The sequence below is a fragment of the Anopheles coustani genome, chromosome 3, assembly GCF_943734705.1.
Source record: "Anopheles coustani chromosome 3, idAnoCousDA_361_x.2, whole genome shotgun sequence".
NCBI classification, from domain to species: Eukaryota; Metazoa; Arthropoda; class Insecta; order Diptera; family Culicidae; genus Anopheles; species Anopheles coustani.
The window spans coordinates 62344434-62416522 of NC_071288.1; the positions used below are offsets into that span (position 1 = coordinate 62344434).

General features: G+C 39.6%; 1 protein-coding gene across 1 annotated transcript; it reads right to left on the reverse strand.

The window, feature by feature from the left end:
- Positions 1–11226: 11226 nt before the first annotated feature.
- Positions 11227–32212, reverse strand: LOC131264736 (protein sax-3-like). Its single transcript, XM_058267009.1, has 14 exons — positions 32194–32212; positions 29564–29857; positions 26486–26791; positions 22562–22831; positions 20970–21247; positions 20627–20840; positions 16711–16793; positions 16276–16518; positions 15959–16129; positions 14096–15118; positions 13837–14020; positions 13514–13715; positions 12850–13326; positions 11227–12233 (listed from the first exon to the last, which is right to left on the reverse strand). The coding sequence occupies exons 1-14, from the start codon at positions 32210–32212 to the stop codon at positions 11588–11590; spliced, it is 4410 nt and encodes a 1469-aa protein (XP_058122992.1). The 3' UTR covers positions 11227–11587.
- Between the last annotated feature and the right edge of the window lie 39877 nt (positions 32213–72089).

Consider the following 72089-nt stretch of genomic DNA (forward strand, 5'->3'; position numbering starts at 1 on the left):
GCGCCTTTTTCTTCGCTGCGTTCCGGATCCGGACACGTCCGCCGGGAAATGATTGTCGACGAACATGAAGCTAATCCCCGCCGGCAAAGGACGTAAGAAAATAGTCACGAAACAGCCAAACCTCCGCCTTTAGTAATACTTTACTCCCGCCACGCGCCTCTAGCTTGGGAAACTCTAGCCAAAGAAAAACCGTAATTGAAATACAGAGAACAAAATACCCGCCAGACGATACCGGGCGGTTTTGAACAGTGAATAAGGTTGTGCTTTTTGATTAGCCGTTTGCATGACGATTTATTACGCAGTTCGGTTCGCAAAGGATCTATTACCTTTTTGTGCTAATGTTTACATTGGACGACGAGACTAAGCACATGCTACGGGTAGCGCCATTTTGACGAACAAAGCCATTTCCCCGGTTTGGATTGGACTTTTCATCGTTGTTTACAATGCTAAATACGACGTTAAAACGATTTCCGATGTGCGTGCCGAAGGACAGGTTTATAGTGGCGTGTGGTAGGCAGTGAATGGCTCAACATTACCATCTGCTTCAAAACATTATATCGTTAAAAATCATTGGAATATGAACCGAAAGTTACACATTCGTAGGTGAACTCACTAGTGCTTGTTTTTATGATTCTGGACAGGCAGTTAAAATTTACCTTGTTATACATTTTTTATAGGTAAAATAATCAACAGCAATGTATTCACCAATTCATAAGAAAAATAATACAAAACAATAATTAAAAGTTATAAAACGATCAAATAATCGTCTCCTATAATTTCAGAAACTGCAAATTATAAATAGTCCTCCCAATAATAATAATAATAATAAACTCTCAATCCTGTTATGAAATTTGCAACATACCAGATTAAATGTGCTTAATGTGGAAATGACCGTTATGTGTTAGGATAGAGGAGGTTACAATAAGCTAGAGTAGTGGGCTTGGGATCCTCGATAGCCGAACGATGCAACGACAGCGTGGGCTCGAATCCTCAACCGAAACCGGACCCTCCCCTATGCTGAAGATGGTCGTTACGCCAAGAAGAAGATGTTTTATTTTATGTGGTACTTCAAGGAAAATATTAATTATTTGTATTATATTTCGTTCCATCGTGTTATCGCTCCTTCCCTTCAATATTGAGCTCCCCATAAACTGTATTCCAATTTTTAACTTCTGTTCATATATCAACGCGTGAAAAAAAATACATACTTGAAAATTTATTGGGAAATAAAGGGTGTCCCAGAAAGTATAAGCACGATTTTAAAATTAGGTAAAAAATAAAACCTGTTCCAGAAACTGAATTTTTGTTTCATAAACAGTGTTTGGGTTCTGTTCTGGACTATTTGCGAAAGATAAAATTTTTAAAAATTTATCCGTATTCTAATGACCGCACTTTTGATCTGTCGCCTCCGATATGGCTCAGCACATACTTGTCGTGAACGGTTTTCGACACTTTTGAACGGTTTTACACTTTTTTTGAAAACTGTTGATGTTTTCCGTAGCTTTAACATGTTTTCTCAAGTGTGCCTTCGTTAGCGCCCAAAATATCTCATTTGGTCTGGTCTTGGTCGACTCATCGTCGAGCTGATGAATGAGGATTTGCCGCACAGCAGCTTGTCGTACAGCTTCCGGGCCCGATTTTTAACGCATGCGGCCTGATTTGCCCTCCCTCTCGATTTCTTTTGGTTTTTGTATGATTTTAAATTCAATCTTGCCTTGTCTCATTGGACGTTACTTTTTAACGTACCCATTTGTTGAGCCACATCGCGAATGGAACTTTCCTATTTTTGCTTGATTGCTTTTGCTCTTTCCCGGTTCAACTATTGGTCGAAAGGACCAGGTTTTTGACCACTTTTAAGCGTATCCTCGAAGCTGGACTCCTCCCGAAACTTTTGGATGGCGGTTCGTACGGCTCCGATACTCACATCTATCGATTTCGCCAATTTCCTTAGCGAAATGTTAGGAGTCGAACACCATTTGTGCAGAACGCTTTTTCGCTTTTTGATGGAAATGCCTCGCATTTTAACAGAAACGGTGGAAAAAAATAGTTTCGATGCACTATCTAGTAGGTTTGAATGTAAACAATCAAACACCCGAAGAATCAACTGTTTGGCGTCATCCGTTTTCCAGAAACGTAATTTAGAAATCGTGCTTATACTTTCTGGGACACCCTTTATATAGTTTTCTGCAATAAAATCTTCCCACTTAAAGGGTAGAGGCTTTGTTATTCTGAGTTGAAGTGAAAACTATAAAAACAAATAATAAATTTTTCTACGATTCAAATACTGTCCAATATTTATATTCGTCCGTCAACCAATGAAATCGTTTTCTATAGATCACAAAGAGATTAAAAAAATGGCGATCGAATAACTCGACAACACTAGTAGCAAGAAGATGAGTTTCACATTAAAGTTCCTCCGGAAACATAATGTGAATGTTAATCGGCATGACTGGTGATGAATTTCCTTCCCAGGGCGCGTAAATGTTATGCGTGTCGTTGTGACACTTTTCCGAGCTTTTATTTATCGAACCAAATTTATTCATTGTGTTGAGCAGCAGAACAAATGGAACGTAGACCTGTGCGCTGCACAGCACCTCACCTGACCGGTGTGACATTTTTCGGCCTAGCATACTTCCGGATTGGGTGAAATAAAACCGACTGACATGAATTATGCAGCGTATACGAAATTAACGCAGATAAACGCGGCAGGAATATAAGCAGGAAAATTGGGTGCACGTAATTAAAAATACACTCCATGGTGCGCACACAAACTGCACGGGGCGGGCTTGTTTTGCAAATCGGTTCTGCCACTCGCTCTCAACATTTCCATTGCCATTTCCCGTACGGTGCACGTTCCGTCATTCGTATCGCTTTGACCCGAGACCGGATGAAAGTGTCAGGATTCAACGTCAGCATTTCCGCCTGGAAAACGCCTCACAGTTTTCGCAAAAATTATGCATCCCTACATGGTTCGGCCTCTGTAGCGCTCGCTCTTTCTCCCACATCAATGCAGTAGCACGTAATCATTTGCAATTCTGATAATTTTCATAATTGAATCGAGTACGAAAACTCATTTTTTTATTGTTATTTATTATTTCCGGTATTTCGGCCAGACTGGAAAATTATATTGGGCGAAAAATTATAGTCCAGTAACTAATTGTTTGAAAAATGGCATTCCGAATCAAGCGGACGAAAACCGAATTAAACGTGGTAATTTAATCAACAAGAGTTGTAACTGTTCAACTGAACACAATAAACGTTCTGGAAAGCAGTTAACACGATGGCAGCCAAACGTTTTTAGTAAAATACTTTTTGATTCAGTTTATTTATAAACCAAATACTTAAACTTGTTTTGAAATCAATAATACACAGACTAAGCGTTCCTAAGGATTTTTTTACCACTTATACTTTTTAACAGCTTATATATGCAGTACTCTATGAGTTTCTTGGCAAGTTCCGAATTACCTCTCACCCACTATGTACGTCATTACCAGTCAACGTGTTAAAACATTCTTTATGTGTGATTATTTTGCCACCTCTACTATATGTTGGTAAATTGATTTATTTTAGCATTAACACGTAGACTGCCATGGCATTCATTTTTGATAGCCAGCTGTCATCAGTTCTAAAATGGTTTCGTCCCATAAATAAATTAACATGCAACATAAAAGTTATTATCTTATTAAATATCAATTCTTTGGGAAGCTAAGTCTTTGATTAGCATGCGAAACCCATCAGTTTAATAAATGTTATAAACAAATTTTATTAAACTTGATTGTACTAAAAAAGTGTGCTAAAAACGCTTGGCAGTCAACGTACAGTGGCAGTGTTAATGTGTATGCCGATTTAAAAAAGAAGTGTACTAAATACAAACGATTTAGAAGAATTCAAAGAACACTTTCTGATAATGAACAACGATAATTTCAACTAAAAATTAAACGGAAAAATAGGATGTAAGATTTTTTAAACTTCTAACCAATTGCACGCCTATTCTATGAAACGGACCAAAATGGTTCCCCACAGGTGCGAAAAAGGAATCCCGATGGATGGCTGGCTAGTCGTGCGTATCCCAAAATTCAACAAAAATAACTTTTCTTTTCCACCGAGCAGACAAAATTTTCCTTCTCCGCGAAGGAAGTTGACCACTTTTCCATTCGTTTGATTTTTTTCTTTTTCCTGGGCGTCGTCTATTTCAAAAAGGTCGTGTTTGGAAACTTTAAATCTTGCATATTTATGAACAAACTTCTGTGGGTGAAATATTCATAAAACAAATGGTGTTACTTTCTACTGTGTGAGAGTGGATAAACTCAGGCCGGGATCCTTTCGATGAACCCCGCACTAGGGTGGACATACTCACACACACACATACTAGTGGCTAGGAAAACTTCACTACCATCAGCACGTAACGTCACCGGCGAAATGGTTGTAAGGAAAGCTAAAAAGTTTCGCTTCTTCACATTTTCCTGCTCCAGAAGAAACAGCAAAAGAAAACACAAACGGAAAAGTCAGTCGACTAAAAGAATTTGCATTACATGAAGTGTAACATCTTGAACCGAAGAACCGGGCTCAGAAGGAAGAAAATAGCGAACCGACACCCTCTCGCGGCGCAATCGTGCGCAACCGATCGAATTTAAACTTTCCGCTTCTCTTCCCTTTTGCTTTGGGAAAAACCTTCTGACTTTTGATTTTCCTTTTTAAAAGTCCTGCTCCTGGCGCTCCCGGTTCGACGATGGTAGGAAGTTTTGCTTTCCGGTGAAACAATTGAGATTCAGCGTAACATTTGCCCCGACATGGGCCAATCGGAAGAAAAGTTTTCGAAAAAACTTACACGTCCTGCTCGTTGCGCTTACTGGCAAAAAGGTGGGAAATATACGTTCAATATTCTGTTTGAAAGGTTTATATGTTTGCATTGATACCCTAGGAAGTATTTTAAAATGTCTCAGATTATTGCACCTGCGAAGTAAAATATATAATGCCCAAGAAAAAACTTGATCGTAACATTCCCCATCAGAATTTTAATTACATCTTAGTAATATTGAACGAAATATAATTATTAATTTAAATTCACTGAGGTGTTACAAAGCTTAACATTCTTCTCAACTTTGTAATGGCCTTTCTGACTAGATCCCTTTGTGTGACGGAGGCACGCCGGTGTGTTTTAAATTTAAATCAAATTAATAATATTCAAGCATGATTGAAAAAGGTTTCCTGTTTCCCAAGCGGCGTGAACAAAAGGCGAAAGCAGTTTTACTTATAAACATTCCTTGTGACTTACTATTTTTGAGCATTTTTTTCTCAACTGGTGAAACGTTTTCCTTATTGCTTCGCCTTTTGCCATATTTTCCAGAAGGTGAAGTAGGTTAAAACTGTAAATTATGGAGAAATTTTCATACCTTCAAATCAAATAGACGCGCACAGGACGGTAAGCAGAAATAACGAGCCTAGGCCGGCACGCTTGGAGAAGTGGACCCATCCAGCCCGGGTGGACGATTCCCCCTCCGAACGCCGAAGATCTCAAAGACATATTCACACACATGAGGGCCTGCTGGGGTCGGAGATTCCTAGTCACAAAGGTTGAATGGAATCCTGATACCGATCTAGCAGAAAGCACATTCAGCATAAAGGGCAAATGGCGAAATACCTCCGGTTCGTGGGTTTTCAATTTCAGATTCGAGATAGCGTTGCATCTGCGACTCAAACCCCGCTGCTGCAGTGCCAACGCCGTTGAATAAATGATGGATGGCGATGCGGAGCAATGAGGCACGGAAGAAACTGTCAGTATATAGCTGACACTCGAAGCTGGAGGCTTTCACAAAAAGAAGGCTCCTATGACCAAATTTCTATCGATACGATCTCAAACTGAGCATGGGTTAGTCGGTATGTGTGTGTTTTTTCTGTGTGTTCTATTATTTGCCGCTTTTTTCATTTGTATTCACTTATTTCGATCTTATCGGTTCGGTGAGAAATGCCTCCGGTACTTCGGTGGTTGGATGAACCCTCCTTGCTTTGAAAATGGTATTTATGGAAAGAAAAATGTATGGTTGTCAACAGTTCTCAACGGAGAGTTTATCCTATTATAATGGAGTATTAAACATTATTTAAACAAATTATTCATTTGGGCATTGAAAAAACGTGGATTCTCAATTGGCGCATAATAAAATAATAAAAAGAAAGATTAGTTACGTTACAGTATAGCATAGTTTAGAGGAAACACAGTAACACAATTGTAGAAGTTAACATTTTATGATTAAAAATTTACAACTTCATAGTCCTACCGAGTTGATAAAATGGCTCAAAAAATTGTCACACTGTTTTTTTCATTTTTGTATAGTTTTTTATCTAGAACCGAAGAAACCATTTTATTTTCTTAAAAATTTTGGGATTTTTTTTTTAAATGATGATTGGTTGAAATGAGTTTACTTGTGTATTATTTGTGATTGTGATGAGCAAAGGCAAAGTAGTACACATTCCGACCGCTTGCCCGAATCAGACTCGGAAAAACTGTAAAGTGGTTAAATAGTAAAGGTACAAAAATTTCAACAACATTAGGAAAACGACCATTTACAATACGGCACGTACCGTAAAACTAGAAAAAAAAACAAAATTAGCGAAACGACGCAAATCATGATGAGAATGATAATTATTGATAATTATTGAAGTTGATAATTATTGCTGAAAACTGCTTAAAAGCGTTGCTAGTAAAAAAAGTTTTCATGATGAATGTGGATGTTTATACAATCCACATTAAAAATTAATATTTGTGAAGAGCTTTTATTCTTTAATTATAGCATACAGTACCATGTATTATAATGGTTATAACATATAAACTAATTCAATAAATGTTTATGGTATGTTTTAAACGAACCTTTGAGTAACCTGGTGAGGCATTGAACGATTTAATTAATAATTTGCCTTTAATCGTGAATAAAAATAAGTTCAGCCATTATTCAGTCAGTCAAATGTACTACATTTTAATACGAAGAAAATATAATGGAGTTGCCTGGTGGCTCACACGATGGACTCGATTTTTACTCAAAGCTTCGTAGGGATGAACCTTGGTGTTGCAGTAAAGTAGCGTAGCACGTCAAATATATCGGACCATATCGGAGCAAATCCCCTGAAATGGGATGCAATTTCTAACTTTTACGAAAAACTTTGCTCCACGTAGTTTGCGAACTAATTTAGCATTCAAAGCGACAATCAAGCAAACTTCTTAGCTCGGTTCACAAAGTGGTGCCTTTCAGTCTTTTTACGTCTTGAGTATCTTCACCTTTGTGTAGTTTTTGGATTTATCTTTATAATAAAATAAAGAGTGGCATTCTCTACGATAGTCCAGCTTATGCGAATGTTGTTCTTTTTCGTTGAGGTCACATATTCCAAAACAAGTTATGGCAAACTCAGCTAGAACTGCAATCAAAAGAACCGTTGCACCCGTGTTAAACTTGACTGGATTATACTGGACGAACAGCGAATAAATGTAATAAGCGGGATTAAAACGTGTATTTAGTATTCAAATATAAAGCATACTCACGTCTTCTATATGAATTAAGAAAAATTTATTTTCAACCTCCAAGATTATTCGTTTCGCAAGCCACAACATGTCTACCCCAAAAGATTGTGTTCTCAATGTTTCAACCGCAAAGCGAAAATTCACAAAATCAAATTTCATTTCATCATTTATTTACATTTCCTTTTCTACATCCCCTCAATTATTCCTCTCACACTATTTAGGCAGTCAATCGCAAAATCGACCGTTTGTGTTTCGTTCGCCCATTCAATATTTTCACTTTTCATTTTGCAACATCCGATTAATTTCGAAAACTCGAAAAAAATGTCTAAAAGTCAAAACACTTCATTGGTTAACGCCTACCTACCCTGTGTCGTCTTCGTTCATCCTTCCCAAAAGGTTCACCTGTTTTGTATTACTTTTGTTACTGTTTGCTTTTTTTTCTGTCGCATTGTTGTGCGCACCCAGAGGTCTGAAAATCAGTAGAAAAAATTCTAAGCAAATACATCCTGCCGGTTATTTTCCTGTGTCTGTGTTTTTCTTTACTTAAGATCTATGAATGCGGATTTCGATTCACAATACAGATTGCTGGACAGTAGGATATATTGTAGTAAATTTTTATTTCAGTTTCATTAAATCTTTATAAGTAAGCGCAACATCTACTTTGCAAGGTTTAAGGATTTTTAGTTGGGAAGGATTTTTTAAGGGACGCTCATCGATGCTCATTTGTCTTGCGTGACAATTTAGTTTCACCAGCTAAGCTTTATTGATGTCGTTACTTATATGCTACAAGATTGCTGTTTAGAGTTCATTTCTGTTGTTTTAATGAATTTTCATTTGCTTTACTTACGGATTTTACGTAGGGTACACTTTTGGTTCAGACAACAGCACCAAAAATCAACGCCATATTTGAGAATTACCATAGTTTTGTTTGAGTATTATGCTAAGTGATTTCAGTCTGCGCCGTACACTACAAAATGTTATTTGTTTTTTTTATTATTTTTTTTATATAATAGACTAAAACCGTTAGTCCGTTTTCATTATTGATCAGCTATTGCTTTTCTATTAAACAACTGATTGTTAAGATGCTTAATGTAAGGACTTTTCCAGAGCTTTGCAGCAGTCAACAGTAATTGTCTTGATGCGTTTGATTGTTGATCCATCATAGCCATATGATGCAAGTACCCAGAACATAAAATTACACGAGTGTTTTTTTTACTATTAAGTGTATGGCGCTTTGCTTACTTAACGAACCAGAACCAAGTGAAATATTTATTCTCATTTCATCGAGAATTTGCATATCAATACCGACATTTTTTGAAGCAAATGGAACCGTGGGTAATTTTTTGTCCATGTAAGCAATGCAAATTACGGTTTTGACTATGCAAAACTGTTTTCTTCCTAGGATCTTACAGGCTAATTTAACGCTATGATAACTGTACATGTTATGACTTCGCACAATCATCGTGATGCAGAATAAAAGAGAGAAGATTATAGTGATTGCAGAAACTATAGTGATTTTATGCAAATAACAATGCGAATCATATGAATTGCTTGGGATGAGGAGAAAAAAAGTTAAAGAGTGCTTTACAACACGAACATACGGAGCTATGAACACATGAAAAATAAATGAACCGCTAACCACAAACAAATGACCACGTAGACAACATAAAAGATATGTTAATTGATCGTAAATTATTGATAAAAAGTAATCACTTATCACATTAAACAATATCACAGGTAATACAACATACATTATGATCTTGTTTTTTTTCCTTATGCCGTTTGATATACTTGAACCTTACTCAAAGACACTCCACGAAATTTTAGTTTAGTTGATTGAGTGAGCGGCTGTTTATCTGCTTCTATGCTATGGATCTTTGAGGTTTTCTTCGGCAGCTTCATCGATTTGTTAATAATTTTGCATGAATAGTTACATTAGCATTTCGTTGCTAGTTCTCGTTTTTGATTATCAAAATTTCTTTACTGCCAAGTCCGTCTAGGATGTACGCACCATTCAATAAGGTGTAGGTTGTCGAAGTTGTTATTAATAACAACTGTGACAAATGCCAATTACAATTGGATTAATTTCTTGAATATGTAGTAATGGAACAAACATCTTTGCTCCTCTTATGGTTCGTCTACATATGAGAGTTTTCCACTGATGTATGAAAGAAATTTACTCTCTTACTTGTCAAAGCAATCAACTACAGTGCAAACCATATTTCCAGGATTACAATTGGCAAGCAATGGTTATACGATGTATAATTTTTCGTTCATTTGATTTCGATGGTTCCATTACAAAGAAGATCTGAAAATACGAAACAATTGTAATCGTAAAAGTAATAAAAAAGGAAAAGGAAGAAAACTAAATGACTTTTGTGCAGCGTTTTCCGATAAAAAGCAACAATTTTCAAATTTACCAACAAATCTCAACCGATATGTACAGGCATAATTTGCCGCTCTAATGCAAACTTGAGCATTGTATCTAACAATTGATAGATTTACAAAGCATATGCCACATATATAAAAAGTACATTTTTCTCTGAAAAGTCAACTGAAAATGATGACTAAATTTTATTAATTTTTAGGCTTCTTAGCCTATGTCCTTTAAAATGAATCGATACGTAACTTGCAGTTATCATTTCAAGATGAAAATATGAAGGCGAGATAATTCAACCAGAACAATTGCAAACAATTGTTTTTTTCCCTCCATAACCCAACCTAAATTGATTCTAATAATTTATTCAAGGTAGCATAAATTCGAATAAAATTGTTTGTTTTAAAGAATTTTTTAACAGAAAACATCAGCACGATTGATTGCTGATTGGACAATGGCATAAAAAAGTTATGAAGTGTTCCGTACAACTTTGTTTCCCGAAAATAAAACCTCGATGCACTTATCAATTGCTTGAACCGACATTTCGAACTGTGATCAACCTTTCACCGTATTAGAAATGCTAGCACGTGACCTGTTTGCAACACAGCGCGCCGTACATGTTCGTCACGTTGCCCAATGGGAACGATATTTCGCTCAACACATGGTACGGTTTTTGTTTGAGCGCAACAGAGTCGCTCCATTCTTACCCTAGTCTACCTAGTCCCTCGGAAAGTCGCTGTTGTGCAATGCGTCGCAAATTTACAACGCGCCAGACAAATTGGCGAATCATGTTCACTGGTGCTGCAACACATTCCATAACCCAGGAGACCATTATAGTTTTCGACGTCGGTGGGTTAGCTGCAGTGACGATTTATACCCAGAGTGGCATCGTTCCAGCATGTGAAAGAAGGGTTCGTCTTTATTATTGAACAATATTTCATACACTTAGCACGAACCCTTCCATACGAGCGCGAATCCTCTTTTGGACTGGATGTTATTATAGAAACTCATCCTTCGTTTTTAGATAAACGAGTGAACGAGCTGCCAAACCAAATATTTGTGATAAGGATAGAGTGAACAGTAAAGAAGTAAAGTCCTGTCATGCAGGTCCTCCGTTTTAATAAAGGGCGCTTTGCTGTTGAACTGACTTAACTGACTGACTGAAAATATTACTGTAAGTCAACAGAATTATTTCGAAAGAGGGGCAAAGAAATACAAAGAAATTACTAAAAACTTGCGATCCACTGCTTGCTCCACATTTCCAATAGGTTAAACATATATACCATTCGTAACACTTGCCTCACGTACGCTCTATTCCAAACACACACGCTCACGGTGGATCTCTTTATTCATATGTGAATGTTTACAACCTGCATCACCAAACGATTCTTAAATAAATTATTATTTTCCTAGAGACTGCTGTGTATGTTTTGGTATGATGTGGCGCAACCGTGCATCCTATGGGTGTCCGTTTGACTTACTACCAATAAAGAAATTCCTATTCATCTTTCCTAGACCGTTCACTTGAATTGAACAGTATCTTTTCCATGGCCATAATTTTCCATCTTCAGTTCTTTGCGAAGAAGACATTGCCAAGTGACCGATGGCGCAATGTGTCGTAGATAAACAAATTACAATAAATCGCGAGTACTTACGAGCTGACCTTTGCGGTCTGCGGCAGCGGATGCGCTTTTCTTGGCCTACGAAGCCGGAAGCACCGGTTCCCCGTACACCGGACAGATTGACGAATCGTCCTCAAGCTGCCGCCGCTTGCCACTATCGTTATGGCAGCCATTGTTGAGTTTTTTCGTCGCCTCTTCATGGCCGTCGGAGTCGGGACCGGAGCAGCCGTTGCTAAACGTGTGCTCCTCGTTTTCACTGTAGCTGCTTCCACCGGTCAGCATTTTGTCGGTCTCAGTCTCTTCGTGCTCACTGATTGCTTCCTGTTGCTGCTGTTGTTGCAGTTGCTGTTGCTGATTGTACACGTACGGATGATGAAGGTTGTGATTGTGATGATGGCCATTGCCGATGATGGGATGATGAGGAGCGTCCGAACCCGCAGTATCTCGATGGAGCTGCTGCTGCTGCTGATGGTGATAGTTACCGTTGATGGCATTTTCAATATTTACATGAACTGTCTTTACGAACTGCGGGTGCCGGCGGAAACCACCGCTACCGCTACTGCTGCTTGCCCCGGACGCGTCGGAAAAGTTCGTAAAGTATGTGCAATTTTCGTGTTCTACCGTCCTACCACCGTTAATGCCATTCTCATCCATCATGTGGTACTGCTCGTTGAAGGATACCGCTTTCGAAGGAGTTAGGCCATCGCAGCTTCCTCCACATTGCCTGGTTGGGAAAATGAATGAATGTGGTACGCGGAACACAAATAGAGTATGAAGAATTTATCCAGCACATTCGTTTTGCTTCTTCTGCGAAATTTCTTGGACCAATATTCCATCAAACAATATCTCAAGGCGAGACGGTAATATAGGATTCATTACTTTAAAAACTCATAAAAAAAAATAAATTCCTAGTAAAATTCAGTTATTATATGAAAACCATTTTGTTTAATCTGACTTGGCATTTACAATTGTGTTTAAACCCTTTTGAATTGCTTGCAAACCTTTTGTGCTGCGTTTGCATTAATACAAAATTTTAAATATTTGAATTCTCAAAAAAAGAAAACTTTGATACTTTTAAGAAAAGTAAAATTGTAACTCGTTAGAAACAACAAGTTTATTCTAATATGAAATAGTAGCTAGAGAAAGATAACAACAAAAAACTTTGTATTATTAATTCTCGTTTACAACCCGTTTTAAATCGATCGAAATCGTCTATGAAAAGATGCAGATAAAAAAAATGGGATTCAAATACTTGGAATAACACTAAATGCAATAAAAGCCGTAAATTGCACGGTTTTTCTTAAAGCGTACACAGGCCAAAAATATATACTCATGCTTACCTGTTCTGTTGTGCATGGGCTGGGTGGAACATCATTTTGTTTTGCAACTGATGCTGATGCTGCTGATGCTGTTGCTGCTGCTGATGCTGCTGCTGCTGCTGATGTTGCTGATGCTGCTGTTGTTGTTGATGGTAGTCATGGGTTTTAGAGCTCGCTGAGTGGCTGCTCCGGGAGTGGTTCGACTGGCAGCACGATATGGAAGATGCCGACGAGGAGTTTGGCATCCGATACGGATGATAATTAATGTCACCACTTTTGATAGGACTATTGTACACATCATCGTTGAAATAGGGCGGTTCCCCCGGGCCGACCACCGTCGTACCGTTAAGATGCCCGGGGAAGTGTCCCGGCTGCGGTGGTAGTGGCAGCGGAGGTACGTTTCGCATCGTACACTCGTTGGAGCTGCTCCTAGATGATGATCCTCGTCCTAGGATGGAAGGATCTACATATTGATATGAGTTTTGCACACTGCCTCCACTGTTGTTCGATTCATATGCGATGTTAGCGATTTCGGGAGAGTTAGTTTGGAAAGAGGACGTAGCGAGAAGCATGAGAAAAATGGAGATAAATGTACATTAGTATCAAATGGTGTGGGTAATCAGCCGCTTGTCATTCACTTGAACCACTGAAACCCACCAAACGGGGAACGCGTGTCACTACTTACTTATAGCTACCGGACTGCGCCGATCCACAACGGGCGGATGATCCCTGAGAACCGATTGCGACTGTGCCAGGAGCGCAGGCACTGCCACCGATTAGTTCCGAGGGATACACATGATTTAAGTGTATGTGATGGTCTAAAGCTTGTGGAATTGGTGGCGGATGTTCCGGTGGGGGAGGAAGAAAATCAATCCAGTTTGCGGGAGCTAACGAGTAGCGCGAATGTTAAATTGTTAGTAGAGGAGGAGCAAACAAAACAATTACTTTTAATCCCGGGAAATGTTAGCTTATAGCACTAAAACAACCAAACATGTTGTTCCTGCTTACCTTGACTATAGGGCACCGGGGTGAACGCTTGTGGATGTCCCGGAAGGTAGGCGGCAGGATCTGAACGGTTGGTGGACGTGCCCGAGATGTAACCATCCAAACCTTGGTAGATAATTTTAGCGTTCTCGTTGGAATTTCCATTGACGAGAACGGTCGTCGCGTATGGCGATGGATTGTCTGGGGACTAATGGATGGATTCGGGAGAGATAAGGTTTGATAGAAGTGTTGAAATACACGGACACCAACCTGCTCAACCTACCTTTCGACTGTTGTAGAACGAAGTTATACTTCTTGGATCAACTTCGGCGTAATCGGTGCTAACGTCGGCGTAGTTTGCCGTATTTTGCGAACTCTCTAGCAACTTCGCCTCACTGACTCCCGAATCTTTATCAGTATCGGTCGATCTCCAGCCACGGTCTATCCAAAGGCAGTCCCTTCGCGAGACCACCACAGGGCGTCGGGTCGGATCGGTGCTAGCGATAACCGGTACCGTGGCGCTCATCATTTCCTTGCTTATTTTGGCGCGATTCCGGAAGAACAGAACCGTCGCCACGCAGGCAATCGTCAGCACGGATAGCAGCAGCAGAATCATGAGCACCATAAACCACGGTTCGTGCAGGACACTATGGCTCCGATAGCCTTCCATATCGCTCAGCGAGTTGTGCGCTCTCGGAGGGGCGATTACATGTGCCGGATCCATTACAAGATACGCCGGCTTCGAGTATGGGCCCGCCCCAACCCGATTGAACGCAACCACCCGCACGGTGTACGTTGTGCCCGTGGTCAGACTGTGGAAGACGATCGATGTGGTGGTAGCGTTCAACGTTATCTGCGCCAATACCTTGGACGAATTGATGGCACGCAGTTGGACCTTGTAACCGAGTAGAACGCCGTTGAGATGGTTTTCGGCCGGCGGAAGCCAGTTAACTAGTCCCGTCGTCAAGTTCACCATCCCCGTTTGCACGTTCAAAGGTGCGCCGGTCGGAAAGTCCTCAAGTGTTTGCACCACCTTGGAGCTGGTTGGTTGCCCTTCGACCGTTTTAAAGTATGGCGTCAGGAAAAACTCGTATCGCGTATATTTTTCCAACCCGGTTATCACGTGCGTTTCGGAAGGATTCATCGGGATGGTAAGCATGCCGTAGCTTTGCGTGTCCGTTGCAGAAAGGTTTCGGAAGCGCACGTACAATCCTTCTACGTACTCTTCGGTGTTGCTAATATGAAGTTGCCACTCAAGTCGCACTGTCGTAGAATTGATAGCAACTGCATCAACCAGTTCTAGTATCTACATCGACCAATAGAATACGCAACATAAAGGGTATTTGTAATTGATGGAACCTCGATGCCCAAGTCGAAATACACGGTGTCCAATATATTTTCTTACAAATTCATTCATCAATTATTTGTTTACACTAATTATGATTTTATGGTCTTTTTTCATAAATAAAAGTTTTATTTTTACAGTACATGTTTTAGAATAATACCACCAAATTTGTGACCAGATTCAAATATTTTTTAAAACCGTTTAAAGCGGCACGCACTTCCTGTTCACTGTTATGCTCTCATGTTAGAAGTATTGCCGTATTGTACAAGACCAAAGTGAGCATGTTTACTTGCTTTTGTTTGATAGCATATATCACCACTTAAAATAATTCATTTGATTGAAATCTGGTGAATCGGGAGGCTAGCCATTCGTGACAAAAAGTCAGTCAAATTTGCCCGTTATCGGTTATGGATTGAGTTAATTTTGTTTGAAGGTGTTTTGTCCAGTTTATACATCCTGTAATTTTCTGATAGGGGACAATTTTCCCTACTACTACAGGACTAATAGATTTCATCGGAGAAGCCAAACGTTTTGCAACCGATTGGTCAAATTAGGAGAATTGCTTTATCAAGCTTTTTTAATGTAAGGAATGATTTTTACTTATTCGTTCCCTGGCGGTTTTAATCACTCGTTGAGAACTAACTGATCAACTTAAGCTAAATTGGTCATCCAAACCAGTAAATCTTACTGTACCTTCTAGAGTTTTGACAGTTTTTTTCATGGAAATATATTGGAAATCGTGTAAATAATATGGAGCGAATATAAGGATAAAAAAGCAGTAAAATGAAAGGATTAACTTGCCTGTCCACTGAGTACCAGCCGAGCGGTTTCTATTTCTTCAGGCATTGTGACTCCATCATTTGCAGACAGTGTACGAATGATGGCAGATGTTGGCGAAGGGGCTGAGTAACCGTAAGAGTTTTCCGCCCGAATAATAAACATATAGGAAGTAGAAGGAGAGAGGTTCGTGATCTGTAAATATAAAATAAGTTTCAGCGTTTAGCGTTAATGAAATGCAAAGAACAAACAAATGCCCAATGACATTGTAATGATGAAAATTCGGATGTCTAATGATGAAATCTAAAATGATCGGAATAAAGAATTTTGCCTCTTCTTACCGTTGCAGTGTAGCCCGGGATGCGACTCATTGCCTTGATCCAACCGGCCTTCTCTTCCGGACTGTAATATTCGATCGTGTAGCCACCAGTCACCGGGTTTATCTGCAGTTCATCCTGCCCGCGAGTCCACGTTAGTGTAATGTTGCTGTTGGTTATATTCACCGCCTTTGGCATTCCCGGTGCCGACGGCAGTAGATCTGCATTGTGGGAACGGTGTTGCATGGAAGAGAGATTGCTTTCGACCTTTTACATCCGAAAACAAACAAGTAGAAGCGAAGAAAGCATTAGAAACCGTAAAGCACGCCCGGCGAAGCGTTTAGTGTTTTTTTTTCACGTTTTGGTTCCCCCGCAGTCAATAGATCTAACATTGCTTTTGGAACCCTTTCTGCATCGCAGAAACAAACAAACATTTGTGCTCACGGCAAAAGAACTTACCAATAAGTATGCACTCCATGTGGTTTCTCCTTTCTCAGAAAATGCCGCACAACGATACCAGCCTGTGTCCTCCTTTCGCAAATCTGAAATGTAAATCAAACGGTGCGGCAAACACGTTAAGGAAGAAAAACAAACGGGCATTCGATGGCGGTCACAAACGTTTCCTGGCCGATATGCGACCTGGCGTCAGTCAGTGAAGTGCGATTGGATCGGTTGAGTAAATGTTGGATATTGGCCCTGATCCATTGGGTGGGTACGCGCATGCGAAACGGGGTGCCTTTATGACATGTGCAGCAACAGCACATGGGGTGACGAAGATGCTGATCTCTCAAAACTCCCGGAACGAATTCCTCATCGTAGCAGATTTATTTGCCGATCCAATAAATACTCTGAGATGCAGAGTCGAGACTAGCAAATGCGATACTCGCTGGGAGGCGATAGTTTAAGCAAACAAAGCTTTATGCAACGTTCGGTTCACGTTGCAAAATGTTTGACAATCGATAGTGTTATTTTTGTCTGCAAACCCTTTTGCAACTTATTCAGAGGCGGTCAAATAGAGCCGTTATGGGCTACAAGCGATTAACAAAAAATCGTTTTATAATATATTTTCTTTACATTCATTGGGTTTTTGATTGTAAGAGGTATGTTTTAAAATATTTAAAAAACACGGTAGATAATTTAAAAATTGTAGAAAACAAGAACCATAAAAACAAAATCCAACCGGACCGAATAAACTTCTCCCTTTTATAAATGGAAACTAGCTGCATACTAACGGAGATGAATAGAACGTGTGGTTCGATGAGCAAAGCTTACAAAATGGCATAGTTGTAGCTACTGATAAAACGTTACACATGGCGTATTAAACCTTCACTCCAACCATCCATTAATTGACCCAGAGTGCTACCATCTTAATCTTATTATTTGCTATTTTTTTATTTTTCTTGCCAAACACAGGGTAGCTTCAGTACCAACCAGCTATGCATCTTCCACTACGGTGGAAACTTGTTTCCAAAGCTTCACGAATCGATGTCCATTTTATCGGTACATGCTTTTCATACGACTCACGAAAACATTGCAAGCATACCTAGCAAACGACACTGGCGCCGCCTTTTAAAGTGAAAATTAAACTCTCGCGCTACCGACCCGAACTGGATAACAAGCCCCTGAATTCCAAGAGGTCATGATCACATGAAAATGGTGGAGCCCAAGGCAATGTAATATACAGTGTGTTGCGATGCCTACACTTCGGTCGGACATTCCAACGCTGGTTTCGGGCGAATCGTTCGCATGCCACACGAAATAGCTGTCTGGATGTTCGTGGTTCCGTGCGAAGCCGCGGTGAAGGCAAAATCACGATGACCCAAACGAGAAAAAAAAATCCCTGCCTAAACCAAAAAGGGGCTTTGTACGAAACCGTTTCACGTGATTAATTAATCGTGTCTTAGATGCAAATCTTTTAAATAATGCCTCTAGCTTTCCTTTTATAATAACAACATCTAACGCTCTGTGATGAAAGCTACGTATTGTATAACTTTGCGATGGCTAACAATAAATAGAAGCATTACCACATTGGACAAATCACCAAACAACACTTAAAAATGGTGTTTTAAATTAATCTGTCTTAAGATATTCACAGCATGAATATGGTTTCGCTTGTTGAACCTGCTTATCATTGAACAATTTTTCATCTCGCATTACAAGTTAACCGCATCGTTACTTCTAAATATTTTTTTCACAAAGTGAACCTGACGTACCAAAGCAGTGAAAACTTCTTCCTATCCTATTTCGACCATGTTTGTCCATTTGAAAAGACAGGCGCCGACGAGATAGAGCAGCAAAGAACTTTGTGCTGCCAGATTTATTTAATTAACTTTCCATCTCCTAGCGCAGGACTGACATTTAAATTCCTTATTATTAAAGCTTTACAATCTCCATCTTTCGATAGGCAGATTCCAAACGTAATGCAAGAGAAAGTAGTAGATCCTTAAGAAAATATACTACTACATGATTTTCCCGCCGACATTTCTTGACTGACGGGAACTATAGCAGAGAAAATATTATTTGGAATTTTTTTTGTAATGCACAAGCTGACCCAACGAACTTCGCCTCGTCCAATTTTAATAAGGCAGCTAAAGTTGCACGTGCTCTCAACCAATCGTAGTTTCGATACTATGCGGCAAAGTTCAGATAAACATTTGGAATGTGTTCAATTTTCGATGAAGCATATTGCAAAACAATAGGGGAATTTGTTGATTTCTAATTCCTAGGTGCCCTAGTTCCTGCACTCATGTTACAATTCACGATTACCTACAAATTTAACTAGACAATTCTGATTTTCATTTGTAATTTTTGAACTTTTCGTTTACCCTAAATTTTGTTTGCCCGAAAAGGAACAATTGATCCCACAACATCGTGAAGATTAAGTTTCTTAGTTTTAGTTGTAAATTGTATATTTGATTTTATTATATGCGAAAAAGGCGTTTTTACAATTCTTCTCATTTTCTGGATTTTCCTTACGGAATTTCCCATTTTTTCTAACTCTTCCTTGGTTAAAAAGGAACGTCATTCCATGACATCTTCAAGATTAGCTCAGCCGATTTTAAATATTGGTGTTAAACAAATAAAAATTAACTTTTATATGACTTTTCGTATGGAAATAGCCCTTTTTAGATTTTTCTAGTTTTCTTCCTTTTTCTTGGATGTTTTTAAAAATATTCATCCTTATAAATTCTTAATTCAGTCAAAAGAAACCAACCATCAGAAGGCTTCGTACGAATTAGTCCATTCGTTCAGTATCCATCATAGAAACTTTTTTTTTATATGGAAAAAGCCGTTTTTACAAATTTTCGAATTTTCCGGCTTTTTCTTGGGAATTTTCAAATTTTCTTTTTTTCTAAACCTTTCTAATGTAAAAAGGAACAAATCATACAAAGATTGGTCGTACTAATGGTCAAGATTCCAGCCGATTTTGAATTTTAGCATTCATTTTTATAAAAATAATAACTTTTATGGAAAAAAGTTTTTTATCCAGTTTTTTTTATTTTCTGGCTTTTCCTTAAAAGTTTTCTAATTTTTCATTTGTCTAAAACCTGAATTGAGTCAAAACGAATAAGCCATAAGAAGACTTCGTTGTGTTAAGTACAACCATTTTTTAGTTTTTGTTAGAGAAGATAAATTTAATTTTTTTTTTATGGAAAAAAGCCGTTTTTACCGAAATTTTCCATTTTCCGGACTTTCCTTGGGAATTTTCAAATTCTCTTTTTTCCTAAACCTTCCTTGGGTAAAAAGGAACAAATCATACCAAGACGTCATCAAGATTGGTCCAGCCGATTTTTACAATTCTTCCCATTTTATTCTTTCATTCATTTTTATAGATATAGAGAAGAGATTACTTCCATTTTACTTCGCTCTATTTTACTGTCCTGAATTGAAACGGAAAAAATACTCCATGGTAACACAGTTTAAAAAAAAATCCTTATAATTTCTTTTATTTTCTAAATTCCTATCGGACACGCCACAGTGTTCCGATCACGCAAATAAAACTCAACATAAAACAAAGCATTTAATGGGATAACAGCTACCCCACAAAACTTGAGGTTTCGATAAGCCTTCACATGAGGTGGTATTGTATTATTGTGTTGGAAAACACAAATGAGCGTGCAAGCGGATAATTAAATTGCGTCTACAATGCACTCCAAAGTCTTCCGTTTCTTTGTTAATTGATACATATTAATGGCAGAATTATATTTTATTTCACGTCCAGGTACACTTTCGTGGAAGTGTTATAATGCTGTGGTAAATGCGTAAAAATAGTCCTGTACACGTTGTGTCGTGAATCATGGAAAGTAAATAAGAACTAAGCTAGACTAAAACGTTTTCAAACTGAGAACACGCCGTTGACTTAACCTATACTCACCGTCTATTCTTAGTGTGCCACCTTGTATGATCGCCAAGCGCCCGTTACCGCCCGACAGGTTGATATCGGTGGCATTTTTCATCCAACGTATCATGGGAGTTGGATTTCCGCTTGCTAGGCACGGAAGTTTGGCCACACTTCCGCGTGGCAGCGTTTGATTAGCTGGTACGACTTGCAGTATCGGTGGTGGATTGCTGTCTTCAGATGTTAACACCTAAGATTAGTGAAAATAATGATAACAAATTAAATTTAGCATATGGCACGAAATTGGATAGAAAACTGAATGGATTACTATCGTGCCGGGCTATTTGAAGAACACAAGCGAGTCAGTAAAAGTCCTTACCTGCAAATACGCTCGACTTGCGGTAGAACCAGCTACACTCAACGCCGAGCAGATGTAATAGCCATCGTCATCCTTCTGCACTCCCCGTATTTGCAGTGTTCCTTGCACCGATACCTGCATGTTATCGTACGTATTGTTGGGGAACATGAGCGTCTGCGATCCTTCCTTTGTCCAGAACACGGACGGTGCCGGATTGCCAGAAGCGGTACACTTGAACGTCGCCACTCCGTTAAGAGCCGTTTTTTGGTCTTGTGGTTTGATCAAAAATGTTGGCGGAGCTGAAAAACAAAGTGAAACAAAAAACCAAACGAATTGAAGAGTCAATGCTCGATAGAAGAAATGAAGCAAAACTCATGAAGATCAAAAGCGGTTAGCTTCACCGTCCCCGAATAACTTCACTGTTCGGCGATGTCGAATCTTGCATTCCAATTGTTCCAATTTCATGACGTTTCGGAAGAGCATTTCTTTTTGAAATATACTCTGTCTGTTGTGCGGTTTATTTAGTCACGATGATTCGAAAGAAAGCCAAGAAAAACCATCTGTGAAGCTATGTTTACTTAGCTATGTGCTTTTTACCATCCGCATTTCTTTGCAGCCAATCTTTGCGCGGGATAGGTATCACCGTGCACCTACAAAACACAAAAATCCACAGCATTCCGATTTTGCCATCTATCCAATCTCACTTTTTCTTCTCAGTCTCATAAATCATCCAAATTGTGAGGGGCGTTTCAAACCACTAGACAATATAAGACACGAGCCTTCTGCATGATTTTCATCATACCTTCACATTTATCTTTGTTTCAGCGTCTCATGGGTAAAACATAATTCCATGGGATAAGAAATCACAAAGCGGAAGATCTGACTTTCCATAACATAAGGAAGAGAAATGTTGGTTAAAAATTAAACCACGATACCTTCATAGCCATTTATGTTTTTCCTTGTTTGGTCATCACTTAAAAAAAAACTTTTACAATTCATTCACGATTTTGCGAGCGGGAAAGGAAAAGAAACATTATATATTCAAGTATGTAAACTACATGAATCAATTAAAATATAAAATATATAAATAAATCACAAATGTTTCTCATTACGACGTATGTGTACTCTCTAGCTAGACAATAGCGTATTCTTCAGAAAAAATAGTAAAGAAAAAAACTTTCTTCAGCAAGGTGTGGATAAAATGAGCTTTTTGGTGATTTGAAAGATTATGACGGCTCATAAATTAAAACCCAAAAAATACTTGCCGTATGTAAAAAGCGGAAAAGTAAAATACATTGTCAAAAGGGTCGACAAAATAAATCCCTCTTGAAATCCTTTCAGCCACGTTGTTTGGAATCTATTTAAGGGTGAAGCGAAGGCTTCCCAACGAGAAATTTTGGTGTTATTAAGTGTAAAAAAATTCTCTTCAGAATTGCCCTGGGAAATTACCTTAAGTTTTTTTTTAATATTCTAAGATATTGTAAAGAACTTTGTGATTCGTATTTAACAATTTTGGATAACATTTCATGTCAAATTAAAAAATATATGTTGATGAAAATTCACGATTTTGTTAAAAGTATATCTAAAATTATAAAAAAAGATAGTATACTTACAATTGACAAATAGATGAGCTTTAGCGCTTATTTGTCCGATCGTATTATGCGCTTCACAGATGTAAAGCCCCTGATCGTTGGGAACTACACTCCGGATAACGAGGCTTCGATCTTCTTCCAAAATTTCTGCCCGTCCCACCGGAATGTGTCCATTCTCCTTACTCCACAAAATCTGTGGTTGTGGATCGCCGTCTACTGCACACAGGAACTGCACTCGCTGGCCTACGAGAGCTGTTGTGTCCATGGGTTCCAGTTTGAAGTACGGTTTCACTGTAAAATAAATGATGTTAATATAAAAGTCGTAAGGATGAATATTACAAGTTTTCTATGGCTTGACGACAGTATATGCAAAAATTATATTGTAAGTTAATATTAATATTACGAAATCAAATGTAATATACAACATCAGGACTACATTAATAAATGTATAAGGAGGTCAATGTACTTTATTTAAAGCATATAGCACATTTTTCGGTGTTTTCCACCCACAACATTTTGCTGGTTTAAAGCTCAGAAGGTGCTGCACAAAGCGAAGATTTTAATCTCTTCAAGGTACATATTCATTTTACATCTTCTGTTTTCTCGAGTCAAGATTTAATCTTCTTCGGCAAAATTTCGTTGCTTCTATTGGGTCATAAATATTGTATAAACGTCTATTGCGACGCTCGACTTTTCCTGTAATGAAAACGAAAGAGTCTAGACTGCCTGTAAACAGCCCTTGTTAATTTTCCTAAGATTCAACGAAGTGAACCGCTCTCGCCAATCTTACAATCTTCATAGCAGTACCCCGACAAAGGACGAAGCTAAAACTTTATGCGAAAATGAATTTTAGAAGCTAGGAAACACTTTGCCTAGACTACGGTACACATGCACAACGGTTTCCTTTCCACCATCTAACGGCTTACGAGAAGTTGTATCGTTCAGCATCTTTAGGTTGCTAATGGGGTTTAATTTAACATGAAGGCAAGTTATTTAATTTGACCATGCGTTAGATAAAGACGGCAAACAAGTTGTTTTCCTATGAGCAGTTTGTACCTGAAAATCCTAGTAGAGCAAACGTTAATATGGAGTAAAATTCTTAATATGTTTAGAAAATTCTAGATGAATATACTTTAATACCAATACACATTTCACATATCTTGAAAAGCAAGATTAGGACAAAAATTAGTTCTAGAACATCGAATAAGTAGCAGCCTAGATTTAACTCTCCCAATAAATTCGTTGCTTTCATTTGCACACTTTTATACCTCTCAAAGCGTATAACATTCGTCAAGGGATAAAGATTTTGTAGAAAATAATGCTACTCGTTCATTTAGCATCTTCCAACCTCTTGGGTAGCAAATAAGCGATAAATTAGCCTTAAACTCCCTTGAGTGTAGACCCTGGTCGTAACCTTTCTCTAGAAAATAGTTCGTGTCCTTGCATCTTCAAGGAAGGACCGAACCAACTAATCTCCAGCCAGCTAACCACACCACAAACCTCACCAGGGAAAACCTTAATTACCCTTTTCTATAGTCAAACCGGAGCGATGACGCATGTGTGGGTTCGACTTTACCTTGGGTAGCATATCCTAGTAGGGATACCTTTAATACTAAGAGACTAAGACAAGCTTCCACTGGACAGCTTTCACTGGAAACTGGAGAATGTTTCTTGGACAGTTTCGTAAAATGCTTTAGAATAGATATATCTTTTTTAAGTTGCTTTGATACTATACTCCTACGGTATGAGAATTAAACGACAGTAAAGCTATGAAGATATTGAAACAAACCACACAGATTGCGGCAAAAGTTTAGTAACGGAAGAACAAAATAGAAATGTATTAAAGAAAACAATTAAAAAATAACTTACTATACCATAACAAATACAATAGCAAATAAAATAAAACAAATGTTGTCAGAATAGTTAATGAGAATCAAATCTATTGATGAAAGTTCATTTTAAAATTTTGATTTCTTATTAAATCCTTTTGTTTTGTTGTCATGTATTAGGGAGCAGGAGTAAATACATGATGCATTAAAAATCATTGGTTAAACTTTATTGGTCAAGGAATCAGATAATTTGTAATGATTGCAGTATTGAATACTTTAGCTATAACTAAACTTGGTACTCACAAAAATTTGCCAATGCTTTTAATGTTCAAAAGACGAACTAATGTTCAGTGCTATTTCAGTGGAAGGTGATGAATACCGACTTAAAATGATCAGAGCTTTCCCAACGATGAATTGATTTATGACCAGGCACAAATTTATTACTTTATTCCGGAAAGGAAATTTTGGGCAAAAGGAAGAAAAATCCTCAGGAGGTGTTGATGATACCTTTTTCCGAAAAGAATTTGCCAAGCGAAACTTTTTCTCATTCTTTTTCCACAAGCTTTGAGTGAAAGCAGAGCTTAGATTCAACAAAAGATTTTTTCGATACCATGACAAAGCATAACACCCGTCGACAAACCCTCAATCACAAAAACGCGTCTGGAAGAACGAAATATTCTCGAGTATATTTCGCCGCCCCAAAGAATTCGAATTCCCTCGCCTGGTGCGGGGAGCATGAGTGTGCATTCGTTTGCCAAAACCCGGAAGCCAGCAATAATCAGCCGATTTCAAGCGGAACACTGCCAGGCGTGACCGGAACCGACAATGGAGAATGATTCCGAGCCGAGCGAAACCCCAGAAGCACCTAACACAGCAATGCGTTTGGGGAAAAGCGTTAGAAATCTTCAGCTCAACGTCGTTTGATTGGTTTATTGCTTTCGCACCGAAGGTGTACACAAGGGGTCCTTGGTCGTGATCCATTTGTATCCGCTCTATTCGGGGCTGAGTTTGCTATTTCCCCCATTTAAGCGAACGTTTAGAAGGCGAAACCCGGCGAGAAAATTACGACCACCCAAAATGGTGGGCGTAAAAGGAGGAAAATGGTATAAAAATTTATGAGCACGATGAAAGCAATAGCATGGAAAACAAACCGAGTCCTTTTGTTTGTGGGGCGGTACGGCATCTTCAATTTGATTAGGGTTGCGAAAGAAATTGAACGGAGGTTTTTTTATGTGCCAAATAAGCCTACTGTATGGAGATTTATAGCATTTACTCTAACAAATGATGAACTTTATCTTGTGCTTCTTTTAAAACATTACCTTACATAGGTGACAGGTGGCATTTTTCTGTGAATTTAAGATTTTGAAATGACGCAAAAAGAGTTCTAGAGCATTAAAATTAAGTATTTTTTCCAAATTTTGCTTAACAAACCCATATGTTTAATTATTTTCATCAATTTCGATGTTTTGGTTGGCAATAGTTCAATTTTATTAGATTTGTTGACGCCAAACATAGTACAGCTGAATATAACTAAATTAAATCTTCTTTTATGGCTGCTATACAAATATATAACAATAAAAATAATATAATAAATAATACATAGAAAACACAAAAAACGTACGAAAATGGACACCAAACCGATATTATTATTATCCGTCACTATTACAGGGTTTTCCATTTGATAGCACAAAATAATCAGATGATACCACAAACGCAGTAGATGATTCCACAAACGTGACAGATGACAAGCCAAGTGAGGCATGTATACAACAATCGTGGCAGATGACATCACAATTGTAGGAGATGATAGCACAAGCCGGTACGGATGGTCTGTCAATCGCGCGTATAAACGAATCCACCGCGATTCGACAGACTTGTTGACCCGCGTTGACTTGCGTTTATACACGCGATTTTGTACTTCACTGACACCATCGTACTGGCTTGTGCTATCATCTCCCACAATTGTGATATCATCTGCCACGATTGTTGTATACATGCCTCACTTGGCTTGTCATCTGTCACTTTTGTGGAATCATCTACTGCGTTTGTGGTATCATCTGATTATTTTGTGCTATCAAATGGTAAACCCTGTATCATCATCGAACATGTAAATTACCTTGCACAGTAAGTCGTGCGATGGCACTTTCTCGGGAACCGACTAAATTGTGAGCAATGCACTGATAGCGGCCGCTATCCGACGAACGAACGTCGCTGATGAGCAGGTTGCCCCCGTCCACGATCCGCATCCGTCCGATCTCCTTCGCCGAACGTTGATGCTCGTCGAGTGCGATCCGAACATCGTCCTTAAACCACCGGATGGTCGGCTCCGGGCTTCCCTTTGGGGCTCCACACTCCAGCAGAGCCGTTTCGCCGGCGGCCACTCGCGTGTCCTTCGGATCCACCCGAAAGTCTTCGCGCAACACTAGATGGAAGGAAAGGGGAAGAAAATAAAAACGATGTATGATATACGTGCATAATAGAGAAATTATGAAAAAATACATTCTTTTCGATCCCACCCGACGTGGTTGTAATGCATGGTCATTATCATCCAATTGACACCATTTCATCAGGAGCTGCCGCTGTTTAACCGTATCCACCAGACGAGAGAGTCATCGTTGGCTATGCCGTTACCGGGCAAGAATAATATCCATGTTCAGACGGAAGTGCACGATGTCGACCTGGACTGGGGCCAGGTAATTATAAGTGCTCAGCCGTCGACCAGCGGCACAATTAGAAGGTTAGTTGAGATACACGAGGATCTCATTTCCAATGACGTCGCTAAGCACGGCCAACGGTGGCTGGCTAACACTACCGAGAGGTCAAATATCCCGTTTTTCACTTGTGTGTGAGTATGTAAACCTGCACCCGTTTGTCTGGCAGTTTGTGTCAACATCACAGGATCACACTATACACCTCTAACGTCGTGTTCTGTCGGTGCGGCTGCACGAAATCAAAGCGACCGTGGACGTCGACGGGAGTGCCGCGCGCTAGGTCAATTTCTGTGGCGTAATTATTTAGCACCGATGGCACTCTACCGGCCGAACTGCGATCTCCTCCGCGTTCGACACACCGTAATGCCTGTCAAGTATGTCATTATCTGGTGTCATTACAAGGGGTTCCCGTCGGTTTTCTGCACTTCAACGGTTTTGTTAATCAACATTTTAGCATGGCTCCCGACGGCGGACGACGGAACGTTGGCCGGCAGAGGTGAAGTGATGGATAACAATTTCATTGTGCTCCGGAATGGACGAGGTGGATAATTTATGCAGATTTGTTTTCATTAACGACGAAACATAACGTGCCAGAATCACACCAAGAGCAAAGTGATAAACAATGGCTTCTTATACATAGGTCCTGTAGGAATGATAAACTTGTGCTATATTAACAGGATACACCTTGCTTAAGAGTTGAATAAAAATATCTTATGGTGAAGTATTATTTCCTTTACATAAGATTTAGGAAAAAGCAAAAAAAGCAAGAAGAAAATACGAATGAGACAATAAATCTTGGGAAACATAACACCCTAAATTCATTTGGGTATTTCAGTTTTGGCGGATCTCGAAGAAAACTTTCTTTAAAAAAAAAACAGAAGAAATTTTCGTAATCGACTAGCAGAGAAATTGAACAATCAATAGTCACACGGTGTTTATAAATATCAAACAAACAATTCTGTGCGAAGATTTGTAATTTAGTGCTTAAGTCTCCTAAACGTCTTTTCAGCCAGACTGCTTCCCAAATGAAACTAAAATTGAGATAAATCACTGTTGACACCGAGATAGATCACCTCCGTTCTTCATCAAGTGTAATTCAATATGAGATCGTTAGCACATTGCATTAATTTTGCGTAGTTCGAACTTTCAAAAACATTTGTTGAACTTTTAAAGGCATTGCAACATCACTCTCTGACTAAATTAGTCTCGATATCAGAATTTATGCATTTAAAGTGATATTCGGACATTTCAAGATTCGTGCAATCCTCGACCTCAATTTGAAGCATTTTTAAGTAAATTATGTTCGCTACAAAAGCAACACACTACCACCGATCAATTTGAGTGTTGAATCTATACATCTTCTGAGCAATTGGTTTCTCTTGACTTATTGAAAACTGGGTTTGATAGCCCGACAGAGATTCGTTGTATATTATATTTATCAAACAGCTTTAATCCAAAGCAATCTGCAAACGATTTACGCTGGAAAACCGCTCATGAAAGGTGAAAAGACGTGTACCGAGATTCAGAAAGTCGAATAAATTTAATCTGCATAAAATGACCGTATCGGCCCGCCAACTCTAGCACTTCCTTCCAGCGATTCTACTCCATCCATTTGCTCTCCACTGGCCGCCTTGCGGCGTCGAACACCATCAATCGCCAGACGACGCCTCATGCCTATGTATAAGAGTGACAAAGCATCAATTTCAATGTGACACAACATCACTTTACCTGAATTGACAAGGAAGCAGCAGCCATTAATGAAATGGATAGCTGGCGCAGGCCAGGCCTTTGCGTAGGCTCAGCATAATTCATGGAATGGAGGCATGACCCGCCGCCCGGCCGTTCGGTGCTATCATTTCCAGCTAATTTCCAGCTTTCCTTCCATTATCGTCATTGCTCTCCATCGGTCCCCCCCATAGGTGGGATGGGCTGGAAGTGCGTGAGTGTGGAGTCGGGTCGCAGCCAGGGTGGATCACTTTCCATAGAAAGCGCCATTGCGCGAAGGCAGATAGGTAAGGATGGGAGAAAATAGATGAAGCGCACGCTATGCGCTAAAGCTTGTTCTTTCCATCAGGTCGGATTATTGTTGTAATAAATAATTATGCAAATTAGTACAGCGGAGAAACAGGGCCGGCTCGACACTTGGGAAGACCAACGGAACCGGACGAGATCCGTTCGAAAGGAATGAGATGGCGCCATGAGGTGCCGACCCTGCGGCGGGCCGTGTTATCCCCGTCTTATTAGCTACTCAGCCAGTTCGATTCACCTGACCAAGATTGATATGGCGGTGACCATCGCTATGAATCCCGGCGGCATACACCCGAAAACTCATTACTTGTATATTAACAACGAAATGGATCATATCAAGTTTAATTGACAATTTATTCTTTTAAAATAAGTCTACTAGAAACTTGCTTTTTTAAAACACTTTTTAAAGTAAATCGAGGAAGATTGTTAAATAATTTATTGAAAACACTACTTACGTGCGATCTGCAGCGTTGCATTGCGGCTTTCGGCTATTCCCGCTACGTTCGAGGCTACGCATCGGTAAACACCGGCGTCATTTTCCTTTTTGCTGTGCAATGTCCGCAGGAAAAACAGCGATCCCAAGGGCAGCACGACGTGGTTCGGGGTGTGCTTTACCGGCTCCCCGTCCTTGTACCACTGGATGGTCGGTTCCGGTTTTCCTTCGGCCTTGCAGTTCAACGTTACCGGCTCGTTTTTCGGCACGAGAACGTCGTTTGGATGCTCAACGATGCGTGGTGCGCGGTATTGGGCTGGAAAAATGTAAACAAATAGCAAAATGCTAAATTAAACTTTTGCAATATTTTAAATTTATTTCATTCTTAAGTCTTTTCCATTGATTTTCTTTAGTTTCTAGGCCTTGTTGTAAAAACCCTACAATATTAATGTTATCAAAAGTAGCATTTCTTGTTTTTTATAGGACAATTATTTTATTATCATAATAACGATTTAAATGACCATATTGTTATGTAAAGTTTGATCTTCTGATAAAGCTGTCCAAGTCGTTTTCTGTCCACACACATTTTTTAGAATGCTTTGTATTTGTTTCATTTTAAACACTTGGTATTGAAATTCTCTAATTAAGTAACTGCATCTTTAAAACACTAGATTATTTGTTAAAAGTGCCCATGCAAAGTTTAATTTTCAATTCAAGCTGTTCGAGATGCTTCCTGGAGACTCATACCTTTAACAATACTTTAATTTGAATTAGTTTTAAGTCTTGTTATTGAGTTTCTTAAAATTCTTTGCTGTATCGTAAAAACACTAGATAATTTATGTTATTATAAGAGAACATGTACTTGAGTTTCTTGTTTACTATTGGATGATTGTTTTGTTTTAATGTGTTTGGACATGAGCAAAGTTTAATTGGCTACTAAAGCTGTTCACGTTGCTTCCTGGTGATACATACCCTCCCGAACCAGCCTGATCTCTTAATTCATCCGAAAAATCAACCCTTTCGGGATGCTAAGCAATAGTTCGGCTACCACCGGATGGTATCCCTGTAAAATATGCAAATTTATGCAACCATAAACTGGCAAGCGTACCACTGCCGCCCCGAAGGAACACAAACCCGAAGCAGTTTCATGCTCCAGGGAAGCTCAAAGGTCGGAAAAACGAACGACACCGAGAGCTCTTCCTGGCGTATGGTGCTGGTTTGATAAAGTTATTATTTAAAGTCACTCATTTGAGCGAGTCCCGTTTTGCACTGGCTAACTAATCCCGAAAGGCTTTGCTTTCGTCTGCTGAGCCGCTGATAGCTGATAGCACCATGCTCTCTGGAAATGATTTTAAATGACACGGAGGCTTCTAATGACGCAGTTGCGCCCCGGACAAGTGCTCCGACAAGCCGAAGCACCGTGGAAACTGCCCGGGCTCAGTTGTAATAACAAGTTTTCATTTCATGATTCCCATATCTTATGGGAGCGCACGGGAAGCCAGGCGGGAGACGGCTTCAGGAGCAGCAGAACCATGGTTCGGGTTGGAAAAAGACCGGAAGCAAAGCACACAACGACGCGAATGCAAATGGCAGCCGATTAATGTACACTCAATTTGACAGCTTCATTTAATCAACACAGCCTAGCGTCGACATCGTCCTGGCCAGCTCCGGTTACCCGCACCCGGGGGTTGCACTTTCACAAATAATCAACGACGCCAGCGAAAAGATGCGGTCGGTTGTCTCCGGTGCACAAGGCAAGAGAGAACCAGTTCCTATCCCAACTGATCTTCTTTCCGCTGTACCCAGAATCCTGCAGCTCTGAGCCGCAAATGATAGTTTCATAAACTGGAGTTGGCCGGCGAACTCGGTCTGCATCGCAAGTGCATCTGACGTTCCGCAAATGGCGAAGTGCATGATGCAGCTGCGCTTACGGTGAGACTGCATATTTCTTGGAATTCGGAAGAGCAAGGCAGCAGATTCAACCTTCAAAAACATTGATTCGATTATTTTTGCAATTTGTTGAATAAACTCCACGTTCTGTATCAACGGACGAGTGGCTGAAATAATATTATCCTACAAGGATTATGCCGTTGAAGACATCTCAAACGCCAATGCCACTCATCAGTGTTGTATCTCAAGAGAGGAACAACAGGTTTTTGTTGGCTTAAAATACTCGTTTATTTAAATTCAATTACGAAAACTCGCATGATAAAAGAAATCACAGAAAAGTACATCTTATACAAACATTTAGAACCAACATAAAATGTAAAGAAAATGTTCAAAGCAGCAAAGTTATCGTTCATCGTTCTGCCTTTCTTTGCGTACAATAATCATTCCCGCTATCGCCATTTATGTTGTCCTTCGTTTTGAACCTGAGCATCGGGGTAGGCAACACCATTGGAATCAACAAAAGCAACAACCGTTGTCGCCCACATTCGCAATGTTGGGCACACGGAAAACCGAAAGCAAACCAGCTAAGTTTTCTAGTATTTCGTAACGGGGCAACATACGTATGGATGGCGCTACAAGCACGGAAGGTAGCAGCGATTGCATTAGGTCGGCTGCGGTAAAACAGCCAAGATCAATGAACACGGTGGGACGTACGTGTCGGGTTGTTGCATTTTGTTTTTCGTTGAGAAAGCATCAACCTACATTTCGGTATGATTTCCATAGGTTATGATTATGCATGCGGCGGATTAGCGGAAAGAGTTGGCGACCTGCACTTAAACGGACACGTAGGATGCAACCGCCCAAAGCAGTATCATAATTGCACATTTATTAACCATTGTCTTGAAGGAAATGTCACTGGTGCATACATGAAATGCACCGCGCGCGGTCGGTTGTTGATGTTATTTTTCTTTTCCTGTTTTTCCGTCCGCTTACATTCACTGCTAAACCCCTTCCGTTCCCTGCATTACAGTCGCTTCTAGGGCTTTGAAACATGGGCAGCAACTCAGGTCTTTACGCTGTGGACGGAAATCGGTTCTTTACTGCAACATCCAGGCATCGTTAATATAACAAGTCTAGCAGGGGTTCAACAGACGTTCGCCGGGAGAAGTATATGCTGGTATGGCAACATCTGTCAGCTCATTCACAGCCCACGGCCCGTAGAACAAGTCAGTGCATGCCCCGAGTGAACTTTGATAGGTTTCTTCCCCCCAATTATCGAATCCGTCAGGATAGACAAAAGTGAGTCCAGCACTAATGAGGAGTTGAAGCGAATTAAGTTGCGCTGGAACGTGATTGCATCAAAGAACGACTCGGCACCATAAACGGTTTTGGCAGAATGTTTACTACATGTACTAAAACACCTGAAAGTGTTAGCTTTCGCATCGGTGCAGCAGGATTTCGCATCGGTACATGAGTGTTGAGGCACTTCTTCTAACAAGAACGATCTGAAGAAGACATAATTTTTTTTAAATTATTTCAAAATAATCCAGGCCACTGTTTTCCGACACATTTTACCGACACACGTTTCTTGTCACTGACCAAATCGTGAAGAAATTCTGGATGTATGTTGTTGGCCCTCGCGTCATCCTTAGAAAACAAGAGTGCCAACAAATGTTGATGAATACGACCTGTTAGGAACATGATGAGCATGTTAACAGAAAATTTCCTTTCGAAATAAATTCTATTTTTAAATCAAACATCGTCTGAATCAGCAACCAGAGCGTCAGCATTTGGAGTTTTGAAGCAATAAAAAGGATAAGGAACAAAAATGATAGCAGGATTCCACAATTTTACCCCAAAGCAATATTTAACTCCGAGAAATCTGTTTTTCATTTAAGGAATAAGCATCCACCTTTTAGCTTTATTCTAATTTTTTTTTTCAATGAATTTTAGAGACTTTGACCGATTCGGTCATTCGTCTCTCGCTTTATTCTAATCTTACTTGAAAACGGTACCGTTGAAACCGATGAACTACATCATTATCGAATTTCTTTCAAAGCGCCAAAGCTGTTTTGATTCTCGACTTCGTCTGTTGAACTACTCTGCCAAGGAAGCAGTCAACGATTGCAACAAGTAAATATTTGCCTTTTGCACAAGCTGCTGCGCAACTGTCGAGGGATCTGGATATGACCACCCGGGTTGTCGAAGCAAACTGTTTGTTCCTGCTACCATCGGGTGCTTTCAGAACGGTTGAAGAGTCGCGAACCGAACGAGTGCCTTATGAAACTATAAATAAATCGACAGCATTCACTTTGCAAAATAAAGGAAACGCGATGGTTTCACATCCCTTTCTTTCTGCTCATCTTGCACGGCTCGGGGGCACGTTGTGGAAACGTACAATTGGATCGTGGCGATGGTGATCATACATCATCCGTTAAGTAGGAAATTATTCCAGCGATATTCGTGTGACTAACTGTGCCATCTGCCGGTGACAATTGAGTGATTTAAAGGTTTACTCTCATTTGCAGGCCGGCACAGTCAAACCAATTTACGGCGCATCAGCGCATGGTGAGCACATCAACGTCAGTCAACTCGGTCCCATTGTGAAGCCAGTAGGTAAGGTTTGGTACGATCTTTTCTGCTGGTTGAGGCAGGACAAACACATGACGCAACGACTGCCAGGCGCCTCTTTTCTGTTAAACATTACAAGAGATCTTCTTTCGACCACGCATTAGACTTGACCGATACCGAAATATAAGAGGCTCGCGGCCAAATTACTTTGCGATGCTTCCGAAAATTTATGACCCGCCATGATGAGATGGAGTGGCCACAAAAGCGATTCCCTCAGCTCGCTGATCGCTACAAGACGCGTTTGCAATCCATACGGGGCATCATTCGCAATGGGATTTCAGTTTTAAAAGAATAGCCCCTCTGTAAAATATCCCCTTCCCCCTGGATCTGCTTCTCCTTCAGCCATGCCTTTCACCATCGTCATCCTAGGGGAACATTGTTTGCCAGAAAGTCATCATACGGACGGAAGAAACTAATACGATAAAGATTCATAGCAGCCTACCCTCCTCTCACTAGTCGTTTTCTGGTTAGCCGCTGTTTGATGTGCGGTTTTATTGATATAGTTTTTAATGGCGGTGCCTTTGACAAATTTAACGATCCAACTAACACTCGTTCGAACGAACAAGTGTGAAACAAAAGAACGAACCCCAACACCGGTATTTTTGTCTGGACCTGATTCTGCCCAATTCGGATATGATGTGTGTTATTTGAAATGGCCCCAATCAGTTAAGTCTCATAGCATAATAATATTCTGGAATGTCTCTAATGTTATATTACAAATTCGGCATTGATAGGTTCTTTTAAATTATCTTCTTGTGCTCGCTCTTTCTCTTGTTATCAATCAATGGACAAAGTTAGATGCTGACATCAAGTATGGAATGAAAAAGTTCACACACCCTTAAGTAACAATTAAGAAGAAAAAAAAATACTCAAAGCGAGTAATATGTCTACATCATCGTACATGTCCTAAATGACACTAAACTACTTCTTGCTGATGGCAGGTCATCATGGGTTAATCACTTTTCTCGGAAAGGTTGAACCGCTAACCATCGACGATGGTCCGAAACACACCTCTCTGTATGTATGCCTAGGCCTAGGATACCTTGCCATCCCCATTCTGCGCTCATCATCATCAGCCACGGCAGGCCAGGCACGTGACTTCTTTGACTCTTCGTGACTATTCTATTTCTGGCGGGAAGCGTGGGCAGACCTCCTTTAAAACGTTCGCTTAAAGTTCGTCGGGCTCAACCTTTGAATCATTATTCTGCATCGGTTCAACGATGGATTAGAGAAAAAACAGAATGGTTTGGAAAAAAAAACTTTGCCCTCCCTGATCGAGGCCACAAAACCGTAACAAGGTGAGGTGACGCGTGCGTCCATTACCCTTGACATGGCGGCGTTTTAAGACATGGAATAGTACAATTGTTGTTCTCTTCAAAAGAATGTGGTTCTTCGGACTGTTTGAGTGTTGGAAGGTAATAATCGATTAATCTTCTGGTTCTGATCTACAATTTTGGCGAATGTTAAAAAATCTGTTTTTTCCATATTTACGTATTGAAAAAGTGTCGATTGAAGCAAATAGTGCCTGTAATTGGAAACCATTCAAGCAGCAGAAGTTTGACAAAAACCTTCACGAAAATCAGTGCCGTTCTGCTACGGTGAAGTCACGCACAGGAACGGTTACATAAGCAGGGGCTCAAACACTAATGGAGCCGCCAGTAAACAAAAGCCCACCCAAAAGAATGCTTAAAACGCAGATTAAGTCGAAACCACCAAATACTAAATCTAATACAAACGTTTGCCAATCGCGCTGTTATGCTAATTTTTGGCCGAAATTTTCACCGAACGCCAGCTGGGACTTTCCTCTCTCTCTTTCTCTCTGCGTTAATAATCCGTTGGCGACACATAAAAGTGAATCGTTTGCACGGAGCTCCGAAAAGAGCCTCTCGCAGCGAAAAGCGCGCACACCACCACCAAAACCGAGCCGTTCCGTTAAGTGGCCGGGAATGGTCCGCAAATTTGAAACTAATTCTAGCGCCGGAATACTAACCAAATTAGGGAAAATAGACTGAATTCATTAATTTCCGACGCGTAAAATACGTATACCCCACACCAGACAGGGAGGACCGGGTCGGGGGCTTAACGGCACAATGAGCAAAACGGTTCAAACCATGCTGGCGTGTTCAAAATTGGGCACGTTGTGCAAACAAGACCACCACCGGTGAGAGTGGCGGAGGGGTTAAAACTGTAGTAAAAAGAAAGGTTCATTTCGAAATACAACCCCGTCCAACAACTGTCCCTAGCTGCTTCTCGGTTTAGCTTTAAGCAGCAAAAGTTCTCCACGGAACGCATCGAAGCACACGCACATGAAGCCAAAATGGATGGAAAATGGAAAATGATGCGGATGTGTACCGAAAATTGGTGTTTGGTGAGTCGGTTAATACAATAACTGCTCGTCTTCAAACATGGCCGAGCGGCGCACGAGTGGTGAAACGTGCCGAAGCTTTTTCGTTCATACTCCTTTTTTTCCATTCTGACATCAGACCTTCATTTTCTAACTGTGTCGTTTCTTCTTCAAACATGGGTGTGTGTATTGCCTCGATGTTACGTAACTGAGGACTCAGTTTAAGGATATAATTTGCTTTAGACACGTCAGCTCCATTCGTTTGAAATTCATTGAATATTTACAGCGCGTTTGGTGCTTTTATACGTTTGGCAACAAAGCCCTATTTTGTGCTTAATTGTCAAACGCTTTTAGGTCCAATTATGCGATTGCCCACTTTCGTCGTTTGTATTAGCAGTGCATTTCGTGCAATAACGTGAAACAAACACAAGCGCATCTGTGGAAGATGTTCAGAATTCTGCCAATAACAAATCTGCTCGACATTAAAACAACAAAATAAATACATATTTTAAGTGGTCACATCGTTGGCGTTGTTGAATGTATTTTTAACTTAAAAATAAATCACAAGAAAGACCTAAAACACGAAGGAATAGAAATCTTCAAAACATGTGAAACATTTACCGTTCATAGTTAAACGATCCATAAATCAGGTGAAACCGCAATTCATTGCTTAGTGCGGAACAACATTATTCGACATCCCATGGTTCCAACATCTGGCTCAGAGGACCAGAGATGGAATGCTCCCTGTTGAGCTAATTTGCATGAAGGTATCCAATTTCAAGTGTAAGGTATCACACCTTTCAGTAATGAGTAGCAGTTTGAGGCAAGTCGAAACAGGAAACTGCGTTTTATTTTATTTAAGCCACGTCTACCTTTCATTCCCACGTATAGAGGACATTCCCTCCTGCTGTCAGAGCAGGCCCAAAATTTGATTACTGCCATGCTTGAAGGTAAGATTGACTTGATCGACTTTTTTTTTACATTTTTCTTCAAAGAAGTGAAATTCCACTGCTTCGTTGAAAAGTTATTTCTGACGGTGTACCTAAGAATTTAACTGCAGCTTGACTACTTTACCAAGATCCTTTTACCATTGAACTGTATGTTTTATATTAGTAATTGTTTTTAGAAGCTGATAAATATCCCGTTATTCGTCAGTTCATATCACTCGCGCCTTTATTAAATATTTTGTTCATCAGCCACTTTCACATAAGCATCTTAAAGAACTCTTTCTTATAAGACAGTTTGCGGCACTCATAGTACTCATTTAGAAAACGATTTCTGTGCATGACAAAGTTTAACCGGACCTCGGGAGGAAATTATTTATTTAACTTGTCTTATACATACCGCCAGCCCGAAACATGTGCTTGTTGACATTGCCGGAACAGGCGCGCAAGCGAAACGCCAAAACAAATGCTAAAATTAAGCACTCAGATCATCCATCTTACCGAGATGTCTCACTTTGCGCTGTACACAATTCATCACCGAAAAGAAGACAAGGAAAAAAGATCGCATTGCCCAACCAGTCAATAAAGGTTGAAGGGAGACAGGGCAAGGCATGAAAAGCGGATCAGCGATCCGTGACGAAAACCGGCTCACAGAAAAACATCTCGCCGGTGTCGTCGCTCTCGAGCTGGAAGTTGTTTGTGGTCCCTTAGGTCACGGGTGGTATCTGTAGACATGAATCGGAGGTACGCTGCCAAAGGGTTGCGGGAATGCGACTTCAACCAGTTTGCAGCCGCGGATCTGGTTCTTTTCGACTTTTGAACGTTTGTTGTCGTGAGTTGGCAAAAGTTTCCTATGACTTCATTCCTCGTTCGGAGGAGGAGTGGTGTTGACAGGATTACATATTAAAGGATTTCTAAAGAAACATTCAATTATTCATACGCTTAACAGATTTTGTTTTAATTGGGTACTTTATTAAATGATGAATCGTGTTGCAACAAACCAAAATAGTTAAAAATAGAAATAATCAAAAAGAAATAAAATCAAGTGAACCTTGAAGTATTTATTCGAATACTCTCTACAATTATTGGTATATATCCCTAAGAATGCTTATAGGCTGAATATGTCAAATGCCTTGAAGTCGAGTGAATAAAATTATTAAATGAACCTGTCGCCATCATCGCAGCATACTTGACATTGACATTCTGGCGCGTTGACTCAACAGTTCAGTAAGTTTTCAAACCAGTATCTGTTGCGAGCATTCGAGTAATCGAGCAAAAATCGGATATGTCTGCGTCGATAATCCGCTATCACTTTTAGTTTATCCTAAATTATGACTCCAAAGCCTGTTCTGAAAAAACAACGATAGGCTAATGGGAAATACAAGGAGCGACCCTACAAATCCTAAAACCAGTCCAACAACCGTTAAATTGATTGTATATCCGCTTATTTCTTTCGATCCACCTTGCTAGTACGCACGTAAACGTAAACGCATTCGTGTAATTAAAAAAAAGGAAAATGCGAAGTAAGAGGCGATTTGCTTTTGAAGTATTACGTATGTTAAAATAACTGGGACATTTTTCGTAATTTAACATTACATGCCTTGATATTCATCTTATCCCCAAGCGATTTACAATTTTAAGGTAACATGTATGTTTTACTTTGTTGAATATCTCTCGCAGTTGAAAACTAACGTGCATAATTAAGGTATGTGTTGTGTTAGTTTTGAGCTTAAAACTATTTTCTATTTATAATTATAGGCATATGGATAATTGCAACAGAGTTGATCTTGGCTGAAAAGAAGCTTACCAATTGTTAATAGATTTGTATCGCCCACGAAATATTGAAAAATAACTTCATATGATAGGAAGCCATTTTGTCTAACTTTGAAATAATCATAGAAAATAAAAATACAAAAAATAATAGTATCGCAATTCTCAAAGTGGCAACCTTGTAAAACAATATTTAAGTTTAAAGCTGTCAGATACGTTTCAGAACGTTGTACCAATAATAGACACACCCTAAAGCATTTGGAGCATTCCCGTCCAAGTGCCTTTCTTCATGGCATGGCAAAAAGACGTTAATTTCAAGCGGATGTAACCTTCTCCCAAAGGATAAAGTGACTATGCGAGTAGATTGGGAAAAATGTTCAAGCCAACATTTGTACCCCCTCATGCCTAACATTCCAACTTCCAACGCATTTAACCCAGACACCAGCAAATACCAAACAGCACGACATATCATGGTGACGATGTCAAGTGTTCAACATCCGGACTTTACCCGTCGTGTGTTTATCTTTCCATCAGATTTAATAATGAAATAAAATGAGATGTTTCCTCATGCGAACAAACAAAAAAAGCAAAAGAATATGCATGCGCAGGAGAGTGAGAAATAGACATGTGTGTGTGTGTGTATGTGTGTTTGTGGAGGCTAGAATCAAGATCCCCTTCACAAGGGAGTAACCCCAATAACCGATCTCGATGCAGATGAAACTGGGCTCAAGGTACTGCGCAGTGTGAACGAAGCGGCAGGAATCGAAAAAGATGAGCTCATTCGGTTTTATGTCGCGCCCGGGACACGATACATCCGGCTCATTTTGGCACTGCTGATAATGAGATAAGACAAACGGATGGGGAAATCTCCCAAGCGTAAAGTTTGCACAGAATCGTTGGGGGGATATCATGAGTGAATAGTTATTTTCATAACGACATCGCGATGCGTTAAGGATTCGTTTTTGGAAGGATTTGCCACCAGCAAGCATAGCGTTGAAGTTCACAGCACAAAGCTAAATGAATAGCATACTACGTATTTTTAACATTATCCTAAACTTAAATTTAAGACTTTAATATTCTTTTGTTCACGATAAAAAAATCAGGTAGATCTTTATGAAAATATTTTATGTATTAAGCAAAATCAGCACTCTGTACTACTGCTCAGATATTTTCCACTTTTGTTTTTCCTACACTTTGAGAACAAGAACATGTTCAGATTTGTGAAACTGTGTACTGACACTGTACCCTAGACGAGGAACGTCTATAATATGTCCTGCATATCTCCAATTGACATCTTCAACAGCAATGGTGCCGGATTGCAATCTAAGATTTTATTTTCAATCCCAGTTAAACCCTTCTGTACGTTCATGGTTTTGTTTATCATCCAATTAACATTCATCGTTTGCCTATTTTCAAGACGGGCCTCCAACTGAAAGGGTCGGTCTCGGTTTCGTTGTCACTCTGCCTAAGGTTAAACGAATTTGGAATATGGTGGAAATTATCTGCAGATTGGGTCTATCGAATTTTGTTTTAAATTTATCTCAAAACAGATAAAATAGAACCTCCAAACAACACCACACTCGTTGGGGAGACAGTAGAAAAACAAGTTTGTCCAATTGACAGCGTTTTGTTTGAACTTCCGTTCAGACGGCTAATAAAAATTATCTATTCTGATAGAAGATTGAATTTCTTAGCCGAACGAATGAGCAGCGGAATGTGACAAATATTCTAAACATTCGAAATGAAGCCGTCACACAAAATCTAGCAGCGCAATGACGAAGCATTTGATTCAGCACGGCATGAGAAGAACCCGCGGAGTATAGACTATCGTTATTATTGAATAATTTAAAATGCCCAAACGAATTCTGATGACTTAAATACCAAACCGATTTTCCTGTTGATTTGGAATGGAAATCAAAAAGAAGTTATAAAAGGTTTGAACAGTCAATAACAACAAAATTATTTACGTTACGCGAATTGTCATTAAGTTTTTTTATCAATGGATTAAATGTTTGGGAAATTGGACTTGGTCAAAACGAACTCTGATTAAATGATGATCTTAGATACAAATAACCTGCACGATTGAAAGATATGTAAGAGTTACCAAACGACTCTTTCATTTTTATACAGGTGGACAGAGTTTACAACACAAATGTTTTTTTTGTGCATTGAAAGTTTGCAATAGAACTTATTATAACGACATATAGCTTGAAAGAAAATAAAACAGTTAAATTTCGTAGATATATGGTGTTTGCAAACGACAGATGACTAAGAAGCAACTTTATAAATACAAGCATAAAAAAATAATTGACACGCTTTACTGAAATAGGATTATACTAATGCAAATAGCACACAATTTTTATTTGCCCAAACAAATAACTTAGATGAAAAGTTCGTCGATGGTGATAACAAAGGGATAGCATGTTTAATTTTATTTTGCGATCAATTTCAGCCAGAATGAATATATTTCGAATTGCTCTCTACATTTCCATTTCTGGTGTGTTCACTCAATTTGCAAACAAATGGGTCCTCCGAGCCCATGGTATGGTGAAACTTATACTTCTTTTCATTAGACATAGTGCCGAAACGTATGCCTGTGTCGGCTCTGGAGGATGCCGTGTGTCTATTCCTATATGCGTGCGTTTTACTGTGCCGTTTTATTTTCAGCCGTAGCCGTACGCCGAGGCTTTCGACATAAAACAGTAAGCAATATGTAAATTGGGAAGCGCGCGACTGATCTGCGGAGTAAACGTCACGTGAGTAATGAGCGTGAGCCATGTCATCGACGCGATTCGAAAGACAAAGGATTTGAATATCACCCGATAGGGTAGGGGTTTTGGAGATAGAAATGTCGATAACCATTTTTGGAAATCGAAACTCGTGGCCATTTTTAGGGTGTCAAATTTTTTACTCCCACAGTGGATTATTGAACGCAACCCATAACATGTTTTTAAAATAAATCAAAGTGTCATCTGTTAAAATCATTCTTCGGTAAGTTTGCAGGAAAAATCTTCGCGTGTTTACAAACATGGAATAGTTCAACGAATGTGTTCAAATTACTAAGGTTTTATCGTAGTTGATATACAAGTTTAGTTTTATGGTACATTGCAAACCAAAGAAAACCAACGCGCACTATATTGTTTTAATTTTTCAAATGGTGTGGTTGTGTATGGCTTTAACTACTGTATGTTTTAATATAGCAGCGCATTTATCTTCCAAATGGTATGGAGAATACTCATTAGATACCTAGACACATTAATAATTACGTTGATTATGGTTTAATATAAAGGCCGTAAGGTAAAGCGAGAGAAACTCTTCGTTAAGGATCCGCCAGGCACAGCAAGATGATAACACCCTGCTGAAGCGAATGAACTTCAACTCTGTTTACGCCACAGACACCCTCCTTAACTTCCGTTTAGATAAACATAGCCGTCGGTGGCGATATGAGTATCATGGGCAGAATTCACGCCAAACAGGCAGCAAAAAACTACAATAACCAAGTGCAAAAATGGCCCGAAGATCCGACAACGACGCATCGCCGCTAGTTGTTCGTGATCAGACGTGCAAAAACTGGGCGGCTCCTTTTTGTACACGCATGCCGCCGACCAACTCTACAGAAGTTTCTGTGATGCCACTTTCACCTTCCTGTGATTGTAAAACACAATATAACAATAGAGTTGTCGTCACGAGGTAAAAATGCTAGTAACATAAAGATAAAAAAAAGTAACAGAACAAAACATGAGTGAAATGTTTGTAATAATCCTTCTGACAAGTTAACACATTATTTTGTTGAATTCGTGTCACGATCAACAAAGACCATTAAATAAATGAAAATCAAATAGCTTAACTAGCAACTGTACGCAAACACATTCGTACCATCCGTAGAATATTTCATCCAATTTATACTTGCATAACTTGTAGTAGCATCCGGATAACATAATCAGGCTTTAGACGGAAGTACCACCAGGAAACCGGTTTCCGGTCAGGAGTATGGAGCCCGGCTCCGGTCAAATTTTCGCCATTCTGGAACGATCCAAACCGCCACTAACCACCAAAATTCCAGCATTCGTATTCGTACGGTCAATCCCGAGTACAAACGATGCTCAACGACCAGCAGGGAATTAAGAGCATTCCTCGTACTTTCGTGCATGCAAGTAACATTCGTAAATCTGAATAATCACACCGAGCCAGCAGTAATTTATTCATGTTGGTACCCTGTGGTTTACTGTTCAGATGGACAACATCATTTATAACTTCCTCTTGTATGCCGCCTAATGCAAAAAAAAACCCTTTTAAATTCGATAATCTTCAAACACTGTTGTATCAACATTTCTAATTACAATGGTATTTGCAGAGTAAATTTCTATGCACATATGAACAACGTTAAACAACTTCCATTTGATCTACTTGTGCACGAAAAGTAATAAAACAGGAATCGTGTCGAAATTTTAATATAAGACGGAACACTAAAATATGTAATATTCTAGTTACCTAAATAAAATAGCAAAGTGGAAAGAGCAGCAATATTTAAAAGGCACGAACAGAGAAAATGTCAAGGTGTTGTATGGACAAAACCTTACTCCACATTTGGAAAACATTTCATGACTACCGGTGCGTATCAAGGATCAAAATGTCAACTGACATTTTCTTAAAGCTTCAATCTGGCAGAAACACGAAAAAAAATCACTGAGTGGGAGGAAAATACTGAAACCGAAAGGTGCGGCGTCACGCACCATGACACCGTGCTTCCTGGAGAAAAGCGAAATTGTGCACAAGGCCGACCATGATAACGAGTGTGCCCAGCTGGAACATCCTATTTTCGGGGGTTGGAATGGAAATCTGTGTTTCATTTTCGCGAGGAACACTGCGGTCAGTCCAATGTGGAAGGGAGAGGAACCGAGAGGTGGTGGTGGTTTTTCATTACCCATCCTCATGCGTTTCGGGTGTAGGTAGCTTGTAGGAACGCAAGAATTACGACTGCCATTCCCGGTTGGGCCCGATGATGGGGTCGAAAAGTTGGTCCGGGCCGACAGACGTGTATTGTGTGTCGGAAAATGTCTGCCGTGCGTTCCAGAGCCTCAACGGCGCTCCGGTGCTACGACAACACGGTAGCTGGTTGATAGATTAAGGCACGGACTGTGATGGAGTAGCAGGAAGTAATATTATATCTGCCACTGATTCAATTTGGCACCACATCAGTCATGTCGGTTACGGTCTCGTGATACGCTCTTTCCAGCTCCATCTATTGGCTGTGCGATGGCTGTAACTGAAGGCATTCAATTGCCGGTGTGCCAATTTATTACTAAAGCATTTCCCAGGTTACTGCAACGACATAGACACAAAATGGAGGTGAATGTTCCAACATGGCACATTCCTTTATATTACAACAGCAAACACAAATGGGAGACTGATAATATTCTTTCCTTTTTTTGCCGAAAGGCATGTTACGGGACATACATCGAATACCGATGGAGATGTCAAATATAAGTCATAATGCATGGTACAATGAGCAATTCCAAAGAAACCGAGCATCAGTGACTAAAAGGTGCTAATAGTCTATAGTCTATATACCCCCGTACACATCCAGCCAAATCCCTCACGCCAAAGCCCTCCAACGAAGTCCTCCTCCTTATATTGGCAGAATTGCACGTCCACAGCAGCCCGAGAAGACACAACGGTTTGTGATGGTAGACAACATACCTAACAAGCAATCTCAATTCTTGATGCCATCGCTTGCACTGTAGACACAAGCGACCGTCTACCAACTAGACTAAAATATCTATAACGAATATTCCGTCGGTGTCTACGTCTGCATAGTTTAATCATCCAACACTGCTAGCAACGGGAGCGGCTGTGTTTGCCTTCTCAGAAAATCACACGACAAAGCATCCTTTGGCATTATTTGCTCCCGGGAGTATCGCGCGAACATCGCCAAATATTGGATGGAAACGTGGGCGAAATAATTGGGAAGTATCTATCAGAATCGCACACCAGCAAAACAAATAATTGAAGGCATTTCGTAGATGAGATTCATAAAGAGCGCGGTTTCTCAAACAAGCGTACATAGTAAGCAACACTCCATGACAAGTGTTTGGGGGCATTGGCAGGCAAATTGTATTGCACACGTTTGTTTTTATAAACGTGTGACATTTTGTGTATAAAATTTAAAGTTCAGTAAAAATTAATATAGATCAGAAATAACAAAACTTGATTCTGTCTATAACTTAAGAATGATAGATCCAAGAAGAATTTCGGTAATTAAGGTTCCGACTTACTATACACAACTGCTATCTTATCGACAACAATGGAAATGAAAATGTTCTATGTATATTCTGTATAGTAGCTATGTACTATGAAACCAGTTAACCTAATGATTTTCGACGAAGTTCAACATTTCAAAGCATCACAAATTCAGTAAGTTAAAACGCAATAAAGATTATAGGCTTCTTAACCTATATGGTGTTCAGTACATTCGCCTACAAATTGAAAGATCAATTATTTCATAACCATTAGTCCGATATACTTGGCCTGATTTTTAATTGAACTTTTTTATACATCATTTAAAGCATTTGTATGTTTTGGAATAATATTGACATCATCTTTTTACCAAGCTTCAAAAAATGTTCATACTACAACACTGGGCCAAAACTGAAAAATTATAGAGTTTAGAGCGCTGACCTTTCCGTTTTAGTATAAAAAACAACGATATTATTGTCAATTTTTTAATGTACCCCCAGTGACGGAGTTACACTCATGGGGGCCACAAGCGGTAAAGTGAACGGGCCGCAACGCAATACCGTAAAAAATGATAAATTTTCATCTTGTTTGTTCATCTTGTGTTCAGTTAGAGTATAAAAACTATGTAGTTTTACTTCTCCCATTAAAATCCGGACTTCGTTGTTAAAGGACTAACGATTTATTTAAAATGGTACACAGCGTTGGAAAATGTATGAGAACATCTAACAGCATCTTCTGTTAATCTTCAACTCTGATTGTTAGAAAGTGTTCTTACATGTGCAAAGGAAAGAGAAAAAATAAGAAATTTAATAGAGGAATCGCAGAGGAGCGGAAACCAAAAAATGAGTCTTTATTGGTAACGGTTCCTATTTGCACAATGCTTGATTGCGCCCAAACACGCCGTATTTATGCTTTCTAGCGCCGATGGCCGACGTCAAGGGTCATCGCACCACACAACTATGAGCACTACGGCTCGATGATTAAAGTGTATGAGAATATATTGATTTTGATTTTTTTGATTTTTAGTTTGATTTTCTACAACCTGAAATAACAACTGTTCATAATTAAAAACAATTGGGAAAGTACAAAAATAACCTACAGTAACACCAACTCCTCCTATAACTAACACCTTTTACTTCTTTTCAGAAATTTATTTTCCTCCCTTTGCACATCGTCAATGCAGACCGTGGAGTAAAAACGGCAAATCATACCGCGATGGCCACTGCGAGTTACTATCAACAAACCATAACCATTACTCGCACCATTAGCGTCGTTAGTGGTCGCGTTACCGCTCGGGAGAAAGGGCACCACGACGACCAATCTCGTCGACACTTTCCGTGGTAAAACATCATCTCGATAGTGTGTGCCTGACGTGACCGGCGGAGACTGACTAAATTATCCGCCAGTCCAGGCCAAGTCGCCTCGACCGCTTCCCATCGGACTACCCCCGCAAACAAATTGGAATCGTGGGCCATTGCCAACCGCCATCGGCAGCCAGCGTCCCCGTCTTCCCGGAGATGGAGCGGACCGAAAAGTGCAATTGTATGTTGATGAACTGGTCGGGGATGGTTTTTTTACGTTGTTATTTTTCGTTGTTCCTTCCCTCCCTGACGACGTGCGACAATCTCCAGCAGGCGGCGGTAGGGTTGCAGAGTGGACAATTAATTTAGCAACGAATGCAATTGTGGGACGAGCTGCAACCATTCTTCTCAACCCGCAGCTAATTACCGGATTAAAGGTCCACGAAAATCGCGTAATTCTGCATTTCTATGAACCGTTGTTATATGGAGGGTAGTTTTCGGGCTAACGAGCGAAAATATGAGACGTCAACGAGCTTCCGCTTCAAATCGTGCCACTTTCACTGAGTGTTCAGTTCATCTCGTTGATGGCGAACACCGGAAAGGGGGCGCTCGGAAGCAGGTGACCATGAGAGCTGAACGTTAAATTAATAATGGACCATTTCCCTTCGGCATCGGGTTCGCATCTATTTGTTTTGATAATTATTTATAGCATTCTTTGCTGTGTTAACTACCAGCCGGAATCTGGTTAGCGTTGGTACCTGGGAAATTAAATAAACCGAACAACCCGTCTAGGAAGGAGGTTGAACCGAGAGGTAATCCCCGCCTGGCGCAAAGACAACGGTCCATTTTTAAGGTGACTGTTTCATGTTTTATTGTCATACTTTCGTCAAAATGTTATTACCGTCGCACTCCGCCAGCCTAAATCAGCTGTTTCCTGTCAAGTAGTAAGCTGTCCGGCAGAAGGTTGTTTCCCTCGGGCTTTACGATCCAGATTCCATTCGCATGATACTAGGACAGCAAACTTGTCCAAATGAGCCACCGAAGGCGATCCAGCAAAGGTGGACAACCTCAGGTTTCTCCGCTATGCTTGGGGAAATAGCTTCGCTAGAGCATAAAGCCAACACGCATCCTGATGAGCTCGTAAAGTATTTAATTGATCAACGCCTCGAGCTACGGTGAAATAACGGAAGCGAAGATCTAGGGTAAAAACGTATTAAGGCATTATTATTTCTTTGAGATCTCTTCTACTCTTAATCTCTGAACCGAGATTCTTAATAAAATAAACTATACGAGCAAAACGATAACAACAGTTCACAATAAAAATTTTACTTCTTAATTATTTCAATTAGCTTTACTATTTCAACAAGCCTGATCAATGCGGTTTATCAAGTAATGTTACAAGCTTTGAGTAGAAATATTTAAGTTTAATGAACACCTAAAAGGTCGTAGTTTTTCTATGAAGAACCTTTGAGTGCATTTCAAATATATAAAGCAGTTCGAAAACAAACTTTTCTGGATTTATTCATTTCTAGTTACTTATTTTATTCGTTCTCTATGGAAGGATATTCCTTTTATACTCGTTTTCAATTTCAAAGTATTGTTATGTTATGTTAGGTTATGTAACATTGGAAACGTAACATTTGAAATAAAATATGTTATCATCATTTCATCATATTCGAACTTCTTCAAATGTTTGTTCAAAAATGCAGTCCCTTATACGCTCATTAAATAAACCAAAATTCATTTCAAAGCCAAACACATATAAAGCATCGAATAAAGTACACTACTACTAGACAAGCCTGCGCATAATTCCCGTTTAATCGTTTCTCTACGATCCAGCTCGGGTTTGTAGACTTAATTACTATATTTATGGAAAAGCTCATTACAGCAATAGATTACCTTTCCCACGCACCGTAGAACCAGTGCGCGGTAAATGGCCACGAGCGTACGGCTAAATTGAAACATTTGTTATTGAAATCGTGCCAACCCGCAGGCCAAAACGATCTGACGACATCTCATTCGCCGATCGTTGAATCGATTTCTTTTGCCAGATTTTGCCTTTTTCTTCGATCTGTCTGACGTGAAAAAATGGGAAACGTTTCTAGTCGGCAGCCGTATGGAACAGTTTTTGTTAATGGTTTGTAATTTCACGATTTCATCATCCTCGACGAGCTGGAAACTGTACGGTGGGCGATGTGGTTTTGAACTTTACTACATTCTGTAACCGATCACGTCAGCTAAAGGGACATAGCACGCCAGATCCAACCTACAAATAGAGCTATCAACGGACGCGGTCGTGACACGAGCCGTTGTTGGGGTAAAACAATATATTTCATTCTCCAACGAAATGTTTTTCGGCACTAGCGGCTTCTCCTCAAGGACTTGTCTGCATGGACTCGTCGGAATCGGTTGAAGTTTAGGCCTTCACAATTAATTTAGCAAGCGATCAGAGCAAATGTTTGTCTTTTTTTAACTTACTGTGCTAAGCAATACACTAGTTTTCAAAAAAAAAAAAAATTTATAGTAAACTTATGAATTGAAATAATCCAAAACATTTGAAGTGAGCAATATTTCATCTTTAAATTTGAAAATCAATCGAAAATGTGTGGATGATTAATTAATTAGATCAACACCAAAGACAGCCGATCGATTGAAACTAAATAAATATAAAATTATAATACACAGTAGCGGGGAAACTATCGAAAATTAGAATTAGATATATCAAAGTGAAAAAGATCTGTTACGTTGTAAAAATCAAAGATCGTAGTATACTCTAGGACAGGGCGAATAGTTGCACATTCCAAATACTTAATGGTTAAGCGATCAAATTCCGCGATTAACCGACTATTTGATTTCCTTTAGTGATAACATCCTCAATTTGAATCCTTTGTTCCATAGTTATATATATTAACTGGTTTTTGGCTTTTCGAAATATTTGCTAAATATTCTAAAATTGAATAAACAAACAAAACAACCTAAATTGAAGAACTTGTTCCAAGTAAATGCAAGCACAACAAAATCTTCAGCAAAACTGATGGACCAACGGTGAACATCAAATCATATGATATCTCCAAAAAAATCGTCTAATAAATTTACCTGTTTTTTAGAGCTACAATATTTCTAAGAAAACCCGCAAAACATGGTGCTTCATGAATTTCCAAAATCTGCGTGCGATGATCGCACCATGGTGAGAAACGATGCTCATTTACATGCAATGCTAATTTGCCCAACACCGGTTAGGCACACTTTCTGGCAAGGTCGCAGCCGTGTGCAGTTACTTCTTTGACGTCAACGGTGAATTTTCCAAACAAGCAAAAACATACGAAAAACAAAGAAAGACGACCAGCAGATTATATGGCTTGAAAATCACGGGTAATCATCGGTGCCGTATCAACCACACGTAGTGACCGACCGACCGCACAGTCATCGCGGTACGTGTAAAACCGTTTTATTGCGGCGAAAATAATTTCAAACATGATAAAATTCTGGACCATATAAAAAGGGACCATAAAACATCCTACGGAAGGGAAAAGCCGGACCTTACATGCCTAGCCGGCCCCAACAACACACTATCGTAAATCACAGTCCAACTATGGTAGGAAAAGCTCTAAAAAAGAGGAAGAAAACAACAGCATTCGCTGAGGAAAAAGTAGGCCCCTAGCAAAAGACCAACCGGGTGTTTTCGACTGTTTTTGTCGCGTTTGTTGCGCGCCATAAAAACAGTCGTTGTGAAGACAAAACAGATTCGCATGCTCTCACGCAGATGTCAAGAGTCGAAAGAAGGAAATAAAAGTTAAAAAAAAAACACTACATACCGAACGCGAAGAGTTGTTGTACCGGCGACAAATTGAACAGCAAACAACAACCAGCGAACGGTTTGCAGTTTTGCTGCCAGAATCAGAACTTTCGTGTTGTCATAGCGCACGTCGATGAGTCCCCATCATAAAACAATACATATTTTACAGTATGGCAGACAGTTTCACAACCGCAGCATATAATTGTGTGATTCGCTAAGAGGTACATGCCTAAGAAGCGCTGTTTACAGTTACCGATGGGGAAAAGCTGGTATGCATAGCATGCAAAATGCATGCCGTATTCACATCGTCTCGACGATCCTCAATTTCAGAGCAAAAAACGCCACAAAGTGGAATGATTGAAATGAAAGCTATATAATTCCATGTAGCAATCTTCCGTAAGTACATATTATGCTACACTAATGTCCAGTGCGCAGATGGCGAATTGTAGAGAAGGGTTACAGGCTACAGGTTCGTCTGGCACGTTTGGTTCTGCGTTACTTGTTGTAGGGTGTAAACAAAAAAAAACATTTATAATTGAGAATAATTAAAATGTCAGAACATACCGGAACTATTGCGCTTGTTGCGATGATATGAATTTTAATTACTTTCCGACAGTAGTTATGCACACCCTGTTTCTCCATGTCAAGTTAATGTGTACTTGGTATCGCAGGTGCAATTAAAGACAACAGTAAAACTTTTGTTATAAAAAAGTTTGCAAATGTTTAGAGATGCTTAGAAAAAAGGGCTTTGACAAATGTTATTGATTTTACATTGATAACACGCAAAGCTTAAACAATAAGTAATACAAAGTATCGATTAAACAATTCAAATTTGCTTAACACAACTTAAAAGTGAAAATATTTAAGGAACTGGTTCTCTGCTTAGTTTGTCGTGCCTGCAATGATATATGGTCCCCGGTTGAGATAAAAATCTTAAAAGAATGACAGTTTTTTTTAATACATTCTTGCCCAATCAAAACCACGCTCGTTTAAAAGTGGAGAGAAAGCATATGTTACCATTGAGTAACTAGGTCCCATAAACCGGTCTGTTGCGCAGATGCCATGTGACGGACTAATAGTCGTTTTGATAAAATCCAGAGCGCTGTGGTAATCGGTGGGAACGCAACACAATTGGTACTCGGATAAAATATTGTTATGTTCCGCTGATGCCTGGTGCTGGTACTTCACGCAACCCGCACAAGAAAGGGTCGCACAATTTATCAGAACATAAGCACAAAGAACACTGGCATGCATTCAAAGTATGCTCTTTACTGCAACATGATCCAAATCCACAATTTGCCTGTCGAATTAATCAACTGATTTTTTTAAACAAGGAAGACCCTTGAGTTATTATCGAAATGTTCGCAAGTGATTCTTTCTGACCATCAAAACAAATATAAGAATGGTAATGGATTTAAATTTTTATTGCAAATAAATTTCTTGCTGGAATAAATAAGAAAAATCTCAGAATCATTTACATTGCAAGGAGCATTGTTCAAACATATTTTTTTTTATCTCTAAAAAATTTAAACAAACCACAACAAACGTAATTTATGTCTAAATAATCCATATTTTTCTTTCCTTTTTATTGAATCACTTTGAGCATTCTCATTTTTGGTATGTAAAATTATATGTTTATAGAGTTATTTATAATGACATTTATTTTAAGACACTTAAACCGTACCAAAATGTCCGAGTGCATGTTTGTCCGACTATTGGATAGAATGGGACAACTCCTGGGACCTTATAAGGCAAATTTTACCATTGCCGTATGAGCCCGCTGGCAAAAGTAAAATGATATCGATACCCATTCGCTCATTTCAAGGAGAAGTTATATACGTGAGATTGACATCAACAGCTGCACCGCTGAGCATATGCGATATATTTGTTTCGATTAAATCAGAGACACTTGACTGATGCTGACCGGTTTAACAGACATGATATTTCTTTTCCGCATGATGATCATATCAGATTACTTTGCTTTGTCAAAGATGCAAGGTAATTTGCATTAAAACACAACTATAATGGTTGGATCACTTGGATTAAACTTTAACAGTTTGAAAATTCTCCTTATTTTTATTGGCTTTTAATGATTTTCACTTTCAAAATATTTTATGGTTATTTTTAAAGTCCAATTGTCCAATTGTACATATGTATATATTGTTTTGTTCCATGTTACCACATGTTTCGTTCATAAAGTATTTCGTTTCATTGAGTACTGTAAATGCAATCCAATAACAATATTAAATTTAAATAAAAATAAATTACAACTATTGAAATGGAAAAATATCAAAATCTGGATTTATTTGAAACGCGTAAAATGATACATGATTTCCAAACTGAACCTAATCCAAAAGAAAAAAAAGTGTAGTAGGACATTAATAGGCATGGCCGCAGCCAGTCCTTAGTCCTTACGCCAAACTAGAACATTCTATTTGATTGTAATTAAAAAAAAAATAATTTAACACATTACAAACGAATGTTTTTACTTATCACACAAACTAAACCAAATACATTTGATTAAAAATATTTACCGTTAAAATACACAACACCATACATAGTTGGTTTAATGCCGAATACACTCACCGCATACAAAAACAAATATATGCCCTTTAAAAGCAAGACAAATAAAATACAATAAACACAAAGAAATGGTAGGAGTTCTGTTTCCTGATTCATTTTCCTTCCGTAAAAAACTGTTCCCGCTACTTCCACTTGAAAATAGGAGGGTGCCAATGTGAAGGTAAACATAAACTACTATACTCGTCGACGTACACGTTTTGCTAGGAGGCATGACTTCTATGGCTACTAGCCGTCAGCGAGTGTGCGTGACTAAAACAATGTAAACCGACCAAAAAAGGATGAGTTGGACGCCGACTCCACCGAATCGTGGGCGAGAGGAAAAAAGGTGACACAATCCTACAAAACAGCAAGAGCGCCACAACTGTCTCATCAAGCCTTTTCACGAATTCTTGTCACGTGATGTGGAGAGTGTTAGTCCTGTGTCAGCGCAGAACCTTCCCCTCCGATATCCTGGCGCACCGTATTTTCTGTAGCCAAAAGGTAAATTCCCGAGTACAAGGAAGGTAAGGTAACGCAGCAAAGTGGGATTTTCATGGTTTGACTAGACACCCCACCTCCCCACCCCTCCGACGAATATGGGAGAAAAACATCAACGGCGGTTGCATGTCCGTCGGAAATTGTGTTGGGGATTTTCACATTGTCCCGGCTCCCTATCACATAAGCGTCGGTAGGAAGGTTGGGCTCCTGTGCCGCTCACTCCCCTTCGCCCCCGAGTTGAAGTAAAAAGTAAAAACCCGAGAATATTGGGGAAATGAGTTTAGTGATCATTTTTCTTCCCTTGCCCAGATGTGGGTGGGCAGCTAGGCTAAGGCAATTGGATATAAATTACTCTTGGCAGGGCCCTGTGGCATTTCGTTTCGCGGTGGCGAACTGGAAGGGAGGCGACAAAATGTTCATTGTGTGCTGAACGAATGTTGTTTCGTGCTCGCTCCTGACTAGGTGATATGTATCCACGATCAAGTTCAAGATAAGATTGACACAACTTCCGAAAAAAAAAGGATAAAAATATCGATACCCCATGATCCTCGGAGGAGCACATTTACAAGAAGTATACAAAGTGTAGGAAGCTAGGGTCCTGCAAAGTGTAAGGATGCTACCAACGAACCTGTAAAATCGATATAACCACCTTGTGTTGCCAGACGCTTTCAGTTCTAATACAGTAAATAGGAAGTTAAAGTGCATGAAAATCTTCGCTTGTGATCTCTCAATGAAAATTTGTAGGTTTTTTTGATCTGAACAGTTTAAAACATTTACAGAAAAACATTATAACTAAAAAGTATCAATTTTGTATAACATCATTACTTTGCATTTTGTCTCCTGATTTCAATTATTTCCCTACCTTAATTTATTTATTCAGAATGGCTATAAATAAGAAGATTATTGTTTGTATTGAAAGTTAATTTATAATACTGCCTACAAAAAGCAAATTAAACAAAATTATTGACAAATTTAGGCTTAGGTACTAGCAATTGTTAACAAACAAAACAACTGACGTAAGTCGGTAAAAAAGGCAGGGTAATTGGCATTAGTTAGTATTAAAGCCAATTAATTATTTGAAGGTGCCCATGGCGTAGAGGTAGTGCGAGGAAACACCTAGCCACAGGTGTTGGATCGAATCTCGAGGCTGGCACCCAACGGTATTACGAATGGCTGACCACCGATCTATAATATAAAGTATTTCGGTCACAGAAACACTCTCTTCGGAGAGGGGCCTTGTTCCACACTTAAAAAAAGTATTAAAGCAAAAATTAATGAATGTTTGATTGCTATTGCAGTGTAATTGTCAAGGAAAATCAAATCGCCCTATGTATTTACATGTTTTCTGCAACATACAAAATAGTGATACAATGTAAAATCACAAAAGTAGGAAAATCTATTATTCACTATTTCAGGTCGAATTCAGGTGTTATTTTTCAAAAAGCTAAACGTTCGTTGTTATTGTATAACCGCTCTCTACAATTTGGACTAAGCTGTGAAATTCGACGGCACATAACATTAAGTAAATAATAACAGTGTCTAACACGCGATGTAAATAAAGAATACACCTTCACGCCGCTGTCACCGTCGCAGCCACGTTTTAGGAAAGCAAGTCGTTGTCTGCTATTCTTTCAACAGATAGCAATTCCTTCGAGTATGAGCCGTCGACAACAGAATATACACTTTCTGATGCTTTGGAAACACACACACTGCTACACGACACACTTGCAGTCCTGGCGCTACCGTTCTTTGTTTGCCAAGAAGATCGTCCCGAAACAACCCCCGAAGCGCCAAATTCGAAAACGGGAAAACAAATTGGCGCCGGAAGCTACGTACGTGTAGCGAAGCGAAGGCACCGACCGAGGCAAGTCTGCCTTAAAAATTCTTGGAAGGGAGAGTAATTGGTTGCTGTCCGCTTGGTAAACTGGTAAGTTTCGTAACGGCCCGAGGGAGACGCCAGCAGGGGAATGTATATGAAGGTGCAGATACTACCACGAAGGTAATAAATTACAGCCGAACCAAAGAATTATCGACTGGACAAGGACGACACAACAATAGAGTCCCGATGACTGTTGGCTGTTGAAGCTGCATGTTTTCAGCCTTGTCCCGAAACAAAGGACCAGTATAAATTATTAATAAGCTTCAATAAGTGAAGAACCAAAACTAATAACGAAAATGAATGAGCGAAGCGAAAGCATACAGTTTGTTCGGAATGAACTGAATCGCGATGTCAAACGGAGAATTAAAGACAGGCAAGCTCACTTACAACCAACCTAACCACTTTCACCATACCAGTCTTTGTGCAAAGGGAACGGGGCAAATCATCCGAAAATTTGAAATCCGATGTTGACATACACTTTTTGGGAAAATTATGGCATCCTGAGCATTTAGGGCTAAGACAACTAAAAAAAATTTGGTTTTTAATACAATTTAAAAGTGTATTAAAACAAAAAATAAACATCCTCGAATCGAGTGCAAAAAACATGAAAGATTTCGTTATCAACTTTTAACACATAGAAGGAATTTTTATTGTAACAAAGCATGCATTGAACTTAAAACATAATTCTTGTACTCTTGTCACAAGGCCACAATGAAAAAAACATGCTCATTCATAACAATAACATGCACCGATTTATGTGGGGCAGAATACACCTGTAGGCATGTTTGGTGAATTTATGTTTATTTCGTGATACACGAAAATTATATTGATTTTCTTGGCATGGTTAATATTTTTTGGAGCTATCTCGTAAGAGATAGGCTCTGTGTGTAGAACGATTATAGAAGCAATGCTCAACGGTAGAATTTTTTAATTATGCAAAAAAATCAAACTGATTATTCAAGAACATTTCATGAATTTAATTTGAGAAATTGATGTTTAAGTGTGCTTTCCTCGTCTTGCATTACAATATATAACGTTTTGAATCTGTTCTCAACAAATCATAGTCCATTTCTATGCTCAAGGAATTTAGTTTTTGGAAGTATAAAGCAAAGCTTTCAACACACCTTCAGCTAAATGAGTTATGCTGAGGCAGTTAGAATAGACTGCTGATTTTATATTAAAAAAGTTTTCACACAAATGAATCAGCTGGAAACAAACATTTCAAAACCCATTAATTTTGTCAAGAGAAACGTTGAAGTTCGAAAAGAAATAAAAGGTAAACAATACTCACACCATACCATGCTCGCATAAGAAAGAAGGTGGTACCAACTTCTTCAATAAAATTGATTTCCGTATTTACGAGGTCTAATGAAAAATGGCCCCAATTTTCGTCCCGGATCGAAAAATCGAATACAGCGCTAGCACCGGCCAGAAATTGGAAAACATTCTAACAAAGCAAGTTAAAAACAGAATCACAAATCGAAATTGGGAAAAATATTGCCTCGTTCTAGCGAGTCCATAGAAAAGAGGCAGAAGCAGGCAATAAAGTTTGCCATCGAATTTATCAGCAGCCTGGCACAACCAAGGAGATTGCAGAGATTCTAGATTGCAGTAGAAGCGCTCGCGCCGTTTCAAACAATGCTCTCCTATGGGGGTGGTTCTCTTCGTTATAAGAAACTTTCCCGTGATTTCCCATTACGAGGCAGATCTAATAAACGAAAGTGAAACACTTGATAATAGCAAGCGCCGAGAAGCCAAACACGTTTGCTTGTTCCCCTTATTATCGGGGAAACCCCAAATTGCTCCCCCACAATAAACCGAAACTCAAAGGACCAACAAAGTAGCACTGGTCGATGTAAAAGTTTCCGTTTCTAGACGTTCGACAGGCAGAACACAACTTATTGGGATTCGCTAAATGAAAACGAGGGATATTACGGTAAAGTTTTACATTTTATAACGGAAGAAAAAAGTCTTTCATAAGCTCTAAAATAAACTTTAGCATGTGAAACCTTATTAACGGACGAATTGAAATGAAAATGAATTTTGCACGTATAAAAGTAAATAAACAAAAAAATTTTATGTGGAACAAATCTTTAAAAAAATAAAATAAGTTGCAAAGGTAGTAAACTGACATGTCATCTAAATTATGCCATCAATCAAAAGATCGCCGTTACTTGAATGTCATTTAATTAATTTACTGACGAAAAAACATCCACAACTTCTTTCTTGAACCTGTCGCTTCAACCGAAAACTTCTTGAGCTTGTAAATTCGTTTATAATTTAAGCCTACCAGTTAACGAAACCAAGAACCTTAATCGTGCAATCAGGCAGCAACGGTTTACAAACTAGCCGAGCTCGGCTGCAGTCCCTTACTCAATCTGCGCACCTCTTGCTAACGAACTTGCGCCGGAACTGCCGTTAATTTTGGTAATTTTCATTAAATTCCTCTTTGTCTCTTCATCCCATAAAACCGCTGGCGCTGGTTATTATTCCACTCTTTGCGTAAAAATCACTATTTGGAGCGACGAAGGAGGAGGAAATTGTTCTTATCACCTCCAGCCCCGAAGGCGCTAACTTTCCCAACCAGTCCCCACCCGAAACGGATGAATATCATTACGTTTCGTCTTGCTGTTGGCTTCCCATTGGGCTGCGAAAGGAAATTGAAGGCGTAAAGGACAGAGCTTCAGCCACGACTTCCACCGAGACGCTGTCCGAACAGCGACGTAAGGACGAAAAACAAGGTTTCCTTGGCTCAACTCGAAACATCGAAACAACATTTAAAAAAAAGAAGCTGGTATAAACTTTTGCGTCTCTGAATATTGAAGATAATTTTATGCAGATAAGTATCTTTTAATTCAAGCCCACAAGCTCCCGAAACACTGTAAAAGTAAATTCATTAGCGTAACCCTCCCAACCCCGAAGCGCGCGTGTTAATCATTTTGAACACTCTCACCGCTTGTTGGAGAGAGATCCCTGCATATCTTCCCTGGCGCAAAACCTTGCCTCCTGCCACAGGCGACAAAATTTTGCGACACCAGTTCTTCCGGCCGACTTGAGCACTTTCTAGAACCACCGCTAACGAGCAGTTGCCCGGTCCTTTGGGTCCCCAGTTGTGTCGTCACTACTTCCTGGAGTTTTCGAAACAAAAATGCTTCCTTGAATGTCGGCGCGGCCCCCGTTGTAGCAGCACGGCGGTAACTTTGATCCCAATTACTTGGGCAACAACCAAACAACCCGAGGAGACGTGAGGTTCAAAGCAACGGTATCAGAAATTGCATCTTCAGCATCGCCCAGACAGCCTGAAGAAAACGGAAATTAAGCAAGAGTGATACAAGAGCACCCTAGCCAAGAAACAATTACTTCACCCACTCTTGGCATTTTAAATAATTCGTCGTCTGGAACAAACAACGAAGCCCTTCGGTATACTTGAGTTGAAGATACAGAAATTTGCAATAGAATCAGACAAGCTTGGTCAGCAAACCCCTCTATAGAAACGTAACCGTTTCAACATGCTCATACATAGCAATGGACTTGTATAGTTGTAAGCTATAATAATTACTAAAATGCATCCTTTGGAAAGCCTAGACTTTGCTTAGCTTTCTAAAACCGTTTTTATTGTTTTATAACCAAATTTACTAAACACTGTACGAAGTCAACGTGAACAATTGCTCACGAAGTATTGTACTAATGTATTAAAGGACTGAAGAAGTTCTAAAAAAATATGTTCAGGGAAGCTTTTTATATTTGTAGTTGGATTTAGCATTTGTTTTAAAAAAAAATTCATCAAAAATGATTGCACTAAACATGTTCTAAAAACGCTTGGCAGTAAACGTGTTAAAGAAAGTGATGCATTTCGTGAGCTTGATGTATTTACCATGTACCGTAAAGTGTTTTTTGAAGATTGCACATACCTTGAATCGAGGAAAAGAACAACAATGACACCAATGTCGTTGCAAAAACGGATGATTCCATGTTTGACCACTAAACTCTGCTGTGGCACCCACTTAAACATTGAGCATTTCCACACTTTAGACTAACATTTGAGCACACTGGGATAACACATAGAAACGAGCACTCTTCTAAGAATTTCCTATCAGACACTTCTGCACATTTCACTCTTTTCACGAACTGCATATGCAATTGAATATTATTTACTCTTAATTTTCCACAATTTCCACCCTTTTCACTTTATTATTTACTTTCCCGACACTTAAAAAACACCTTATTTTTCACGTTTCGTGTTTTCGGGAGCTAGCACTTATACAGCACACCTTTTCTCATGTTACCTCACGCGTGGCTCATTATTACCAACATTTTATGCCACGAAGAATCATTTTTCTTCTGCGATTCAGCGGATTCGCTGAGTGTGCTCGTATCTTTGGCACATCTCGCACTTGCACACCCGCCGCCAGACACACTATCCACAAAGCTTCACGGTACTTACTTCAAGAAGATGCCAACCACCTTCGAATGCAGCAGCCCATTTCGAACGGTCCGCGAACACGACGGGAATGGAAAAGAATCCCGCACCTTTGAAGGGCCGAAAGCTGAAAACGAGAATACGCTCCCTCTTTAATTGGAACCGGCTGCTGTGAGGGTTTTTCTTTTCTGTTGTTTTTGTTTGATTTCGTTTCGAAGGGACGTTGTTCTCAAGGGACGCACAAGCATAAAGACGCGTTTATCGAAGATTCGAAGGAGGAACGAAACGAACGCGCCCGCTCCGACGCCGTACACGATATGGTAACCAATTCGTGCGCCAAATGTTTTCCTTCCGAACGAGGCTTCTATTTACGCTACACGGTTGTTCACGCTTCACTTTTAACCACAAAATACATCACATGTTGCCGAACAAGCAAGTTTTGCTTAGTGCTGTGAATGAAAGAGAAGTTGAAAATAAAACTGTTAGTTAGTTTAATTTTTAGTGGAATATAAAATAATATGTGGATGAATGAAATAAGAAAAATTTCACGATAAACCTCAATTGAACCATCAAGTAATCGTGAGTTTGTGTACCTTTTCAGTGCTACACACGCAAAAGGCCAATCAATTGCCCAAGGCGTCGGGCTTACCGAATAAAGAAAAACCCACAGCTGAACTTTCGCAGCGGGCATGCATGAGAGCGTAAATGTTAAAGTTTAGATTGTGCGAGAGATCGCAACCACAAATCGCATGCACGAAAAGATTTCTGCCCGCGGTGATTTGGCAAAGCGGAGGCGCAACCAAAAGCTGCTGCTGCCATGCCAAAACCGTGTTTACTTGCGATCTCTGCGAGTCGCCCGCTTCTGCCCCAGAATCGAAACATCTTAAGGCTACTGCCTTTTCTGGATCACACGGAATAATTTCGCAGAAATTTATGTGTCACGATTTCTACATATATTACGTTGTTTAAAGATATTTGGAACAGCCTCCATTTCCGCACCCGGTTCGTTTGGTTGCGATTGGAAATGAGTGGAGAGCAGATGGGGCAGTCGAACGTAATGTTGCATAGTTTATATTATTTGCTGTACATATTGTTCTAATTCAGCTAAGGGCTCGTTCTTGCAGCAAGAACACGAGTCGTGCACTTTACCAGAGGGAAAAGGTAAACGAGTGCGAATAGTTTTCCATATTTTCCATTCAAACGTAAATTTCACCTATAACTTTTCCAGTTCTTACTTAATTTTCTTCAGGCAACCATTTCATTGTGTACAGTGTATAACAAGTACATTCGGTTCAATACTTGTTCAATGATTAAATTTGATTCAAGAAAATGTAGGGAGTAATACGACGTAATCAAATATTGTATTGTATTTTATTTAAACACTTATTGGTATCTGCCTCAGGCTTCATACTCTATAATATCTTAAATCTAAGGTTTGGTTAAAATATAGCTTAAACTTCGCACAAACATAATAGGAAATCCAGGACAAATGTAAATGAATGTTATCTTTGTCATAGTTTTTTTTTTTTTCATGAAACAAACTACACCACATCAGGTGAAAAATCTATAGCTGCAACAGCTGCTATGATGTTCATTTCGATTCAAGTGATTGTAGCCTCCAAAACCCCATCAACCGTCATCTTATCGTCAAAACCGAAGAGATTCACATGTTTCCTCATTTCCTCTCGTTCGTAAAACCATGCAACGTCCTACGGGGAGTACTGAAAGGAACGAGCCACTCTTTTCGGAATGTTTCCGTGGGGTCCGCTTTAATAAACAATCGCATAAATTTTCAACCAACTTGTAACGATTCCTTTATTTCGAGCCCCTCCGTGGGCAAAGAAGCGCTACCGGTGGACAACAATTTGGAAGACATCGATTAGCTTGCTCTCAACGGATCGGTGTATCCCGAAAGAGGTGCGAAGGAATCTTCATAAATGTCACATTTTCTTGAAATACTACGTCACATCGCATCGCTCTCGCGGGATATGTGTCGTCTGCTGCAGGAAATCTTCCAACATGAAAATATTTTACACTCAAAAGACGATCTGAGAACAAAATCTGGTCCCCCGTTGATAATGTTATTGATATTTAATAACCTTTGAGCCAAACGCTTTGAATTTTTAATGCATCCATTTTTCATAAAATACCCATTTTCCCCGAAGATTTCTTTTAACGTCGTTGGGAGGAGATTCCAGAACACGCTCTTAAAAGGTTTCCTTTCGTGAAATAAGGGACTGTAGCAAACCAGCAAAAATAATTGATGATTATTTTTATAATTTTTAGAATAATTTTATTGAACGTTATTTGTGAAATGCACCCAAATTATTACTTTATCGAATATCTTACATAAAAAATACCAGATTACAACCATCTAGCAAGATGAAAGTGTACAGCAACAAAATTCTATACTCCCAACGACAAGGATTTCCTGGGCTAACTTCAAAGACAGAAAAATCCACGCCAAAGCAATGGTGTTATCCCTCAAGATGGCGTTAAATTGGATCAACAGGAAATGTTTACACAACCGCCTCGAGTCTACAGTGTTCTACCTTTTTGCGACTTTTGTTTTCCATCCGCTGGAAAATTGGATTTCTGCTACGGAGAGACTACTCTGTGCACACAATCATGTCATTTCCTCTTAGCGATACAGTAAACAAAGCAACGATAAAAGACTTCAATAAATTAAGCGAATTATGCCTACAGCAAAAGGGAGGAGAGATTTTAATGCGGATGGAATCATGCGCAAAACAGAGATGTCAACCGTTTGCAAGGGACGCTTTGTTTTGTTTAAGAGTTTCTCATTCATTCATCTTTTCTACCGAATGAAGCAAAGTGATGAGATTTGAAGTGCTTGAGTTTTACTTTTGAAAACATTTTCTGTGTCGGAAAAACCGAAGAAATGCGATAGAATAAGATGTTTTCCATAAAAAAAAAAACGAGTAAGCTTTTCATTAGAGCTGTCGCGCAGCATTCTCTGGTGAAGGAATTAAAATTTACCACCACCTGCGTCACTATCAATCACTTTCAAATAGTCATGGTGCTGCTAATGTTCAAAAATATGGAGACAGTTCAACGGAAGAATAATACTCAGGAACGGATGCCAGATTATGCCTTACAACGACGGAAACAAACGGAACCTTTTAATACAAATAACAATCCAGCCTTTCAGCTCATTACAATAATTATGACGCATACATTAACTGGCGGAAAGTCTGGTTTACATATATTTTAATATATGCAATCACTGTGTAAAATAAAATTAATTTTTTTAATAATGCATCGATAAAAAAATTTAAGTATTTGTTGGACAAACTATTTTGAATAGCTCCTCAAACTTACAATTATGCCAATTTAAGACATATATTTCCAATTCTTTTACTACATTTGTGCAGAGTTCGCGATAAGGTTCTTTGACAAGTTAAAATATTTCGGTAGATAAAAACAAAAAAATCAACCACGCAGAACAAAATTCATCAAATAACATGTTTTTGGGCTTACTAAAACAAAGAGACAATAAATTGCAACAAATTTACAAAACAAAATCATCTTAAATCAAAGCGTAGAAGATAGAACTTCGACCGGTTAGCAATTCTGTGAAAAGATCCATTAAGCATGAAAAAGGTGCAATGACAAAGTTTTAAAATGAAATCAACTGGTTTATCGTAAACTGAATAAAAAATAATGATGTTGCTTTTTGAGTCTGAATTGTTTTGTCCTCTAGTTAGGTGAAATGGTATACCACCATCCTCCTTTTTCATATACTTTTTATTGAGGTTTCCTTTCCACTGCAAAGACAACCGTGAAATGGTATCAGATGCTTCTAATCGCATGACGAAGAACACGATAAACGAAAATGTACTTTCTACAGTAAGTATTCTTGGCACAAGGCTACGCCAAATATCCTGGGGGTATAGACATGTTTATGTACTGGTTTTTCTTAATCAGCGTTCCCGGTACTTGCCGACGTAGAAAAAGAGCCGGAGAATTTAGAAGAGATCCTCCTCCATGGGCTCAACCTATCGATGGACAATGGGTACCGTCGTAAACGATGGGTATGTTTGCTAACACCGATAGGTACACAAGAAAGACAAGAAAGGGGGAAAAATAAAGCAATAAAGGGTTAATGGCCTTTTCACTACACAATACGAGCGTCCTGGCGGCCAACCCCGGGGATGGGGGTGTGGGTGGTTAATTCGTCCGGAGAATTCGTCTCAAAATTATGGGTCGAGGTGGACGGTGGTGGCGTGAATGTATGTTTGAAACATAAATAAACATGATTTACCCGTACGCAGCGCTACACTTGAGAGATGAGTGAAAAAAGCGATCAGGAGGAGATAGACGAGTGAAACCGACTTGTCTTGTACGTTCGCGTTCATGCCGCTTACCGCGAGGGTCGGACTCCAGCGGTTTGATATGACACCGAGATCGAAGAAGATGTCGACCGCGGCCTCTGAGCGGGTGATGATCGACGTCTATTCGTTTTATTATTTAATTTAAGCCACAACCCACGGAGCTCTGGAAATGGAAGCCCCCTTTGAATGGAACCGTAATGTTTTGGAAGCGAGGGTCGACGCGGAACCTTTCGTTTCGTCGTCAGACGCACGCACACATATGGAAAACGTGCGGAGTATTTTAATAACAAATTGAATTGCTTGAAGCGTTGGATGTAAATTTGGTGGTTAACCCTAAAAGGTGCCCATGAAGCGTTCGTTTAACACAACAGATGTAGGTTTGTTGTCTTAAGTAAGCAATCCGGAGGAATACGAGAATGAACTGAGCATTAAGACATGTATTCCAATTCACTTGCACATTTACAATCTTCGTACAAAACTAGCTCTGGACGCTTAAAATTCTGTTACATTATTATTTTTATTGTTGAAAATAGTTCATTTTTAGCGGAAATTTTTTATAATCCACACCTTCGCTGTTGGAGTCGAAATCCACAATCGAGCAGATGCGATATGTTTGATCACGTTTCGCCAATAATAAGTGAATTGAAAAATGGTAAGTGAAACGGTTTTCTTACTGTTCAAAGCAAAAAGTAAATGCACATATACCAAAGATAATCAATTTTTATATTTATTCACAACAAATCAATCAGATGCTTAATGTGAATAGTTGGGAATAAGCGTTATGTAGGCCAGCGGGCCAGATAACCTTGTATTAAATAAATATATTGAAATTGAAATTGAAATAACAAAGCTCTTAAACGTCAAATATTATTGCTGGCTGTAAACAAATAAACAAAGCAATAGATGCAGATAGATTTTGTTTGTTTTTAAATGGAATTTATTCTCTAAGTGTGCAATGTAGTTAAAAACTATTTTCATGCCTAACGAACGAGTGTGCAAAGTTTGATTAAAAATCGTTCTGTTGCTTAGGTAGAGTTTGAAGGCTAACGCAGTGATTCAAAAAAAAGTTTTTATATAGAAATATATTCAATTTGGCATCTTTGTTTTGCGCTCAGCACACGAAATTCATAATTTCAGACAAATAATACTTCTTTCTCTATATTCCTATACTACTTTTAAGAAATTCAAGTTCATTGGGGTTTTCAGCATTTAATTGCTGCATCTTACACTAACTCTAACATACAATATTATATCATGCAGAAGAGGAAATATACTTCTCATTTTATTCTAGACTTGAAGATGAACAGCTTTTCCCAATTAAAAAAAACTCAAAATTCAGTGCCTTACAACGAGGCAAATTGGAAGCGGGTTTGAAAAAGTCCAGAACGCAACGCACAATCAATACTTTCCCATTCCCGACTCCCTTTGGGAGACAATTAGTTGCAGATAAAGTTTCGCTAACGGTGCTTGAGGCGAGATTTTTCCCCTGCGATTGCCTCCCTCTGGGTGGTCGAAGCCGTCGTCTCTTTGAAATGCGGAGAGGAAGCTGATAAGCCCGGATTCGTACGGCAGATAGTTAAAATGAAGTTTTATTTGCAGTAAGATTCATTTTTAATTAATCTCACGGCGTGCTGCCAAAGCCACGCCACCGATGGCTCTCTGGTGGCGCGTTTTGCGAGCTTAATTTGGACGATGCTGTAATAAAATGTCGTAGTTAAAACGTCAATTAAGACAAATCGCTGCGTCTTTATTACCAATGCAAAACGACATAGTTAACGTTCTCGTTTTAACTACAGTTAATCGAAGTTAATTAGATTAAAAAGGTACAAGAATAATCATTCACCTTGAAATCCTTGCAATGCTCCGTATTAAAAAATGGAGTATTAAGCTGTTACGTACTTTTTCAGGGAGCATTTTATGGTAATCACAATTTATTTTATAGTAGACACGAACTGTGAGCCGAAAAAATTACCGTGACGTTACAAAACTGGTCACCCCTGGGCATTATCGGTAAAATCTATTATATCAACATTAAACCAACCCGTCCCGAAAGCAGGTCATGTACCGTCGCATAGCTGGTACGGATGGGAAAGCGCTACCGGATGCGGCACCATATTGTAGCAGCTGGTTGTGAATTTATAGCATGGAAAATTAAACCAAACCCCTGCCGATTCTGGGGTGTGCATCTCTCGGCGGAGACAAGGAAAGTGATGAACATTCACTTTACTCGCGACCATTCCCCAACCATTTGGTTTCGGTACCCTACCACGCCCGACCATTATCCTCCAGCGAGCCGAACCGTGGCGATGGCGTTGAGATGCTCTGCCGGGATGCCGCTGTTGCTGACAATAATAATTGAACTCCCTGCTCGCAAAACGTCACTAACGCCTGCTGCTGCGGGTGAAGAAGGATGTGCAAAATTTAGACTCTGAAGGAGAGCATTATTAATGATGACGCTTGACATTTATGCGCTGCTGCTGCCGAAGCGGTTCAGCCCCCAACGTGCAAACTTTGGTACGGCTCTGAGACGGAGGGTTCCAAATAGGTAGAAGGGAAACGAAAAAAAAAATGAACCCGAGAACAGACCCAACCCTGGCCCTGTAGTGCAGTGTGTGTATTTGTGTGCTGACAGCACTGCCGCCCTTGGCCGCGGCCTTCCGCCTTCCACCGATGAGCATGATTTCGAAGAAGTCATTTAGGAGCAATTATGATTTCGCCCTACGCGGGATAATGCATGTCGGTAAAAACTGTTCCGATGAGGCATGTCAACGCCATGTGTCGCGACACACCACGTGCTGCTTTTTCTGGACCGTTTGCCAGTATGGTATTTATGTCACCAGAATGTGTGCTAGTCGACTGCTCGCTGCTTCAGCATCGCCTGTGTCGTCCTTTTCCCTGTTTTGTTATTTTATTTGTCGCTTCGCTTGAACTCCAACTTACTACTGAACGAATAGGAGGTACGAAAAAAAAGATGTCCGCAGCGTTGTCGCAAAAATATTCCACCGCACACAGGGCAGGCCAGGAATTTCACAGCCCGAGCGACGCAAGCGTTGTCATTATCCATTTGCACAGTTTTTGAGACGATGTACGAAAAAAAACTGGAAGAATCATGCTCAATTTCACATTTTTGACAAGAACACATAAGTGGTGACAAAGGGAAAACATGAACAGACATAGAGACGAGCGAAGTAAGAATTTAGAAAGCAGAACAAAAACAGAACGTTATAGACGATGACGTCTTCAAGTAAAACAAAACATTAGAAATTAAATTATAGAAAAAATTGTGAGATAGTGTTTGAATAAATAATTTTAAAAGATAGAACACGGAAACCAAACATGAATGGATGCAATTCATATATCAGAAACGAAAGGACATAAGAAACCACAAATTAAAAAAAAAAAAAGTAGAAAGGTTCCTATTATATAAACATCAAAATTAAATATCTTGCACATTGGAAAAAACGTTAGAATATGTCTTCTATCGCAGTGTTTTAAAAAGTTGTGAAAGCGATTAATTTCCATTCTTTTATCTTGTTTGTTGGGTTTAAACGAACATTCAAATTTTGTCATACTAATATACCATCTATTTCAGTTATTTATCTCTAACTTCGTATTGAATTTTGAATATCTTTGAATGCCGAAAGCTGTCCATTTCGAGTATGTATCTTTCCTTGATTTCTAATTTTCAATAGATTAATCTTGTATCTTGTTACCAGCGTCTCGGTTTGTTCGCCGCCAAAAATGAATTAATGGAGAACATTCATCTATTTATTGTCATTCAAATGTGCAGTAAGTATGTAATCTACCCAATATGTTCGTCTGATTCAGTCAACTAATTGGCTCACGCAGGACACGCTCCACCGAGACCCACCGGGATCGTTAGTGACGCACATTCCCAATCTGGCCCTCTGATTGTGGAATGAAACGCATCATAAATCATACAGCCAATATATCTATTACATATTCATGAAACTTCTTCACGCTCCGTGCTGGGTGAGTAGTACGCGGCATATTGCGAACGAAAGAACGAGAAGAGCTGATTTATTCAACAGAAAACACAAGCAGGGCAACGATAGATCAACTGAAACTGAAAGTTAACTTTGTTTATTTAGTGGATTAACTTTAACTCAGCCACGTACTCGCTTCTCGGCCCGCGCAAAGCTGCGTGCCATATTATTTCATGGATTATGACGAAAATATTCCATTCACTGATCCCTGAAGGTTGGAGGCAGTAGGCAATATATTGTCGCCAGAACTGATGCTGTAAGTGCTATTCGTAGATGTTTCAGTCGCTCTTTAGCAAAATTCCGGTTGGAATATCTATTGTGTTTGCTTTGAAAATATTATCATTTAATTCCCACATTGCTTTTATAGCTGGGTCGGATAATCATCGAGGGTTGATACGCACGGGTTACAGCGAACAAATATCCCTTCTTTTTCACTGCGCCAAGGATAACATTAATGAATATACATCTCTATTGTTTACTTTTCTCCTCACACCACGTTGCGTCGCATACGAAAATTTCCCGCTCCCGGTTTCATAAAATACGTAAATGATTTGTCATGCAAAACCTTCGAAAGAGTAAGACAATGTTTCAAGCACACGTTTGTAAAGCAACGAACGTTGTTTCATATTGCCTCCGGGAACATGAAATCCTTGACATTTTAATCCTATAAATATGTAACATGCACGTAAGATGGTTTCTTGGATTGACGTATGGAGGAATCGTTATTATAAAATTCATAGCCTTTACATTAGGTAATGGAAAAAATATGTTTGTCTCAAGTTTGTTCATAAATTGACTATCATAGTTAAGTGCACTATTTTTATAATGGGTTGTAAATGTATATTCTTAAATGTAGATACTTTTGACCATGAACTTATAAAAACTGAGAAAAAAACCGGGAGAAACTGAAAAGGTTACCCATTTTTCAACAATTATCTGGTCAACCCTTTTTTGTGGAGAAATTTATGATACGCCGACTGGCATTAGCATCACAGCGTGAAAACTTTTCACACTTTCTACCAAAAACAAAGCAGAGTCAAAAAAAAACAGGGGGTAAACATTATAAACGACCGGAAGGGACACGAAGTAAGAAAAAAAACATCCCAATGGAAACATCGGACAAGGACAATTTTTCGTCCCATTTTTCCGTCCCGAAGCTGGAAAGGATACTCTCTTATTTGTGTAAGAACGGAACCCCCGGAAGGATGAGAAGGCATTCCATATCTTCTCGAACCCACACACAGGCGCAAAAAATACACATGCACACAAATCTAGATATAAATTGCTCTAGGGTGGGCTATGCTTCGGTTTTTTTCTAGCACCATCACCAGCTTCCATGATTCTACCGATCCTTTACTCCTTTCCTCCGTTTTCGCCCGTGAACCGAAAAAAGTGGCCTGGAAAAATTCGTTAATTTAATGGAAAAAATCGCATAAAGCATATAAATTTCCCGATTTCTGACGGGACGAAAACATCGCTCTTTAGAAAGGCTTGCGTTGAACGGGCGTAGATAGTACCACAAAACCATGCTGGAGTGAGTCGGGAAAGGTTTCACAGGGATGGTACCTATGCTGGACCGTGTGCATGTGTTTGTATGTGTGTGTCTGTGTGTTTGCTAAAGGAGACTGAGTTTACGAAAATCGAAACGGGGAAAAAAACCATCCGAACGATTGGCCACTGGAGAAAAACGAACCAAAGAAGACCGATGGTGTTTTGATGGTTATTTCCTCGTTGCCAAATCAACAAAAGTAGTCTCCAACCAGTTCCAAAGGCAGGAATGTCATCGACATGAGCATACCAGCAGCGCTCCCGGCCGGTGCCAAATTACATAAAAAAATAAACCGCCACCAACGGCCGGGGGAGGTATTTGAGCATACGATTTTGTCATTTTTCGCCATCGTTTTCGTTTGGAGAGGGAGCCTGAATCCGACTCTCGCCTGAACGAGTAATGTCATGGAAAGGGCGTCCACGACGTAAATTGATCCTGGCGGCCATGGGAGTGATAGAGAAAATAACCGAAGCTAGCCATGCCTAGCGCAAGTAATCGAGCTTTTCACACAGGACAAACACAAAATGGGACCCCGCGGAATGCTCACCGAAATTTCAGTTTTATCATCAACGGAAGTAGCCAACTAAGACTTTGGGAGGGGAAGGCGTTCGACTCGAGCGGGGGTTCGATGTTTGGGGACGACACCCCGCCGTAAGAGAAGTCGCAAAGGACGACCCTCCTTATCATCACCCGTAACCAAGTGCTACTTAAATCGCTCAGCATGGCTGCTGCTTGAGCGCGTCGTCAGTTTCCGTCCTTTGCAACATTAAGTGAGCTTATTTCGTTGGCAGGACACTGCTCGATCGATGGTGGCGTACCGAGAAGGCGATGGAGCCAAACGTGGATCTCTGTAGTACCATAGAGTTCCGGTTCTCGATGAGCAGCCTCAGTTCCGGGGATACTAAATGGAGAGGATGAAGACGGGGGCCAATATAAATCGCCTGTCAGTCTCTGCAGCAGCAGCAGCCGTCGGAGGGAAAGAAAGTCTTGAATTTATTTCATGCTAAACTTAGTGCCATTTAACCGATGCTCGGTGCTTGCGTGCTCGTATTTCCGATGGTGTCTAAATTGTCCAGAGCAAGGCCGGGTCCCTGGCCCCGTTCGGTCAAGAATGTGTATCACCACTGGGGGGTTTAGAGAGATAGAAAGAAATAGCAAAGGAAACGCAAATCGTGGATGTGACGGAGAAAATATCGTTAGATGTCAAGTACGAGCCGAAGCCTGATAGCCAGGGCGATGCTTGATAACTCAACCAACATAAAACAGAATTCCAATTTTCCATCCAATTGGCATGCATCAAGCCATCACCGATAGAAGCCATTCTATCTCCAGTGGTGGCAGCAGATGAGTCTCCTGTTCTAGTATGGTCTCCATCCTAAAATTGGAATAAACCCAAGGAAAAGTACTGACTAGAAACCAGTTGTCAGTCAGGGTACTGTATGTCGAGTGCCAGAAATTCAACCGACAATGCGTGCGTGACGAAAAAATTGCACAAAATCCACAGAACTAACAAGTTCACTGTCATCTGGAGCTCTTTGCAACGCTTAGCCCAAACCGGACTGATTTTAAAATGTTGATGACGTAAAATATTTTAAGGCTTATACACTGGAGGAAACAAGAATAGCACCACCCTGTTTTTTGCCAATATTTTTTATATTTCCATAAAATTGGAGCTTTTTCGAGTTTGATACGTTATTACAATCAGTTTCACAACTTTCCAGTGGATTACGGTCGCATGAACGTGGGCTAATAACGTTAAAACCCAATAATTCATGAAAACGGGGAGGAAATAAAAATAGCACCACTTTGGTTTTCTGCTCATCAATTGAAGATATTCTAACAGAACCTCAATTAAAATATAGTTTAATGATTTTATTAGTAAATATAAGAGTATTTATATCTAATCCCTTCAATACGCGGTGATTTAGAGGTACAAAATACATTTTTTTCAGAGAGTTTTGCTCATGGCGCTCCCAGCATTCACGAATACGAATTAGCACGTAATTGTTGCTTCATTGTTTGACATTTGAAGTCAACCACGATGACCATGAATAGGCCAAAGGTTTTTTATGAGATTAGGATACAAAGAGCCTGCTGGCCACCTTGATAGTTCCTTTCTTCTGTCAGGAATCCAACCTGTAGTTAACATCAACTCATGGAATCCGGTATATATTTATTGGAAAACGAAGTCTAAGCTCATCCAAGATTAATTTTGTTCAATTAATCTTGTTTCTAGTACATCAAAATTCATTCTCAGTCAGATGCATGGCAAGGTAAGCTTTCGCTGCAGTGAGAGAGCTCCCCATATCAATGGTTTAACACCACCAACGTTCCGGCTCATTTCAACACCAGGCTCTTGTTGAAG

What these genes read in the sequence shown, in the direction of transcription:
- LOC131264736 (XM_058267009.1), bottom strand. An exon ending in AGCTCATCTATTTGTCAATT is followed by an intron (nt 21,248 to 22,561) that starts GTAAGTATACTA and finishes TTTGTTTTTCAG; the next exon opens with CTCCGCCAACATTTTTGATC. An exon ending in GGCTGGTACTCAGTGGACAG is followed by an intron (nt 15,119 to 15,958) that starts GCAAGTTAATCC and finishes TGGTCGATGTAG; the next exon opens with ATACTAGAACTGGTTGATGC.